Below are 72,089 nucleotides of genomic sequence, written 5' to 3' on the forward strand. Positions count from 1 at the left end.
GAGGGCATAGGTTTAAGGGGAGATACACAAAAGAGACCAGGGGGGAACTTTTTTCACAGAGGGTGATGAGCATCTGGAACGAGCTGCCAGAGGCAGCGGTAGAAGCGGGCACAATTTTTTCCTTGACAAAACAGTTAGACAGTTACATGGGCAGAGTGGGTCTCGAGGGATACGGGCCAAATGCTGGCAAGTGGGACCAGCTTAGTGATAGAAACTGGGCTCATGGACAAGGTGGGCCGAAGGGCCTGTTTCCGTGCTCTAAGCATCTATGACTCTGACTATACAGGAAATTCCCTGGACATTTGTACTTCCACTGGGCAATTCCCCTCCAAATCAGAGTTAAAGTCAGTGATTTTGAATGGTTCTGACTCACTTATCAGATTAGTTACCCAGAGGAAAGGTTAGAAAGATTAAAACAAGCACCAACTCCTGGGGGCCTTTAAAACTGACCCGTGGACTGCCAATGAAAACCACGGCTACCTGCCCCCCCCTTGCCACCCTAGCCTACCCATTTCACCTTATACACTTACCTTTTCCGCTTACCTGCTTTCTGTAGCTTCTCAAGTTAACTTTGGGACCTTTAATCAGCAGAATATGGCAGCTACTGTTGCAAACGAAAGGAGGCATGGCTTGGCTTCCCCCATTATCAATCCTACATTATCAAGGAGGACTCCCAGAAAAGGTACACTCTACATTTCTGATGAATCTCAGTTTAGAAGTCCGGACGAAAAAAGCAGAGCTCTGGTAGAAGGTAGGGAGATAGGAGTGGAATAGCAATCAGAGTGATTGCCACTCCGCAAAAGGTTCGGCCCAATATTGTATTAAAGTTACATAGTACAGTGACCAACTCTTGAAATTCAACAGAACAATCCTATTACTTTACCGGTAATTTTTTAAAAAGTTGCATGGGTAGCTGACCAAATGGCTAGTTCAAACATTTCCAATGAAGATGCTTAACATACATGGGATCTTGTATTTTGACACAGACATTTGACCATTTATGTTAAACAGATATTTTCAGTTAAAATAGCAGACAAAACATACAAACTAGCTAAGCACTGTCCCCCAATATCAGGGCGGCATGGTGGCTCAGTGGTTAGCACTGCTGCCTCGCGGCACCAAGGACCCAGGTTTGATCCTAGCTCCAGGTCACTGTCCATGTGGAGTTTGCACATTCCCTCAGTGTCTGCGTGGGTCTCACCCCCACAACCCAAAGACGTGCAGGGTAGGTGGATTGGGCACACTAAATTGTCCCCTAATTTTAAAAAAAAATTGGTACTCTTAAATTTATATATTAAAAAAATGTGCCCAAATAAATGCTGGCCTAGCCAGTAAGGCCCACACCCCATGAATACATTTTTAAAAAATACAATAAAACCTTCAGTACTGCGCTGAGACATCTGTCTTGATTGTTGTGCTCATGTCCTGGAATGGGAACTTCTCATTCAGAGGCAAAGTGCAGGTGACACAATGGCCCAGATTGGCCATACCTGGGAGGTATTCACAAAGAAGTTTGGAAAATGCATTGGAGGTGCCCTGGAAGACCCGAGAAATCCCAATGCAAGGACTCTGTGGCAATTGCCTGGGAAGGTTCAACTTCCAATGAACATAGAACACAGTGCAGAAGGAGGCCATTCGGCCAATCGAGTCTGCACCAACCCACTTAAGCCCTCACTTCCACCCTATCCCCCTCAATCCTCCTAACCTTTTTGGACACGAAGGACAATTTAGCATGGCAAATTCACCTAACTTGCACGTCTTTGGGCTGTGGGAAGAAACCGGAGCACCCGGAGGAAACCCAAGCAGACACGGGGAGAACGTGCAGACTCCGCACAGACAGTGACCCAGCGGGGAATGGAACCTGGGACCCTAGAGCTGTGAAGCAACTGTGCTAACCACTATGATACCGTGCTGCAATGGGCAACTCCCATGTCCAGAAACCTCGGAAAAAGTTTCCAACTCTGAGTTCTTGTCAGACATAATTACCCAGGAAATGTTAGACAGGAAAAAACATCTAAATCCTACGTAACTGTACAAAAAAAAAAACTAATCTTCCCACTGATCTCCTCCAACTCCACCCCCAACCCAGACCTCTGACCTCACCCACCCTGATATTCTACCCAGCTGGTAACCTACTCACTGTCAGCTAACACCCTCCCCACCCTGCCATCCAACTGGGCTGACACCCTCCCCACTTACTTCACGCACCACAGTTAAAAGCTATTTCAACATCCAAAGCTTTTCACTGTGTTAGTGAATGAGACTTGCCAAAATACAGAAACTAGTGATGTAAAATGGAAGCTTTAGTTTGGCTTCCCCGACTATCCTGGCCTATGAAGGACCCTGAGAATAGGTACTTTCCTAGAACAGGCATTTTATGAAGCAGCCCTAGTTTTGGCGACAAATGCATAATCTGATGCTGAGTAACAAAAATAGGAGCTGAGTGACAATCGAACGGTTATAGCCATTCCTCGGAAGATTTGGCCCACTGTATCAAAGAGGCATTTCAGCAGCTTTTCTCATCATTTATTTTTTAAAATCTTTATTGTCACAAGTAAGCATATATTAACATTGCAATGAAGTTACTGTGAAAAGCCCCTGGTCACCACATTCCAGAGCCTGTTTGGGTACAGAGGGAGAATTCAGAATATCCAATTCACCCAACAGCACGACTTTCGGGACTTGTGGGAGGAAACCCACAGACACGGGGAGAACGTGCAGACTCTGCAGACAGTGACCCAAGCCTGAAATCGAACCTGGGACCCTGGAGCTGTGAAGCAACAGTGATACCCACTGTGCTGAAATGGCATGTGGAGTACAGGAGCTTACCAGTTACCACATATTTAAACATCATATTGCAATTGGCATGCATTTTCTCTTTGGAGAATGATTTGGCCTCTGAATGGGAGGAGTTCTTCTCATCTCCCTGCCAAGATCTGTCTTGCACCAATACCAAAACAGATTAATTGCATCACTGTTGAGACACCCTGACATGCACAAATTAGCTGCCGCCTTGGCTTGCAACAAATGACTATACCCAATTAATTGTGAAGCAGTTTAGGATCTCCTGAGAATATGAAAGATGCTTCAGAAATGCAAATTTGTTCTTTCATGAAATACAAGTTATGTCGATAAACATGGTAATTTTTTTTAAATCCGAAAGTCATTAATAATTAAAGTGGAGGCTAAACAGGCTGAACAGAATTATCCCATTACCAGAGATTTCACAAAAAACTAAAAAAGAAATTTTATTTAAAACTCTTCCATAACAGCAAAAAAACATAAATTATATGTGCAAGTAATACAATTGATCATTAATAAAATAGTACATGTAACACTTTTATGAGGGCACAATATAAAATGACATAAGACATTAGCATTCCTTTTTCTATAAAGTTTTTGTTACAAAAAGTGCAAGTACTAAAAGAATGCTCATAACCATAACTAAACATTTAATACTGAGTTTGCACTATTCTGCAGAGCCAAAACGGACGCTTTTAGATTTTAAGTGTCTGAATTTTGAAATAAATCAATTGGCTTATTGAACATACCAAGTTTGAGAATGATACAATGATATACCTGCCCACTCATGCTTCTTTACCATACACAGTAAAAGAACAGAAAAAAATTAAGTTCTTCCATAAACACTGATGTTCCAATGCATTGCACTGGGAATCCAAAGATGAGTTTGAATCACAATTAGCTTTCTACACTGTTACTATGTAGACATAGTAATGAGCTGAGTAGGTGTTAAAAGGGCTGCTCACATCTGGCCTTATATTGTAGCCACATGACAAGAAAACTTGATTTAAAAATGCTTGTTAATTTCCTGCACTATACAAGTTATCAGAAATAAAATTGCCATCTGTATTTCTTGTACTAAAACAGCTCTGAGACGACATTTGAAATGGTTTTGGAATTATTCATAAATTAGTATGCCTTGTCTTAAATGATTAGCTTATCTTTATTATAGTGGTTCATGTGAAAGCAAAATGATTAGTTCCAAGAAAAGAGAACTAAATAACTCCAAAAATTAAAAAAAAAACTGCTTTACAGAAATACCGATTATATGCCTTTAAGTCTCTTATCAAAAGGAGAAATATTATACTTGGTAGGAGAGTAGTCAATATCAGTCTTTAAGTAAGTCCAGACAGGCAATTGAAAATGGGGTTAAGAGCTTTCACTCGGAGACAGGACACAAAGTAATGGCATGCTGCACAAGTTATAACCCAAATATCAAAAGGAAAAACAAAGTGTTGCTTTAGAAGATAGCCAATAGATTTGGGCGAAACTGACACAGTTGATTTTATTTTAAAAATCACAAAGCTACTCAGCAGTTTATGCTACCATGTCAGAAATATGCAACCTGGCATTAAGATTTTAGAGCAAATGAAATGAAAGTCAGCATAGTCCCCGAGGACCCTAGGCTACTCTCCCATTTTGAGAGAGAACTGACTGGTGGTGATATAACCTGGGGGTCACCACACCTCAGGCGAGGGGCAAGGTTGATTGATGGCTGCATCTTGATGAGGCTCTACAATTTGAAACGTGTAATTTTGAATACATTTTTAAAATTCAAATAGCGTTAACGTTTGCATATTAACATGAATGGTCTGGGTCCTTAAAACAAAGATAAAATGCATGTAGCACAAGTCGAATAATCTCACACCATATTGAAGTTAAGAAAACTATATAACTGGACACATTTCAGTCCTTTTTCACAGAACAACAAAAAATATTTTCAGAGAAGTATTTAATAATTGTGAAAATAATACTACTACCTGTAAAACTATATTTCAAATAATGTTCATGTGCTCGAGGACTACTTGTCTAATTTTATAGTGTTCTTATCAAGCTACTTAAAAAGGGAATTGATGTAGAAATGATGGTCCTAGAAGATCTTATGGCTAAATAGCATGGCTAAGTAACATGGTTTATTCGGAATTTGGTTTCCAAACCAAGTAGCTCTATTACTGCAATGCACTATATGCAGTTAACAATTTAAAGCAGCTAACACAAAAGGGAGTATAGAACTGCGGAATGTACCTGGCAATAAATATTAGGGCAGAGAAGGAATGAGATATTCTCAATATGTAGCATGGCTTTGTTGTTAAAATGTTAATAATTTGACCAGCAACAAACAATGGGGGGGGGGCAGAAGAAAGAGGATTCCTATTTTCTTATCAAGAGATCAACACATCAAATAATTTGAAATAGCTTCCTTTTTACCCAAAATGTCAAATTAGCTTATTAATGCCATAAAGTGCTTTAATATGCATGCAGTGAGTCAGGGTTGATGTAAAGTTGATTCAAGGCTCAAATTGTTAATGCATCGTCTATTAAGAACCAAATGTACAAAAATAATCTCTATATCCTATGACTTCACACAGTATATATTACTAAATACTTTCCACTTTATGATGTACACTACCTAGGAGAATTACACTGAACCAAACTCAGCCATCCAAGTTACATACTTTTCGAGATCTGAAGCAGAAACTGATTTGGAGATTTTCTTTAAAGACAGCTCAAAGTCGTCCATGGTTACAGGCATTTGTAACTCCTCTTTGGACAAAGCTTTGATTTCTTCTGGAGACAGGCCTTGAATTCGACGTCGCATTGCCATCATGGAAGCATCTCTAAAAGCAGTTAAAACAATAATTATAGGGGGGAAAAAGTATTTTTAAAAGTCCAAGTTTCCAGTCAATCACCAGCGTCTTTCTTCACCCCACTATTGCTCCTTCCATCAGCTTGGATATTGATCTTTCCACAATCAATGGGCATGATCCAACTATTAATTTCCTTTAACCTACCAGGCACAGCATACTGTCTCTATGTGAATTATCTTTTACACTATGGTGAAGTGCCTTAGAATATTACCCACATTAAGGTGCAATATCAATGCTAGTTATAATTGAAATTAAATTCAAAGGACACAAGTATGATTTGTTGATGCTGGGATTCAAATTTATCTTCTGAATGGAGCACATCACTATGTTTCTGCCACTCTTTATACCACCATTTTATCTTCAATTGATTGAAAATTCTTGCCTGCAAACGTTTGTGATGTCTGCGCCAGAATATCCTTCCATCTTCTCAGCAATAACAGTAACATCAACACTTAGAGCAACATCCACTTCTCTGAGATTTATTTTCAACAGTTCTGCCCTCCCGGTTGCTGTCAAGAACAGAAAATGTCTTTGCTTTCAAAACAGTAAATTATAAAGGGGATGAGAAACATATCAGCCATGATTGAATGGCGGAGCAGATTCATGGGCCGAATGGCCTAATTCTGTTCCCATGTCTTATGGGCTTTAGATAATAGTCGAAACGCCAAGTTATTCACACACCAATTATAAAATAAACATAAGATGGATAATTTCACTAATGTAAAGGAGGAATGGCTTCAAATATTAAGAAAAACACAGTATATAACTTCACAAAAGACACTCCACTTCAAATTATACCATTAATAGCATTTATGGAGCTGTACCTGTAGGCAAAGAAATGTATACCCTTTTTTCCAGTCTCCTCCTCAAAGCTTCATCTATATCCCATGGGAAATTTGTGGCAGCCAATACCATAACCATTTTGGAGGGATCCTCATCATCTGAAGCACCCCCTACACCTGAAACAACAGGAAGTAACAATAAACATTTTAAACAGGAATGTTTCACAAAAAGTTTTTCAATACCTTGTTCATCTAAGGCAAATATGGATTTAAACTAAGCTAGTTTTATCTATCCAGTAGTTTAGATTTTCCTTTGATGACAGCAATAATAAGTGTGCGCGCATATTAGATCTGTTTTACTGCAAATCCAGACTGCTTCATGTGTCACCTTTTCCACATAGCTGTGCTCCAAAATAGTTGATTACTTATCAGTATTAAGTTAACCAATGAAGCTGCTGTTCCCATAGAGGAATGGAGGTAAGAAAGAAGCAACTGCAAGTCATTGATGTGTCACAGCATATTTAGAGTTCAATAAGATAAGCTAACACCAGCTCAGTTTCCAGTAATGAATCTGATACAAATTCTTCCACTGCCCTTCTTCCCTCAACCACAGCATTGAGCAGATTTAACGGCTGCAATTCAAGTTTATTTTAAGGAAAATACCAGCATTAAATAGGCCTTTAAAGCCAAGAATGGAATATGCTGGCAAGCGCAGAACCTGCCTAATTTATGACATTAGAATAAGTTGTAATTGTTGTCCTAATTCCAGGAGTTAATAAACATAATTTATGAAACAATCAGCATTATAGTTGTGCCTAGAGGTCAGGACAGTAGTAAAATTACCACAGAATGAAGGGGAAGAAAACTGAGCATATAAAGAAATTTATATATCTGGGTAGGACTACTTTAGAAGATGGAAGATGTAGTAATGAAACTAAATGACAGCATTTAAATGTCATACTTAATAAATTTACTAATGCCTTTTACAGTCAGAGGGAACATACCATCCATCTGAATAAGTAGCTCTGACTTCACTCTACGGCTGGCTTCATGCTCATCAGATGTGCCCCTGCGACTACAGATTGAATCTATTTCATCTATAAAAATAGTTGTTGGAGCATAAAATCGGGCCTGATGGAAAAATAATACAGAATGTTATATATACAAAAATCCTGTGTATTCACTTTAACAGGTTTACCATTTTCATCCAAAGGGCATCGCCTCTATTAATGCAGCACTCTCCTGATACTAGAGTATCAGCCTAATCCCCTCAAGTTTGAGATTGAGGCTTGAACACAAATATTGCAGAGACTGGAGTACTACTAAATAAACCAAGCTGAAACTAAATGATCAAACTTTGATAAAATGGCACCACTTGTGAGCAAGTGACGTTTCATTATTAAGCTTATTTCAAGTTTTAAATGAATTAGTCACATGTTTATTCAGGCTACAAAGAATTGTTTTGTTTTCAAATTCTGCACATTTCAGCTGTTCCGTGGCAAACAATTACCATTCAGAGAACAACTGATCAAAGCTATAGGATAGTGCACAGCAATGCTAGCCACTTACATGGACTTCCTAGCCAGTTGATATTACAAAACCATTTTTGGGCTAATTTCCTCAACCAGTCTTGAGCCTAAATGAAAACTAGATTTGTAGCTGCATGGAAGTACCTGCTCACCAAATAAATAGGACAGATTAGCCTTCAGACATTTGCAATCAAAATAATGATGAAAGACACTACATAACTATTTGGGGTACTATACCCCCATGCATAATCACAAAAATGCAGAGGGATACTTTCCTCACATTTTTGTACTTGGGACTGGGTGGAAAGGGGGTGGTGCTGGGGGAACCTGCTCATTTTCAAGTCAAATTCTACTCAAGTTCTTTTAGTAATTTAGTTATAATAACCAGTCAATTTAGACAGACAAAAATTTCCTTTAATCCACTGGCAATCTAGATGGTGGCCAACGGCAGGCAGGCAGGGGGAAGGAAACACAAAATAATTTTGTTATTTGCATCTACCCCTGCTTTCCTTAAAAATCAAAAAAAATAAATGTTAATTAAAGGCAACAAGGAACTAAATAGATAAAGATAAAAAGCAATTTTACTTACCATTTCAAATAACAACCGAACCAGCTTTTCAGACTCGCCTCTGTATTTGGAAGTTAGTGTAGAAGAGGACACATTAAAGAAAGTTGTACCACACTCTGTCGCCACAGCCTTAGCTAGCATGGTTTTACCGGTGCCTGGTGGTCCAACCATTAAGACACCCTGGAATATGCAATGCAGAATATCAACAGAATATCAACAGAATTTTACTTTAAATTCTATTCTGAATTTAAAAATTAACAAAAAACAAAATTTAAACAGTACCACTTTCTTTCCTAGCTTATTATACTCTTGAATGCAGGATGGGAGCGTTTACAATCATTTGTTTAATTCCCAGCTCTAAGTAATACTAGATTCCCAATTCCCTGCCGTGGCCGAGATTCTCTGAGCCTGCGCCGGGTCGGAGAATAGCCCGGGGGGGGGGGGGGCTGAATCCCCATCCAGCCGGGACTGCGATGCTCCAACCGAGGAAAAAGCTCACCAGCGGGGATTGCGCCACGCAGCCCACAGAATCACCAGAATTGGCGCGACATGCTGTTTCCTGGGCCTGCGGCGAGTCTCCGGCCCACATGGGCCGAAGTCCCGCTGACGTGACCACAGCTCACGCCGGCGTAAATCAAACATGGTATTTAACACCATCAACCAGTCGGCTGGCTGACACCGACGAGCAAAAAGGGACGTAGTAGTCGGCGTGGGGTGTTGCCATATGTCAAGACGGCTGTGCCGTGGCGGGGGGGGGGCATTTGGTGGGGACAGAGGCTGCCCAGGGCCGGGGGTGCCGTGTTGGTGTCTGGGGAAGGTGGGGGCGGGTGGGGAGTGTCTGGTGTCTAGGGAGGTTGGGGAGGGTGGGGAGTGTCGGGGTTGGTGTCTGGGGAGGGTGGGGAGTGTCTGGTGTCTAGGGAGGTTGGGGAGGGTGGGGAGTGTCGGGGTTGGTGTCTGGGGAGGGTGGGGAATGTCGGGGTTGGTGTCTGGGGAGGGTGGGGAGTGTCGGGGTTGGTGTCTGGGGAGGGTGGGGAGTGTCGGGGTTGGTGTCTGGGGAGGGTGGGGAGTGTCGGGGTTGGTGTCTGGGGAGGGTGTGGTTTGCGTGGCCAGGTGCCACCTGTCAACAGTGGCGACCATGCAGCCCATGGCACCAGGTTGCGGAGGTGGGTATGTGCAATGATGATATGTCGTCTACCCCCATCACCCAGCGATGTTGGCCGCCATGGTGGGGGCCGCTGCCCTGCATGTAGCCCTATGGGAGCTGGAGCAGGGGCGTGCCAGGGAGGCAGAGGAGCATGTCGCAAAGGGGCAGGTGGCAGCCGCCCAGGCCGGACGAGGAGGAGGCGGTGCCACAGCGACGCCCAATGAGGCCCCGTGTGTACGGGCACCGCATGTCATACCATGACCTGACGGACAGGGCATGCAGGAGGAGACTCCGGATAAGGCTGGAAACCGTCACTCATATCTGCCACGTGATGGCACATCTGGCACCGCGTGGGAATGAGGGTGGCCATCAAGGTGACGGTCGTCCTCAACGTCTATGCCACGGGGTCGTTCCAGTCGCCGAGTAGGGACTTATCCGGCATCTCCCAGGCATCGGTGCACCAGTGCATCCGTGCAGTGACCGACACACTGTACGACATCACGGACCGCTACATCCAGTTCCCTGTGGATTGCGCCCACCAGGATACCCGGGCAGCGGGCTTCGCCACGGTTGCCAGGATTCCATGGTACAGAGGGCGATCGATGGGGTTCACGTCGCCATGCAGCCACCAGCGGATAACAGGGCAGTGTCCATGAATAGGAAGGGAAAAACTCTGCAGGTCTGGCAGTATCTGTGCTTTTGAGTGTGTTTGACTCTTCTTCTAAACTCAGGCCGATAGTAGCTTTACCCAGTTCACAAATCTTGGTCCAATCACAAACCGCTCCATAACTGCCATCAAGTACCCCCATTCTACCCGGTCAAAACGCTTTCTCAGCGTCCAATGCCACAACCACCTGTTTCCTTCATGTCCGCCGGTGCCATAACCACATTCAATACCCTCCTAATGTTCGAAAAGAGCTGCCTCCCTCTCACAAACCCCATCTGATCTTCACCGATCACCTTCGGGAGGCATTCCTCTAGCCTACCTGCCAGTACCTTCGCCAATATCTTTGCGTCCACGTTTAAAAGTGATATGGGCCTATACGACCCACACTATGTCAGATCCGTATCTTTCTTAAGTGTGTGTTATAAGAGTACAGGCCGTATGCCAGCTGCTTGCTGACCGGACAGCTCCACTGGCCGGCAGCCTCCCAGGAGATTGTTCAGGTTCAGGACAGGATGAGGGGACTGGTGGCTGTGCCAGAGCAAGTGAATGGGGCATTTGAGGAGTTTTATAAGAATTGTACTGGTCGGAGCCCCTGGGCGATGAGTGGGCTATGAGGTATTTTTTGGAGGGGCTGGAGTGTCCTGCAGTGAGAGGAAGATGGGGCAGAGTTGGCGGAGCCAGCGGGGATTGAGGTGGTTTGGACAGCAGTCGGGAAGATGCAGGCAGGTAAAACACCAGGGCCAAATGGGTTCCCGGTGAAGTTTTAGGATAGGCTGGCTCCGCTGTTGGTGGAGATGTTTGAGGACGCGGTAGCAAGGTGGGGGGCACTTCCAGGAACGATGGGACTGGTGTCTATTTCACTGCTGTTAAAAAAGGATAATGATCCGATGGAGTGCAGGTTATATCTGCCAATATCGCTGTTGAGTGGGTGCCAAGATTCTTGCCAAAGTGGGTTGGGGTATAGGTTGGAGGAGTGCCTTCTGCAGGTGGTTGGGTAGGATCAGACAGGGTGTGTAAAGGGATGGTCGTTGTCTTCGAACGTGTGGCGCTTGTTAAGCGTGGTCCTCTCCCCAACAGAAGGTGTGTTGGGGGGGGGGGGGGGGGGGGGGGGCGAAGAGCAGAAGGTGATGGTGGGGCTGGATGCGGAGAACGCCTTTGATCGTGTACAGTGGAATTATTTGTTTGCAGTGTTGGAACAGTTTGAGATTGGGCCTAAGTTTGTGGCGTGGGTTAAATTATTGTATAAGGAACTAAAGGCGAGTGTGCATACAAATGAGGTGAACTTGTGATATTTTCAGCTGCATAGGGGAACCAGGCAGAGGTGTCCCATGTCCCCTCTTTTGTTTGCGCTGGCAAAAGAGCCCTTGGCCATTGCATTGAGGAACTCCGGTTCCTACAGTGGGTGATATAAATGAGGCTGCTTAAGCGATTTAGGGCTTTTTCGGGATACAAAGTGAATTTGGAGAAGTGCGAGTGCTTTTTGGTCTCCCCACCAGGGGGCAGGAGCTGGCTTTGGGGGATTACAGTTTTGTGTGGCGACTATTCACTTCATGTATCTGGGGTGCAGGTAGCTTAGGATTGGGCCCAGCTCCATAAATTGAATTTTACTAGCCCGGTGGAGAGGGTCAAGCGGATGTTAATAATAATAATCCTTATTGTCACAAGTAGTCTTACATTACAATGAAGTTACTGGTAACTTCATTCCGGCACCTGCTCGGGTACACAGGAGGGAGAATTTAGAATGCCCAAATTACCCAACAGCACGTCTCACAAGGAGAACGTGCAGACTCCGCACAGACAGTGAACCAGCCGGAAATTGAACCTGGGGCCTGGGCGCTGTGAAGCTACAGTGCTAACCACTGTGCTGCCGTGCTGCCCATGTTGCGGTGGGACAGTTTCCCCCTATCATTGGCAGGCCGGTCACGGCAGTAAAGATGAATGTTCTGCCGCGGTTTTTGTTTTTATTCCAGTGTTTACCAGTCTTCTTGCCGAAAGCGTTATTTATGGGGGGTGAAAGGTTGATTTTGTTGTTTTTCTGGGCAGGTATGGTTGTGAGGGTTCGGAAGACGGTGCTTCAGAGAGAGCGACAGTCAGGTGGTTTGGCTCTGCCGAATCTGATGTATTATTATTGGGTGGCGAATACAGAGAAGGTGCGGGGTTGGATCAGGGAGGGTGGAGGCAGGCTCTTGCGGGCGCTGACAACAGCTTCAGTTTGCTATGGGGAAATATTGGGGTAGTCCAATGGCGGTCGCCATGCAGAAGATATGCAAGCAATTTCGGCAAAATTTTAAGTTGGGGTGGGGGTCGAGGCTGATGCCGACAGAATTATTTGTTTGAGCCGCCGAGATGGGAGGAGTGTGGGGGGGGGGCGGGGTGTGGAAATGAAAAACGTATTCTTGGAATGGCGGTCTGCGAGCCTGGAGGACTTGACGGGGAACTTTGAATTTCCGGCAGCGGAGGGAGGGGTTTAGGTATATGCAGATGCCAGATTTTGCAAGGAAGGTTTTCCCGACTTTCCTGGTGGCGCCTCTCCTGTTGTTGAAGGAGATGCTGACAGGTATGGTGTTGGGAGCGCCGGAGGGGGTCATCTCTGCGATTCATGGGAGGATTCTGGAGGAGAATACAACATCATTGGAGGGGATTAAGACCAAATGGGAGGAGGGGTTGTGGTTTGTGGAGGGCGAATGCCTCTACTCTGTGCGAGAGATTGGGTTAATCCAGTTAAATGTGGTGCACAGAGCGCACGTGACGAGGATGAGCCGATTGTTTTAGGGGGTGGAGGATAATTGCAATCGGTGTGGAAGAGGCCAGACTTACCATGTACATATGTTCTGGTCCTACCCAAAGTTGGAGAAGCATTGGAGGTCTTTTTTCAGCATCATGTCGGCAATCTTGCACCTGGACTTGGAACCCAGAGCCCTGGGGGCCACATTTCAGGTGTCGTACCTGACAGAGCTGCAGACAGGGGTGGATGTTTTAACTTTCGCCTCGCTGATTATCCGCAGGCAGGTCAAATTGGGCAGCTTTTCTGCCCTGTGCCTCAACGTGGCTGGGGGCCCGACTGGATTTCCTGTATCTTGAGAAAGTGAAGTTCCCCTTGAGGGGGGCGATCGAGGGGTTCCACAAGAGATGGGGTGTACGTATTAGATAGATAGAACATACAGTGCAGTAGGAGGCCATTCGGCCCATCGAGTCTGCACCGACCCACTTAAGCCCTCACTTTCACCCTATCCCTAATAACCCCTCCTAACCTTTTTGGACACTAAGGGCAATTTAGCATGGCCAATCCACCTAACCTGCACGTCTTTGGACTGTGGGAGGAAACCGGAGCACCCGGAGGAAACCCACGCAGACACGGGGAGAACGTGCAGACTCCGCACAGACAGTGACCCAGCAGGGAATTGAACCTGGGACCCTGGCGCTGTGAAGCCACAGTGCTATCCACTTGTGCTACCGTGCTGCCCGTATTCTTCACTTTAAAGAGTCAGTTACCATCAATTGCTAAGGGAAGGGGATTGGGATGGGATAGGGTTATTCTTCGAGTTGCGTGGAGGGGGGGGGGGGGTCTTTTGTCATTCGTTTTGTTGGGGATTGTTTTGTTTTATGAATAAAATGTTAAAACGTTAAGAAACGAATAAAAATATATATATTTTTTTTAATTGATCTTAGGTTTGTTGCCGTAAGAGCAGAGGAAGGAAACAACACAATTATCAGGCAGTAACACAAAATCACATCTGTTTTAGTTTGGGAAGTTAACTTTGCAAGTAGTGTTCTCCCCTTCATACATAGCCTTTAGTCTGCATTTAACACACAATAATGAATGTGGACAACCATAAATTAAAAAAGAGTATGAACAACATGGAAAGTCTGCTTAATGTAAACAATGTGGTTTTGAGGATACGTGCAAGAACAGAGACCTGGTTGAGGGAAGGACAGGATTGGCAGCTAAACATTCCAGGATTTAGAGGTTTCAGGCGGGATAGAGGGGGGTGTAAAAGGGGTGGCGGAGTTGCGCTACTGGTTAGGGAGAATATCACAGCTGTATTACGGGAGGACACCTTAGAGGGCAGCGAGGCTATATGGGTAGAGATCAGGAATAAGAAGGGTGCAGTCACAATGTTGGGGGTTTACTACAGGCCTCCCAACAGCCAGCAGGGGATAGAGGAGCAGATAGGTAGACAGATTTTGGAAACGAGTAAAAATGGGTTCTTGTGATGGGAGACTTCAACTTCCCCAATATTGACTGGGACTCACTTAGTGCTAGGGGCCTGGATGGGGCAGAGTTTGTAAGGAGTATCCAGGAGGGCATCTTAAAACAATATGCAGACAGTCCAACTAGGGAAGGGGCTGTACTGGACCTGGTATTGGGGAATGAGCCCGGCCAGGTGGTAGAAGTTTCAGTGGGGGAGCATTTCGGGAACAGTGACCACAATTCAGTAAGTTTTAAAGTGCTGGCGGACAAGGATAAGAGTGGTCCTAGGGTGAATGTGCTAAATTGGGGGAAGGCTAATTATAACAATATTAGGCGGGAACTGAAGAACCTAGATTGGGGGAGGATGTTTGAGGGTTAATCAACATCTGACGTGGGAGGCTTTCAAATGTCAGTTGAAAGGAATTCAGGACCGGCATGATCCTGTGAGGAAGAAGGATAAATACGGCAAATTTTGGCAACCTTGGATAACAAAAGATACTGGAGGCCTCGTCAAAAAGAAAAAGGAGGCATTTGTCAGGGCTAGAAGGCTGGGAACAGACGAAGCCTGTGTGGAATATAAGGAAAGTAGGAAGGAACTGAAGCAAGGAGTCAGGAGGGCTAGAAGAGGTCACGAAAAGTCATTGGCAAATAGAACATAGAACAACAAAGAATATTACAGCGCAGTACAAGCCCTTCGGCCCCCGATGTTGCGCCGACCTGTGAAACCACTCTAAAGCCCATCTACACTATTCCCTTATCATCCATATGTCTATCCAATGACCATTTGAATGTCCTTAGTGTTGGCGAGTCCACTACTGTTGCAGGCAGGGCATTCCACGCCCTTACTACTCTCTGAGTAAAGAACCTACCTCTGACATCTGTCCTATATCTATCTCCCCTCAATTTAAAGCTATGTCCCCTCGTGCTAGACATCACCATCCGAGGAAAAAGGCTCTCACTGTCCACCCTATCTAATCCTCGGATCATCTTGTGTGCCTCAATTAAGTCACCTCTTAACCTTCTTCTCTCTAACAAAAACAGCCTCAAGTCCCTCAGCCTTCTCTCATAAGATCTTCCCTCCATACCAGGCAAATAAGGTTAAGGAAAATCCCAAGGCTTTTTACACGTACATAAAAAGCAAGAGGGTAGCCAGGGAAAGGGTTGGCCCACTGACGGATAGGCAAGGGAATTGGTGTGTGGAGCCAGAGGAAATGGGCGAGGTACTAAATGAATACTTTGCATCAGTATTCACCAAAGAGAAGAAATTGGTAGATGTTGAGTCTGGAGAAGGGTGTGTAGATAACCTGGGGCAATGATAATCCAGGGAACTACAGGCCAGTGAGCCTTACGTCAGTGGTAGGGAAATTACTGGAGAGAATTCTTCGAGGCAGGATCTACTCCCATTTGGAAGCAAATGGACTTCTTAGTGAGAGGCAGCATGGTTTTGTGAAGGGGAGGTCGTGTCTCACTAACTTTTTTTTTTTAAAATTGTCCTCCTTTTTCACATTTTCTCCCACATTTACACCCATCGACAATAAACAATAATCAGCAAGATATGTCAATCCCCCTAATAACAACGATCCCACCCGCCCACCAACCCCCAAACCTCAACCCGCATGTTTACATAAACAAATGGCAAAAAGGAATCAGGGATTACCTGTAGTCACCCTTAATCTACACAGCTCCCCCCGTCCACTGCCTCTTGTAAAACTCCTCCTCCCAACCTCGGTTCCTTCCCCCCAACTTTCCACCCCGGCTAGACCACTCGGAACCTGTTCTGCCAGGCTCCGATGGCCGCAGCCCCTCCCCCCACCTCACTCCCGTTCACTGGCCGTCTTAAACCGGCCAGCGTGGAGGCCCCCACCCAGGTCCCTTTCCCGGCCCTAGGAAAGCCCAAAGATCCCCTTTTAGCACACAAACGCCGCATATCCACCTACACCCCAAAGAGCCCTCATTTCGAGTGAAAGTCCCATCCCTTCCCTTGTCCAAATATATACAACATCTGCTCCTGTAGCCACTACACCCGCACGCAGTGATACAAAAAAGAAGAAAATACAGACATGAGGTTACATCGGCACATGGCCATTCCCCAATTTGTCAGTTCTGCCACAGTCCTTCTGCCTTCGCAAACTCCTCCGCTGCTTCCGCCATTCCAAAATAAAAGTCCCTGAGCTTATAAGTCACCCTCAGCTTCGCGATATACAATGCCGCACTGCACCTTGCTAATGTACAGTGCCCTCTTCACCCGGTTGAAGGCAGCCCGCCTCCTCGCCAGCTCCACCGTAAAGTCCTGGTATACATGTATACCAGCTCCAGCCCACTGCACCACCCGCTTCTGCTTGGCCCAGTTCAGGACCTTCTCCTTCACACTGTACCTGCAGAAGCACAGAGTCACTGCTCTTGGCGGCTCACGCCTTTGGTACAGGCCTCCACGACCGATGAGCACGATCCAGTTCATATTGGGAGGGATCCTCCCCCTCCCCCAATAGTTTTGCCAGCATCGCGGCAAAATACTCAGTCGGCTTCGGTCCTTCAACTCCTTCGGGCAGCCCCACAATCCTCAAATTCTGTCGCCTGGATCTGTTTTCCAGGTCTTCCATTTTTCCTCGCAGATCCTTGTTAGTGTCCATCACCTTCCGCATCTCCTTCCCCATCGAGGCAAGTTGATCACAGTGCTGCAATAATGTCTCCTCCACTTCCTTCAGCGGCTCCCCTTGCTCTTGCACCTCCGCCACTGCGCTCGCCACCGCAGTCATCACCGGGGAAACCGCCTCCTCCACCAGCGCACTCAACACCTCCCTCATCTCCTTCCTCACCGTCTCCATGCATTTCGCAATCTGCGCCAACTGCTTTTCGAATTCCGCAGCCATCACCTTAGTTATTTCTTCAGCCGTAAGCACTGCGGCCTCCCCTGGTGCTCCAGCCTCCATTTTCTTTGTAACCCCGCGGTGACCTTTCCACTCCCCAACGGACTTTATGCCGCTTTTTTCACGGCCGTTTTGTTTTGGCTGTTTTTTGACATCCTTCTTCTGTGCGCTGTCTTCCGACTTTTACTGCCGTCGCTGGCCCTAGGACCGGGCGTTACTCCCCGACAATGCCGTTCCCAAACGGGAGCCCTCCAACGCGCGGCTGCCTCCCGCCGTTACCGGAAGTCCCCGTGTCTCACTAACTTGATAAAGCTTTTCGAAGAGGTCACAAAGATGATTGATGCAGGTAGGGCAGTGGATGTTGTCTATATGGACTTCAGTAAGGCCTTTGACAAGGTCCCTCATGGTAGACTGGTACAAAAGGTGAAGTCACACGGGATCAGGGGTGAGCTGGCAAGGTGGATACAGAACTGGCTAGGCCATAGAAGGCAGAGAGTAGCAATGGAAGGGTGCTCTTCTAATTGGAGGGCTGTGACGAGTGGTGTTCCGCAGGGATCAGTGCTGGGGCCTTTGCTGTTCGTAGTATATATAAATGATGGAGGAAAATGTAACTGGTCTGATTAGTAAGTTTGCAGACGACACAAAGGTTGGTGGAATTGCGGATAGCGATGAGGACTGTCAGAGGATATAGCAGGATTTAGATCGTTAGGAGACTTGGGCGGAGAGATGGCGGATGGAGTTTAATCCGGACAAATGTGAGGTAATGCATTTTGGAAGGTCTACTGTAGATAGGGAATATACAGTGAATGGTAGAACCCTCAAGAGTATTGAAAGTCAGAGAGATCTAGGTGTACAGGTCCACAGGTCACTGAAAGGGGCAACACAGGTGGAGAAGGTAGTCAAGAAGGCATACGGCATGCTTGCCTTCATTGGCCGGGGCATTGAGTATAAGAATTGAAAAGTCATGTTGCAGCTGTATAGAAGCTTAGTTAGACCACATCTGGGGTATAGTGTTCAATTCTGGTCGCCACACTACCAGAAGGATGTGGAGGCTTTAGAGAGGGTGCAGAAGAGATTTACCAGGATGTTGCCTGGTATGGAGGGCATTAGCTATGAGGAGCGGTTGAATAAACTCGGTTTGTTCTCACTGGAACGAAGGAGGTTGAGGGGCGACCTGATAGAGGTCTACAAAATTATGAGGGGCATAGACAGAGTGGATAGTCAGAGGCTTTTCCCCAGGGTAGAGGGGTCAATTACGAGGGGGCATAGATTTAAGGTGCAAGGGGCAAGGTTTAGAGATGTACGAGGCAAGTTATTTTTACACAGAGGGTAGTGGGTGCCTGGAACTCGCTACCGGAGGAGGTGGTGGAAGCAGGGACGATAGTGACATTTAAGGGGCATCTTGACAAATACATGAATAGGATGGGAATAGAGGGATATGGACCCAGGAAGATTTTAGTTTAGACGGGCAGCATGGTTGGCACGGGCTTGGAGTTAAGAAAGGTGGAAGTTAAGAAAGCATATGGAGGGCAGGGCAGCACTGCTGCACAGTGGTTAGCACTTCTGCCTCACGATGCCGAGGTCCCGGATTCGATCCCGGCTCTGGGTCACTGTCCGTGTGGATTTGCACATTCTCCCAGTGTTTGTGTGGGTTTCGCCCCCACAACCCAAAGATGTGCCTGGTAGGTGGATTGGCCATGCTAAATTGCACATTAATTGGAAAAAAATGAATTGGGTACTCTAAATTTTTTATTTTTTTTAAATTTACAAAAAAAAAGAAACCATATGTAATACTTGGCTTTACAAATTGATGCACTTAATAAAAAATAAAAACAGGAACACAAGAGTAGGGATGTATTTCTGAGGCTATACAAGGCTCTGGTCAGACCCCATTTGGAGTATTGAGAGCAGCTTTGTGTCCCGTATCTAAGTGCTGACTTGGAAAGGGTCCAGAGGAGGTTCACAAGAATGATCGCTGGAATGAAGAGCTTGTCATACAAGGAGCGGTCGAGGACTCTGGGTCTGTACTCTTTTGGAGTTCAGAAGGATGAGGGGGGATCTTATTGAAACTTACAGGATGTTGAGAGGCTTTGATAGAGTGGACGTGAGAGGATGTTTCCACTAGTAGGAAAAACCAGAACCCAAGGGCACAGCCTCAGACTGAGGCGATGATCCTTTGAAACAGAGATGAGGAGAAATTTCTTCAGCCAGAGGCTGGCGAATTTGTGGAACCCTTTGCTGCAGATGAGTGTGGAGGCCAAATCACTGAGTGTCTTTAAGACAGAGATAGATAGGTTCTTGATTAATCAGGGGTATGGGGGTGGGGGGTGGAAAGAGAGGCAGGATAACGGGGGTGAGAAGCATATCAGCCATGAATGAATGGCAGAGAAGATTTGATGGGCTGAATGACCTAATTCTCTCCAATGTCATGTCGTCTTATGGAAATCACATTAAACCTTCACAAATCTCTGGTTAGACCTCAGCCAGAGCAGTGAGTATATTTCTGGGCACCACAAAAGTCAAGGCCAAGGAGAAGGAAGAGAGCAGGTTTACCCTTGGATATCTGTGATTGTTCTCCTGCAGATAAGATTAGAGGGGTAAGCTTTAATTGAGGCAATCAAAATTATGAGGAGTTTTGATAGAGCAATAGGAAGAAACTATTTCTGCTGACAAGGAGAGTCAGTAACCAGGGCTCAGATTTAAAATATCTAGCAGAAGAGCTGGAAGAAATAAGGATCTTTTCAAAAAGGATTAAGATCTGGAACACACTACATAAAAAGGTGGTGGAATCAGATTCCATAGGAACTTTAAAAAGGCAATTAAGCATGGTCCTGAAGACAACTAATGTACCGAATTATGGGGGAAAAATTGAAGTGTAGGACAAAATTGGACAGCTCTTTCAAAGAGCCAACATAGTTGTAACAAGTCAAAAGGCCTATAATTCTATAAAGATCTCAACAAAAAAACGAATTCCTACCTTCCAGGGTCGCCTAATTCCCTTGAAGAAGTCAGGCATCCACATGGGTAGCACGACAGCTTCTCTCAAAAGTCTCTTAGCATCTTCTAAATCAGCTATATCATCCCTGAACAGAAAATGAAGAGGCTAAGTTTTGAACCCAGGACCAAAACCCAAGTACTTTTAAAACCCCAGTATTAAAACAGAATACCAATGGACATTTGGATTCCTGGAAATAATATCTCTCTCCAGAACATCAACTAAGTCCTTATCGTAACCAGTTCCATCAAATCTTTTGCCATCTGCATCACCCGCTGCTTCCTGCAGATTTCTTCTGCCCTGTAACCAAGTTGACAAGAGATCATTAATATTCTATTATTATTGTTTTATATCAATATCAATAGGCGTGTAAAAACACCAAGTAGATTTATAAAGCTCATATTAGAAGGTAGACGCGGTCTCATTCAAGTCCCACAGTAATGAGCATGAAAACATAAACGGAGTAACTGATCCCTTTAGAAGGCAAGAACATTAAAAGGCTACCATTTATCTTGCCTTTAGCGGAGGAATGAGAAATTAATAAGCATTTTCATCTGAAGAAGTAATGTGAATTTGAAATTGTCAATGGTTTAATATTGGACTACTTGAAATGTTTGGTTCCCACTGGTAGGGGGGCATTCAGTGCTGCACTCATTGACCTCAAGATCAAACTGGCTAGAATTTGGGCTGATTGGTGTACAAATCACAAACTATTTTCATAACAACATTTTGGGACTGATGCTTCCAGGCATAACGACCCTCCTCCAAAATCTCTTCATGAATAAATTTAAAAATTCAAGCCACCAAGGACACAAGTACTGGAAAACATTTCAACTTCCAAATTGACTGTTAGAGATCTTTCTTAAACTATTTAAAGGCTCTTGAACACAATTCTGATACATATGTATGACTTTTTATTTAAAACGTCTGACTCATTTATTGCAAATTTTATGATGTTTCAAATTGAATTCTACTCCTTTGATTTCCCTTTCAGAACAGTTTTGTGAAAAGGAAATCATGGTTGACTCATTTATTATAGCCCTTGAAGGAAGTAACAAGTAACATGGATAAAGGTGAATCTGTAGATGTGGCATATTTGGATTTCCAGAAGGTATTTGATAAGGTGCCACATCAAAGATTACTACATAGAATCAGAGTTTGTGGGTATAGGGGGCAACATATCATGGATGACAACTGGTTAGCTAACAGGAAGCAATGGGTAGGGATAAATGGGTTATTTTCAGGTTGGCAAATTGTAATTTGTGGAGTGCCACAGGGATTCATATTAGACCCTCGCCTATTTACAATCCATCAATTACATTGATGAAGGGACCATATTTATGGCTGCTAAATTTGCCAATGACACAAAGATAGGCAAGAATGTAAATTGTCAGGACACAAGGTGCCTGCAATGGGATAGGATAGGTTAAGTGAGTGGACACCAATTTAACAGATGTAGTATAATGTGGGAAAATGCAAACTTATCCACATTGTCAGGAAGAACGGAAAAGCAGTATATTACTTAAATGGAGAAAGATTGCAGAACTCTGCATTAGAGGAGTGTGGGTGTCTTGATATATGAAATCACAAAAACGTAGTATGCAGTTACAGCAACTGATTAGGCAGGCAAATGGAATTTTGTGGTTTACTGCAAGGGAAATGGAATATAAAAGTCAGAATGTTTTGCAACAATTGTACAAGGCATTGGTGAGACTGTGTCTGGGAGACTGTCTGGAACACCGTATAGCTTTGGTCTCCTTACCCAAGGATATGACTGCATTAGAAGCAGTTCAGAGAAGGCTCACTCAACTCATCCGAGGATAAAGGTATTATCTTGTGAGAAAAGACTGGACAGGTCAGGCCCGGAACCACTGGAGTTTGAAGAAAGGGATTGAAGCAGAAGATTCTGAGAGACTTGACAGGGTAGATGCTGGGAGGCTATTTCCCCTTATGAGGCAACAAGGAAATACAGTTTAAAGCTCAGGAGTCCCTCATTTAAAATGAAGATGAGACTTTTTTTTCCACGTTCAGAGGGTTGTTAATCTGTGGAATTCTCTTCCCCCGGGAGCACAAGAAGCAGAATCAGTAAATATTTTTAAGGCTGAGTTAGATTAATTCTTGACTGACAAAGGAGTCGAAGGGCATAGGGGATAGACAGGAAAATTGAGTTTTGGCAGCATGGTGGCGCAGTGGTTAACACTGATGCCTCACGGTGCCGAGGTCTCAGGTTCGATCCCAGCCCTGGGTCATTGTCCGTGTGGAGTTTGCACATTCTCCCTGTGTCTGCGTGGGTTTCGCCCCCACAACCCAAAGATGTGCAGGGTAGGTGGATTGGCCACACTACATTGGAAACATTTTTTTTAAACAGCTGGAACACTCAACATTTGAAACACCTGCATCTGCACCCGAGGTGCTGCAACCTACAAGGCATCTGTTGGAATGTGGGATTAAAATGAGTGGCTAGTTTCTTTTTTTGACCAGTGCAGACACAATGGAATGAATGTCTTCTTTCTGTGCCATAATTTTTCTATGCTTCCATCATGCCTGTGGTGGATGGGGGAAAACCGGACTGAGACTCTGGCAGGAGCTCCTCAGCCACTGGAATTAGGTGGTTGAGGAGGGTCCTTGCAATGACCTTTGCTGCACAGGAATCAGGGACACTCCTCTGTAGTTAGTGTTATGGGCGAGGCGTTTTCAGAACCCCAAAATGTATCATGGAGTTCAACCAACCTCCCACCTTAATGTATTTGTTGCTTTTCCTAGCACATGGCTTGTTCCCTAGGTGTGGGATTACAATTATGGACACGTGGGTTTTTAAACACAAAACAATGTTTATTCCATACACGCAACTTAACATCTTAAATAAACATTGGATCTCTTAACACCCCTTACTTCAAAGATAACCTTGAAAATATTACAACAGTAAATAATTCCTCAAAATGTTCCTTCAAACTTCCAAGAGACTTAACACCTTTAAACAGAATCACATCAGGTTAAAGGCTTTACTATTATGAGTTTAAATCACCCAAATGATCCAGAGATAGGCTTTCATGGCAGAGATCCAGCTCACTGCAAACACAGACACTCCCAAGCTCTTTTCAAACTGCAATACTAAACTGAAAAATGGCTGATCTAAAGCCCAGCTCCACCCACTCTCTGAATTCACTGTTTTCGTAAAGGTACATTGCTTAAACATCCATGTCTTAAAGGTAATCGCACATGACATTAGCTTCTTAAATAGTCACAATCATACGTTCCCCGAGATCCCCCAGCAAGCACTCTTCTTCCCAGATTAAGGATATTCATGCCTGTCATGTGAGAGTACCTTTAAGAAATGGATGTTTAAGCAATGTACCTTTAACAGATGAAGCTGATCATATTACTGAAGTGATGTCACGGGGGGGGGGGGGGGGGGGAGCTGAGCGCACTTCTGCTTTTGGTTTCAGTTTGAGAAAGCAGCTTGGGTGTATCTGTGTTTCCAGAGAGCTGCAGGAAGAAAAGCAAGGTGCTGGAGCTGAAGTCAACCAAGCTGATATATCTCTGCCATCCAACAGAAAATATATATTAACTGCGACCTGGTGTATTACTGTTTTGAAGGTTTGAAGCGTTTTGGATGTTTTAAGGGGTGTTAAGCGATCCAATGTTTACTTGAAAGGTTAAGTTGAGTTCAAAGAATAAACATTGTTTTGTGTTAAAAACCATGTGTCCATAATTGTAATATCATACCGCGTGCTTCAAAAGCAACAATCCATTAAAGGGGGAGGTTGGTTGAACTCCATGATACATTTTGGGGTTCTGAAAACTCCTTGCCCATAACAATTGGGGGCTCAAGCGGGATAAAACACTATCTATTGGATTGGCTTTTTTGAACTTAAAGACAGTGAAGGATTGTTGCTTTGCCGGGGTGGTATTTTAGTTTAAGTGGGGAGAGTGTTGTGAACAATGGTTCTTTCGGAGGCTCAAAAGTTTTTGGCGGTGGACGCGTTAACACGTGATACCTTACGGACAGAGAGTAAAGACAGACTGTTAGGTTTGGCAAAAGCATTGCAGTTAACACTGCCAAGCAAAATACGAAAAGATGAGGTACTTAATACGGTATCTGCGCATTTACGTTTGCCTGTGATACATTCTGACTCATTAGATATGGCAAAGCCCCAGTTGCAGATTAAGCGATTTGAACATGAGAAAGAATTAAAGCAACTTGAACATGAAAAAGTAAAGCGGCTTGAATATGCAATGATAGAAAAAGATAGAGATAGAGTGGAAAAAGAAAAGGTGAGAGAAGAAAGAAACAAAGAAAGAGATAGAGAGGAAAGGGAAAAAGAGAGAGTTTGAACTTCGGAAAATGGTTTGGAAACATGAAAATCAGTTAAAATTGGCAGACGCAAAGGGACACGTACAGTTGGAGATGGATGAGGATAATGAGACAGAGCATCATAGTCGAAGACGTGGTGGGGATCTATTTAAATATGTCCAAGCATTGCCAAGGTTTGACGAGAAGGAGGTAGAAGTCTTTTTCTTTTCGTTTGAGAAGGTAGCTAAACAAATGCAATGGCCACAGGACATGTGGGTATTACTGATTCAAACTAAGCTGATAGATAGGGCTAGTGAAGTGTTTGCATCACTACCGGAGGAGGTATCTGGAACGTATGAGGAGGTGAAGAAATCCATCTTAAGTGCATATGAGCTAGTGCCTGAAGCTTACAGACAAAGGTTTAGAAATTTAAGGAAAGAATTTAGTCAAACATACATGGAGTTTGAAAGGCTCAGTAATTTTGATAGGGGGATAAGGGCTTTGAAAATAGACCAAACGTATGAAGCTCTCAGAGAAAGTATACTTTTGGAGGAGTTTAAAAATTCAATTCCTGATGTAGTGAGAACTCATGTGGAAGAACAGAGGGTTAAAACTGCAAGTTTAGCAGCGGAAATGGCAAATGATTATGAATTAGTTCATAAATCAAAGATTTGTTTCCGACATCAGTTTCAGCCGGTGAGTGACAGAAACTGGGGACATGAGAAATATTCAAGTGGTAAAGGTAAAGGTGATCTGATGGGAGATAATAAAGAGAGTGTACCTCAGATTAAAAAAGAAATCCAGGAGGGTGGAAAAGAAATGAAAAGTTTCAAATGTTTTCACTGTAATAAACTAGGCCATGTAAAGTCACAGTGTTGGTGGTTGAAGAAAAGCACTGGAAAGGCTGATGTGGTAAAACAGGATAAGACAGTGCGATTTGTGAGTGGTAAAGGAAAGCCCAAGGGAAGCGAAGGAGGTGCAAATGATTGTACAGCTGTTCAAGAAGTGATTGTTAAGAAGGTGCCAGATGTCTTTAAAGAATTTACTTGTGTGGGTAAAGTTTACTCATGTGTATTAGGAGGTGCAGGTAAAGAAGTAACAATTTTAAGAGATACAGCGGCTAGTCAATCTTTAATGGTAAGAGAGGAGGTATTATGTAGATTGGGAAGAATGTTGTCAGAAAAGGTGGTGATATGTGGAATTCAAGGTGAGAGGAGTAGCGTTCCATTATATAAGGTAAGGTTGGAAAGTCCAGTGAAGAGTGGTGAAGTGGTAGTAGGAGTAAGAGAGAAACTATCTTGTCCAGGAATACAGTTTATCTTGGGTAATGACATAGCTGGATCGCAGGTGGGAGTGATGCCTACTGTGGTTGATAAGCCAGTGGCATAATCAGACAACTGAAGGGTTGAAGGACGAATATCCTGGGATTTTTTTCTGGATTGTATAGTAACAAGGTCGCAAAGTCACAGGTTAAGACAAGAGGAGAAATCAAAGAGTGAAGATGAAGTTGAAGTTGAAGTGCAATTATCAGAAACGATTTTTGATCAGATGGTTGAAAAAGAACAAGAACAGGTGGAGGATGAGGCGGATATTTTTAGTTCAGGAAAATTGGCGGAGTTACAATAGAAAGATGTAGAAATAAAATGGATATATCAGAAAGCATATACAGAAGAGGAATCTGAGAGTATACCAGTGTTATTACCGTAAAACTGATGACTTGATGAGAAAATGGAGACCTGTACATATGCAGGTGGATGAAAAGTGGGCAGAAGTTCATCAAGTAGCATTGCCGGTAGGGTATAGAAAGGAGGTGTTGCGAGTTACACATGAGGCACCAGTGGGAGGTCATTTGGGAATAAGGAAAACTCAAGCTAAAATGCAGAAACATTTTTATTGGCCTGGACTACGTAAAGATGTAGTTACATTTTGTCAATCATGTCACACATGTCAAGTGATAGGGGAACCTCAAACAGTGATAAAACCAGCACCCTTAATACCCATTCCAGCATTTGAGGAACCTTTTATGAGAGTCCTAATTGATTGTGTAGGACCGCTTCCTGAAACAAAAAGTAGGAATCAATATCTTTTGACTATAATGGATGGGTCTACTAGGTTTCCAGAGGCCATTCCAGCACGTAATATTACAGCTAAAAAGATTGTGGAGGAGTTACTTCAATTCTTTACTAGATATGGACTACCCACAGAAATTCAATCGGATCAAGGATCAAATTTTACTTCAAAGTTATTCAAAGAAGTTATGGATAGCTTAGGAATAAAACAATTTAAATCAACTGCGTACCATCCAGAATCGCAGGGAGCATTAGAAAGGTGGCATCAGACATTAAAGACAATGTTGAGGGTGTATTGTCATGATTATCCAGAGGATTGGGATAATGGAATCCCATTCGTATTGTTTGCAATTAGGGATGCACCTAATGAGTCAACCAAATTTAGTCCTTTTGAACTAACTTTTGGTCAGGAGGTAAGAGGACCACTTAAATTGATTAAGGAAAAATTGGTGGGTGAGAAATCGGAAATTACACTATTGGATTACGTGTCAAATTTTAGGGAACGATTAAATAGAGCAGGTGAATTGGCTAGACAAGATTTGAAAGTTGCACAAAATGTGATGAAACGGGTAGCGAGCAAGAAATCCAAAGTTCGTAGTTTTGCCAGTGGGGATAAAGTTTTAGTGTTGTTACCAGTGGTCGGTGAGCCTTTAAAAGCTAGGTTTTGTGGACCGTATCAGATTGAATGGAAATTAAGTGAGGTGAATTATGTGGTAATAAACACCAGATAGAAGGAAGACTCACCGAGTGTGTCATGTGAATATGCCTAAAAGGTACTTTGAAAGGGAAGGAGAGAAAAGGGAGGTTTTAATGATTCTAACTCAAAGTGACAAACCAAATCCAAATGACTGTGAATTTGACATACCTCAAATTAAATTGGAAAATGAGGATGTTCTTAAAAATTGGGGTGAATTGTTAAGTCACCTTCACCTTCCAGAGGAAAAATGAACTGACCTGAAAGAGTTAATGATATCACATGGACAAGTTTGCGAGATAAATTGGGAAGTACTAAAATGGCTCTACATGATGTAGATGTGGGTAACGCTGTTCCTATCAAACAACATCCATATAGACTTAATCCTTTAAAATTGGCACAGGTTAACAGAAAGATTGAGAGTATGCTTAAAAATGGCATAATTGAAGTGGGTTGCAGTCAATGGAGCTCACCCATAGTGATGGTACCTAAACCAGATGGTACCCAACGGTTGTGTGTGGACTATCGAAAGGTGAATGCAGTTACAAGAACGGACTCTTATCCTATCCCACGTTTGAAGGATTGCATTGAGAAAGTGGGACCATCTGCTTTTATTTCCAACTTCCAGACATGGAAAGAACATTTAAAACATCGTATGGAGTTCTTCGATCGACTTCAGATGGCGGGTTGTGATGATGAACCTAGCCGAAAGTGAATTTGGAGAAGCCCAAATCACTTTCCTTGCGGAGTGTCCGATACCCTCAAGACGAAGGGGAATAATGCGATCTCTTAGCATGAATGAATTTGATCGAACCTTTGTGCAAAAGATTTGCTCCACTGATGGAATTGCTTAAGAAACATCAATAAAAATTTCAAAGGAAAGCAGACTTTCAACAGGCATTTGACTGCCTGAAAGCTGTGATAATCGATGCTCCTGTATTGGAGAATTGCAAGGGGCTCTGTGGTCAGATTGAACTAAAGTATCTGATTCTAAAGAGAAATGCGGAGGAGTAGAGGAATGGATGGATCGTGCAGAGACTTTGTTCCAAGAGACTGTCAATCGAGAAGGATTTTGGTTGGAGGAAGAGGAACAAAGAAAAATGGACTATATTATTATACCTGTTTGCGTGTGTTGTTTTTTTTTAAAAAACGAAAAGGTATATTTACTGTGTACATTTCTTAGTGGATGGTGCAAAAGTGAAAAATGAAACCCATCTTGAAGTTGATGGTTTATTTTTTTTTTCTTGGGGGAAGGAGTCATGTGAGAGTACCTTTAAGAAATGGATGTTTAAGCAATGTACCTTTAACAGATGAAGCTGATCATATTACTGAAGTGATGTCACAAGGGGGAGCTGAACTCACTTCTGCTTTTGGTTTCAGTTTGAGAAAGCAGCTTGGGTATGTCTGTGTGTTTCCAGAGAGCTGCAGGAAAAAAAGCAAGGTGCTGGAGCTGAAGTCAACCAAGATGATATATCTCTGCCATCCAACAGAAAATATATATTAACTGTTACTGTTTTGAAGGTTTGAAGCCTTTTGGATGTTTGAAGGAACATTTTGAGGGATTATTTAGTTAGTGTTGTATTATTTTCGGGGTTATCTTTGAAGTAAGGGGTGTTAAGGGATCCAATGTTTTTTTAAAAGGTTAAGTTGAGTTCATAGAATAAACATTGTTTTGTGTTAAAAAAACACGTGTCCATAATTGTAATATCACACCTGGAGAACAAGCCATGTGCTTCAAAAGCAAGTCCATTAAAGGTGGAGGTTGGTTGAACTCCATGATACATTTTGGGGTTCTGAAAACTCCTCGCCTATAACAATGCCACATCAGTGCCACATAATGACAATCTCCAACAATATAATCGAACTGTTATTACCATTCCCTACATCAGGGGAATTACCAATGACCAGAGACTTAACTAAACTAGCCATATTAATACTGTGGTTACAATAGCAACTCAAAGGCGGAGTATTTTACAGCAAGTAATACTTCTGAATGTCCTTCAACTATCCATAAGGCATAAGTCAGGAATACTCTCCACTTGTCTCAATGAGTGTGGCTCAAACACCCAAACAACCTTACATTATACAGGACAAAGTACCTCCATTGATTAGCACCACACCCAGCAGCTTAAACATTCAACTATCACTGGTGCTAGGGGCAGCATGGTGGCACAGTGGTTAGCACTGCTGCCTCATGGTGCCGAGGTCCCAGGTTCGATCCCGGCTCTGGGTCACTGTCCATGTGGAGTTTGCACATTCTCCTCATGTTTGCATGGGTTTCAGCCCACAGCTCAAAGATATGCAGGGCAGGTGGATTGGCCACACTAAATTGCCCCTCAATTGGAAAAAATGAATTGGGCACCCTAAATTTAAAAAAAACTATCACCAGTGCTTCATGGCGGTTGTGCATGTGCAAGATGCATTGCAGTTAACTCGCCAAAGCTTCTTGTGACAGTACCTCCCAAACCCATGACTACCATCTAAAAGGACAAGAAAAGCCAGTAAATGGCAACGGCACCACCTGCATGTTCCCCATCACCAGACATACTACCTTGACTTGAACTGTATTGCCATTCCTTCATCATCACGATCAAAATTTTGGAACGTTCTCTATCAGCACTGTGGGTGTACTTACATCACATGGACAGCAGTAGTTCAAGTTCTCAAGAACAATTAGGAACATACATAGGAATTAGGAGCAGAAATAGGCAATTCAGCCCTTCGAGCCTGCTCCGCCATTCAATCAGATCATGGCTGATCTCTTCCTGGTCTCAAATCCACCTCCCTACCTGTTCCCCATATCCCTTTAAAACTCATTTTTATCAGAAATATATCTATCTCCTTCTTGAAACCATTTAATGACTCCGATTCCACCGCACTATGGGGCAGCAAGTTCCACAAATTCATCACCCTCTGCAAGAAGTAATTCCTCCTCATCTCCGTTCTAAATCTACCGCCTCTCAATCTATATCTGTGACCTCTCGTTCTAGATTGCCCCACAAGGGGGAACAAGATTACTTTATCAATCTCTTTTAGTATCTTATATACCTCGATCAGATCACCTCTCATCCTCCGAAACCCCAGCGCATATAAACTCAAAACGTTTAATCTCTCTTCATACGTCAACCCTTTCATCCTGGAATCAATCTGGCGAATCTCCTTTGAATTGCCTCGAATGCCACCACATCCTTCCTCAAATAAGGAGGCCCAAACTGGACACAATACTCCAGATGTGAACTCACCAACACCCTATACAATTGCAACAACACTTCTGCTATGTTACACTCTGTCACTACTTGCAGATCATTTATATAGATTGTGAACAGTTGAGGAGCGAGGACTGACCCCTGCAGCATGCTGCTGGTTACAGTTCGCTAGCCAGAGAAGAAGCCATTTATTCCAGCCTTCTGCTTTTATTCGGCCAATCCTCAATCCAATCTAGTCCTCTTCCTCCAATCCCCTGCGATCTCACCTTCTGAATCAGTCTTTTAAGCAGCACCTTGTCAAATGCCTTCTGGAAGTCTATATATACCACACCCACAGGTTCCCCCTTACCCACCTTGCTCGTTGCATCCTCAAAAGAACTCGAGCACGTTTTTCAAGCATGACTTACCCTTCATAAAGTCATGTCACACTGGTGGATTGAGCTTGGTCTTTCCAAATATTCAGTCATCTCCTCCTTAATGATTGATTCCAGCAACTTCCCCACCACAGAGGTCAAGCTAACCGGTCTGTAGTTTCCGACTTTTTGCACCCCTACCTTTTTGAATAAGGGTGCCACATTAGCATGTTTCCAATCCACCGGGACCCTTCCAGAATCCAGGGAATTCTGACATCTCATAACCAATGCACCCACTATCTCTGCTGCTACCTCCCTTAATACCCTTGGGTGCAGGCCAACAGGTCCCAGAGACTTTTCTGCCTTTAATACCATTATTTATTCAATACCATCTCCCTAATGATGGTTTTTGCACCCAGTTCCTCTGCACTAATTGTAGTTTTTGGAAATGTTTTATTATCTTCTACCGTGAAGACAGAGACAGAATATTGGTTCAGTGCTTCCGCCATCTCTGTGTTCCCCATTATCACCGTACAAGTAGCATCCTCTAAAGGGACAACATTTACTTTCGCTATTCTCTTCCTCTTTATATACTTACAGAAGCTTTTGGTATCAGTATTTATGCATTCTGCTAGTTTCCTTTAGCTCTAGATTTTATTTTTAGCAGCCTTTTGCTGAACCTTAAAAGTTCTCCCAATCCTCCACCTTACCATTAGCTTTTGCAGTATGGTATGCCCTAGTTTTTTGCTTTTATGCCTTCCTTGTTTAGCCATTGAACTTTTTTCTCTCTTTTATAATTCCTCTTCCTCTCAGGAATATACTTTAATTGAGAGATAGTTAATATCATTTCTTAATACAGCCTTGATGTCATAGCAACACCACCTCCTGTTCCATCCTGTCTACCCGTTTGGAATACTGAGTACCCTTGGACATCCAACTCTTGTCCCCGTCCTTCTGCAACCATGTTTCAGTAATCCCATTTGTCTGTATTTGTGCCGTCAACTCATTGACATTATTCAGAATACTGCGTGCCTTTAGGTACAAGGTTCTTAAATTTGGCAATTAGGGATGGACAATAAATGTTTGTCTTGTCAGCAATAACCACATCCCAAGAATAATTAAGAAAAGCTTCTAGAACTTGGCTGAAGAACAGGCTATCACTCTTAGAAAGTTCACAAGTAGAATGAAAATAAAGCAAAATCTATGGTTTTGAAGAGGCACGTGATTTGATAGTTCTAATATCTAAACTTACAGAAAATAAAAATACAACCCTGCCTCTCAGTGAAAAAAACAAGTTTCATAGTTGCCTAATTAAGAGACAGCCCCAAATGCATACCTTGTCATCTTTTCCCCTTGCTCTGGAATCACTGCTGTGCCTGTTGCTAGATTTTTCAGCTCGACCAGCCTGCTGACCTCGACCCACAGGTCCTCGTGCTTGGACAACTGGTGACTCTTTTCGCACAGGCTTAACCTCACGATTCGGTCGCTTCATCAGAGGAGCTCTGAAATTCAATGTGACACTGTAAGGGAGGGCACTCATTTGTTCCAGACAGGTGATGCCAGAAGAATAAGCTACTAAGTGATCATCACTAACTGAATCTTTCCAAGCGGTGTGACTGAAAAGTGAAATTATTGATTATACATATTTTTTCCAAAAATAAAAATCAGTTTAATGTTAATGCAAAAAAAATTTGACATCCACAAGAAAATACTGTAAATTTATACTACCTTATTATTCTTTAAAACAGTAATTAAACCCCTGCTAAATATAATAGGTATTATTTAACTCTAGGTTTAAATGTAAGAACATTCTTTGATGTTTTAAAAATATTTTCCTCAAGGCACAAAAGACCCAGGTTCTATCCCGGCCCCGGGTCACTGTTCATTTGGAGTTTGCACATTCTCCCCGGGTCGCATGGGTCTCATCCCCACAAACAAAAATATGGGCAGGCTACGTGCATTGGCCATGCTAAATTGCCCCTTAATTGAAAAAACAAAAAAATTTGGTACCATCAATTTTTTTATTTTTAAAAAAATGTTATCCGAACAAATGCCATCAGATCTTTTGTTTCTATCTGGACTTCAGCTTGATGTCACATGTAATGGCACATTTAATAATGCTGCACTGCCTCAGTAATGGTGTCATCATGAATTACCTGCTCAAAATTGGGGCATAAAACAGAAAACGTACAAATCAAATGCAAGGTACCAGAACAGTCAAGCTGACCAACAAATTGGGTAGAAACTGTACCCCTTGAACCATCTGACACTTCAGTTACTTGGGGCTTCTGACAACCAAAAATATGGTCAACATCTGAAGCGCAATGTAAAAGTAGGGTTGCCACAGTCCCAGAGGACCATAGGTTGCTCTCCCCTTTGAGAGAGCTGACTGGTGATGATTTAACCAGAGGGTTATGACAACTTAGGGACACGGTCGAGATGGAGGGCCTTCATGGATAACCTTAGCTGGTACAGGAATTGAACCCGCACGAGAGAGGGAGGGGACCGAGAGAGAGAGGGAGGGGACCGAGAGAGAGAGGGAGGGGGACCGAGGGAGAGAGGGAGGGGGACGAGGGAGAGAGAGGGGGGGACGAGGGAGAGAGAGGGGGGGACGAGGGAGAGAGAGGGGGGGACGAGGGAGAGAGAGGGGGGGACGAGGGAGAGAGAGGGGGGGACGAGGGAGAGAGAGGGGGGGACGAGGGAGGGAGAGGGGGGGACGAGGGAGGGAGAGGGGGGGACGAGGGAGGGAGAGGGGGGGCGGACAGGGAGAGAGGGGGGGCGGACAGGGAGAGAGGGGGGCGGACAGGGAGAGAGGGGGGCGGACAGGGAGAGAGGGGGGGCGGACAGGGAGAGAGGGGGGGCGGACAGGGAGAGAGGGGGGGCGGACAGGGAGAGGGGGGGCGGACAGGGAGAGGGGGGGCGGACAGGGAGAGGGGGGGCGGACAGGGAGAGGGGGGGCGGACAGGGAGAGGGGGGGCGGACAGGGAGAGGGGGGGCGGACAGGGAGAGGGGGGGCGGACAGGGAGAGGGGGGGCGGACAGGGAGAGGGGGGGCGGACAGGGAGAGGGGGGGCGGACAGGGAGAGGGGGGGCGGACAGGGAGAGGGGGGGCGGACAGGGAGAGGGGGGGCGGACAGGGAGAGGGGGGGCGGACAGGGAGAGGGGGGGCGGACAGGGAGAGGGGGGGCGGACAGGGAGAGGGGGGGCGGACAGGGAGAGGGGGGGCGGACAGGGAGAGGGGGGGCGGACAGGGAGAGGGGGGGCGGACAGGGAGAGGGGGGGCGGACAGGGAGAGGGGGGGCGGACAGGGAGAGGGGGGGCGGACAGGGAGAGGGGGGGCGGACAGGGAGAGGGGGGGCGGACAGGGAGGGGGGGGCGGACAGGGAGGGGGGGGCGGACAGGGAGAGGGGGGGCGGACAGGGAGAGGGGGGGGCGGACAGGGAGAGGGGGGGCGGACTGGGAGAGGGAGAGGGGGGGGGCGGACTGGGAGAGAGAGATGGGGGGGCGGACTGGGAGAGAGAGATGGGGGGGCGGACTGGGAGAGGGAGAGGGGGGGTGCGCATTGGGAGAGGGAGAGGGGGGGGCCGGACAGGGACAGGGAGAGCGGACGGCCGACAGGGAGGGGGAGAGCGGACAGGGAGAGGGGGGGGGGGCGGACAGGGAGAGGGGGGGGGGGCTGGGAGAGAGCCGGAGCCGCCCACGGCGAGCCGGAGCCGCCCACGGCGAGCCGGAGCCGCCCACGGCGAGCCGGAGCCGCCCACGGCGAGCCGGAGCCGCCCACGGCGAGCCGGAGCCGCCCACGGCGAGCCGGAGCCGCCCACGGCGAGCCGGAGCCGCCCACGGCGAGCCGGAGCCGCCCACGGCGAGCCGGAGCCGCCCACGGCGAGCCGGAGCCGCCCACGGCGAGCCGGAGCCGCCCACGGCGAGCCGGAGCCGCCCACGGCGAGCCGGAGCCGCACAGGGCGAGCCGGAGCCGCACAGGGCGAGCCGGAGCCGCACAGGGCGAGCCGGAGCCGCACAGGGCGAGCCGGAGCCGCACAGGGCGAGCCGGAGCCGCACAGGGCGAGCCGGAGCCGCACAGGGCGAGCCGGAGCCGCACAGGGCGAGCCGGAGCCGCACAGGGCGAGCCGGAGCCGCACAGGGCGAGCCGGAGCCGCACAGGGCGAGCCGGAGCCGCACAGGGCGAGCCGGAGCCGCACAGGGCGAGCCGGAGCCGCACAGGGCGAGCCGGAGCCGCACAGGGCGAGCCGGAGCCGCACAGGGCGAGCCGGAGCCGCACAGGGCGAGCCGGAGCCGCACAGGGCGAGCCGGAGCCGCACACGGCGAGCCGAGCCAAGGACGTGGGAAAAAAATAAAAAGGTAGGTCTGTGATAATGTGGGAGACAAAAGTTGATGGTGGGAGACAAAAGTTGATGGTGCAAGGCCAAAGGAATTGGAAAAGGGACAAGAAACAAATAACGTGTCTATAAGATGTGTGAATAGCAAAATATTGGCTATACCCTGACATCAGAAGGGAAAATGCTACAGTCCAGTTCTAAGAACATAACTGTAAGAAAGTGGAAAAAAAATCACATTAGGTACAGCCAACCTGGCTCAGAGGGAAATCGTGTTTGACAATGGGGTCTGAGCATCACTGGCAAGTAGGTATTATTGCCCATCCTTAATTACCCTTGAGAGGGTGGTGAGGCGCCTCTTGAACTGATGCAATCCATGTGGTATAGACACACTTACAGGAAGGAAGTTCCAGGATTTTGACTCAGCACAAGTGGATGAACAGCGATACTGCTCCAAGTCAGGATGGTGAGACTTGGAGGGGAATTTATAGATGGTGAGGTTCCCATGTTTCTTCTGTCTTTGCACTTCTAGATAAGAGGCCACAGATTTGGAAGGTAATGTTGAAGACGTTTTGGCAACTTTCTACAGTACATCTTGCAGATGTATTACTACCACTTTGCACTGATGGTAGGAGAGTTCTTGCTTAAATTGTGGATGGGATGCTTGTAAAGTGGCCTGTTGTGTCCTGAATACTGTCGAGCTTCTTGAGCATCGTTGAAGCTACACTCAGCCAGGCAAGTGCGATGCATTCGATCACATTTCTGAATTGTGTCTTGTAGATGATGGACCCATTTTGGGGAGTCATGAAGTGAATTGCTTACTGCAGAATCCCAAGTCTGATCTGCTCTTGTAGCCACAATATTTATATGGTGGGTACAGTACGTTTAGTCAATAATAACCTCCAGAATATTGGTAGAGAATTGGAGTGTAACTAGCAGGGTAGTTGAGGAGAACCAGTAGATATGGTATATTTAGATTTTCAGATGACATTACTTAAGATGCCATCGAAGTACATTACACAAAATTGAGGGTCGAGGATGATGGGCAGAAAAGGAGTAAAAGAGTGATTTTCAGGATCGCAGGTATGTTTAGTGGAATACCGCAAAGATGAGTACGAGGACCACTGTTGTTTACAATCTATACCAATGTCTTAGATGACAAGAACAAGTGTAATATATCAGAGTTTCTTGATGATGCAAAGCAGGCGGAGAAAGTAATTTGTGAAGATGACAAAGAAACTACAAAGGGATACAAGCTAAGTAAGTGACTGGGCAAGGTGGCTGTTAGCACATAATATGGGGAAAAGAGAGTAAAATTATCCACTTTGGAAAAGCAGTATTTTTAAAGTAAGAGATTAGTAAATGTTGGTTATGCAGAGGGATTTAGGGGTCTACATTCATGTATCACAGAGAGTTAACATGCAGGTATAGCAGGGGGAAATAACGTGTTAGTCTTTATTGCAAACAGATTTATGTACAGCAGTGAACAAACCTTACTGCAATTACAAAGGGCTCTGGCAGGACCATGTGTGGAGCACTGTTTACAATTTTACCCAAGAAAAGATATACTTGCCCTAGACAGGGTGCAATGAAAGTTCAATAAATTGATTTCTTAAAGGGTACCCAGTAGTGCAATGGTATTGTCACTGAACTAGTAATCCTTGACCCAGGGCAATGCTCTGACAGAAGGTAAAATGTGAATGTAATAAAAATCTGGAATTAAGTCTAATAATGACCATGAAACCATTGTCATTAAAAACCCATCAGTTCACTAATGTCCTTTAGGGGTGGAAACCTGTCATCCAAACTGTCTGCCTATATGTGACTCAAGATCCACAGCAATGTGGTCGACTCTTAAATGCCCTCAGGGATGGGCAATAAATGCTGGCCCAGCCAGCAACGCTCACATGAATGACCAGAAAGTGATGAGGGGGCTGTCCTACGAGTATCAGGGATCTTAGAAGAATAAGAAATGTTTTAATTGAAGCATCTAAAGTTCTTACAGGGCTTGACAAGATACATGCTGTGAGGTTGTTTCCCCTGGCAGGAGTATTGAGAACTAGAGGTCAAAGTTACATAGTAAGGGGATCAGCCAGTTAGAACTGTGGTGAGAAGAAATTTCTTCTTTCAAGTAAATCTTTATAGTCGTCTATCCCAGAGGGCAGTGGATGCTCGTGTCGATGAATACAATCAAGAACAAGATCAAAGATTTGTAATGGGATATGGGAATCATGGGAAAATGGAGCCATGACCTTACTGAATTGCAGAGCAGCTGCAATCGATGGCCTGGGCTCCTACATCTATTTTTCTTTTATAAATTTAGAGTGCCCAATTATTTTTCCAATTAAGGGGCAATTTAGCATGGCCAATCTACCTACCCTGCACATCTTTAGGTTGTGGGGGTGAGACCCACGCAGACATGGGAAGAATGTGCAAATTTCACACAGACAGTAACCTGGAGCCGGGATCGAACCAGAGTCCTCAACACAGTGAGGCAGCAGTGTTAACCACTGTGCCACCGTAATGCCCCACGTTTCCTACATCTTATATAATTTGCCCGCCACTATGCACAAAATATTTGCTGGCATATCAACATTAGATTTGTACTTTATTGCCTTAAAATTGCATTATCAATATATAACTAACACTGATGTTAGAAATAGATATTAAATAGTGTTAATTAACAGAAAGAGAACTCATACTCTTAATACTCAAGTTTTACAAAACCAACATTCAGTATTATTAACTTTACACACCGGTGTTCAACGGGAATGGGTGGTGGCCACACACTGGGATCTTTGGAACATTCATCTTGAAGTGCAGAAAAATCAGTTGGAGGTTTCTCTACTCTGAAGTTTTCGAGTGTGTTAACAATACCTTTGACCTGCTCGTACTCTTGAACCAAGTCTTGACGCACCTGAAAAACAAATCACAGCAATATTCTTCTGTTCATTATTTCTGTGACAGGATTCCTTTGGGACTGGTTTTGATCTCCTCAAACACTAAATTTTTCTAACTGTATCTGAAAATGATCTGGGCACATTAAAATGGAAGCCACTTCTTCCCTTATCTTGGAAAGTCACAAAATTAATATGACCACATTGTACATTTATGACTTTCCTTTTATCCCAAATTGAGTAGGGGTGGTAAAATAACGTAAATTACCCATTAAAATTAATCTAATTTCACATCCAAATAGGAAGAAATGAGGCAAGCCAAAAATAATTCATTTTACTCTTCCAAAAAATAAAAATAAGATGCTATTTTTCGGTGAACAGAATTCCATGGTTCCTCGTAGGTCAGGAAATAAATGATGCACATGCAGCAAACATTCAGACCTATTGCGCGCTAGCTTGGAACTCTGGTTTGTGCTAAGTTAGTTCATTTTAACCAACACAGAATCATTACAATCGCCTTCCATATTTCTAGTCTATGGAGAAGAAAATTGGGCAGGGTGTCTGCTCCAAATTATCGACGTCGGAGTGGTTCACGCCACTCCGTCCCGCCGGAGTTGCCCGCCCCGCTGATTACGGCAGAATCCCACCCCCTTTTTGACTGAACCAAACTTTTGACCCCATACCTTATCCATGACAAAAACAGCCTACTTTTATATACCTCCACCTCAGTGGCATTGCCTTTGTGACCTAAAGAAAAAACTAATGCTCTCTCAGCTGGCCTTCACCCATGAATTCCAATACTTGCAAATTCTCCTGCCTGGTCTTATTTTGCACCAAGTCCCACTTGTCTATCAGCTAATTTTCATTCACCTACATTGGTGCCTGGTCTCTTCATTCCTCTCCCACCCACCAAATATTTCTTTCCTCTGACTTGTTCTGCAATACACATCCCACCATTGATAGCTCTGCTTTTACCTGCCCAGGTTTCACTCTATACAAATTCCAATACTTTTCAATCATTCTCCTTCAGGACCCTACTTCAAACATACCTCTTTAACCAAAATTGTAATCTCCCAAACTCTCTTTCTTTGGCAAGTTTAGTTTTTCCTCTCACCTCCGAATTACCTCGAGACTTTTTCTGCATTAACAACACAACATAAATGCAAGCTATTTCTATTGTTTACTGGGGGAAATGAAGGCACAGAAGCAAATCTTGATTGAAAAAATTGGTCTTAAAAGGGTTTAGGAGAGGGACAGCAAAAAGTAATGAGATTCAGCAAGCGGCAGTAGGGTCGAGGAGGTTGAAAGCTCTGCCATTAATAGCAAGATAGAGTACACTCCCACCCAGGATGGTTTTACTGTTGCTGTCCCGCTGGATCCGGAGCCGAGGCCCCGACCACTACTGGCGGCACCAGGAGGTTCTTCAACACACGCGGCATTTCCGAGGCAGGAAGAACCGATGCTCCAGCCTGGCTGTGCAGGCCATGCGGAGGGCCTTCCTCTACTCCACCAAGGCCAAGAAGCTCAAGAAGCGGAACATGAGGATGCTTTGGATAAGCAGGATTGCAGCAGCCTCGCGTGAGCATTGATTGAAATACCCCACGTTGATCAGTAACCTGGTTAAGTGCCAAGTGGAGCTGAACAGGAAGGTCCTCGTGGATCTGGCCATATATAAACCAAAGATGCTCAAGTCCCTGGTAGCATTGGCTAAGCGAAGGCCAAGCGAAGGAGAGAAGAGGGCTTCAGCAATGCACTGGGCGACGGTAGTGAACCCACCGGCATATTTTCAAGCATCGTGCATTCGGACTAAAGGGATGAGCATGAACAATTGCCGCAAATCCTTCTTACCTGACTGACTGTTAATGCCGTCACATTATCAAAATGTTTACAGCAGACTGTCTTTGCCTTAAGTCAGAAGATTTTGGCAGTCTTCTGTGTGGATTATTTGACAAGGTTTTTTCATTCCAATGCGGGCTTGACTGATAATTATTGTGTGCAAAATTCTTGCAATAAAGTTTTTGTAATGAAATGCAAGAAAAAGAAAAAAAAAATTATATCAAGATAAAGGTAAAGGAAAATATGCAGAAGACCAGCTGGAAGGATCGAAAGAAAGGGATAAGATCCAGGGCTGGAGAATACCACAGCACAGCTGACACTATAGAAGGATTTGAAGATAAGGACAAGCAGTGTAGACACTGAACACTGTTCTGGTCAAACAAGACTTTCTACAGACTATCAAGTTGAGTTTTAGTCAAGAATTTATGGAGAATAAAAGTTGGCAGCCCGGTAAGGAACAATTTGGAGTTTCAGCAGCAATCTGAGCAAGTAGAGATAGTGCAGGTTGTAAGTATAGGCTTGGTAGTGGATAGATTGAAATCTGTTTGAAACTAGCTGCCCTGGGTCAGATAGGACACATGGAATCTTGGTGCTCTAATATATCCAGAATATATGGGCCAGGAGGGCCGAAGAAGTCAGTGCTGGGATGCAAAATATACACTATGGAACAAAAAATATACCATTGTTCCCCTCGACATTCAGTTTCAGAATTTTATAATTTGGGTTTAACGTTATGTGGGAAGCTGTAAAGTAGAGGTGGTGTGGGATCAAGGGAAATGCGTGGGTGTTTACTGTATATATGGAAGGTGACCTCTGAATCTTATAAAGGAGCAGCACCTAGACAAGGATAAAGAGAGAGGTACAAAGTGGATCTTTGTGGATACAGAGGTCATTCTGGAGATGGGATGAGAAATTATCCTGGGAGACATGCCCACAGCCTTGGGATAGGTACAGGTGAAACCATGTAAGAGCAGCCCCACAACAGGTGAAGAGGTAAAGTAGGATACAATGATAATAACCAATACAATATTTATTATCCAAGTCTCTTTACCAATTTTTTAAATACTGTTTTTCCCCCCATTTCTTGGAGTCAAATGCCACCTCTCCCCCCATCTGGATTTATAACCTTCATCATATCCAACTTAATTAATGTTCTTTTTATGTTAGCACAAACCCATTAATATTACATTACTATGATGAAAATAAAGAACAAAATCTCGTCTTAAGTTTAAATTAGAGTCAGAATATGGGGACGCAGTTTGAATTTTTTTTCCGTTTGTGTGTTTTCTGTGTGTGTGCACTGCTAGATAATGGCTGCTTATTCAGATTCAGTGATTTGTTTTTCTCATCTTCAGGCCAGGGGAAAAAAGAAGTGTAACAGTACGAAACTGCAGGCCAGGTGACCTGAAGAGAAGCACCATATTACAGGTGTCCCAGAGGGCAGAACTTAGGGAGGGAGGCAGGGATAAGATCCCACACAAAGATGATCCCAAATTAGAGAGTGGATCAGAAACAGGTCCCAGAAGGTGGTCTCAGGTTTTACGATCCCAGATCAGACTCCAACAGTGGCTAGGATACTGGACAGAAAGTCTCTAACAAAGTATTAAAATATCTTTAACGTCACACAAAAAAAGTTTACAATTACCCCTTAAACAATGCTAATCAATACAGTGACACAATAACCCTTAACTGCTATCTTTACTTGTACTCAAACAACAGAACCACCTTGGGTCTCAATCCACTTTTAAATAAAATTAGCACTCAGGAATACTTGCTGTACAGAGATGTCTTGAGAAAGAGATCTTTTGATTGCTTTAAAGAAAGAAACCTGACCCTGTCATAACAATGCAGGATCGCTATCCGAATCAGAAATTGTTTTCCTAGCTTGACTTCCAGCTCCCAACACTAAGTGAGCTGTTTGGGGAGAAACTGTTAGTCTGTCTATGGACAGATCTTTTTTTTTTTTTTTTTTTTTAATTTTTTCAAATAATTTTTATTGTCAAAAGTAGGCTTACATTAACACTGCAATGAAGTTACTGTGAAAAGCCACTAGTCGCCATGTTCCGGCGCCTGGTCGGGTACACGGAGGGCGAATTCAGAATGTCCGAATTACCTAACAGCACGACTTTCGGGACCTGTGGGAGGAAACCAGAGCACCCAAAGGAAACCCATGCAGACACAGGGAGAACGTGCAGACTCCGCACAAACAGTGATGCAAACGGGAAATCGAACCTGGAACCTTGGTGCTGTGAAGCAACTATGCTAACTATTGTGCTATCGTGCCGCCCTTGGACAGATCTTTAACTGTAGTGTATGGAGCAGATGCTTGACTTCTGCTCACATCCCAATATCAAACCAAAATGGTTTTCTGCAAAATGCCTGGTACTCTAGCTCCTCCCATTAGTTATATCATCTTACCCAGCTGAAGCACAATGTTTCTTTTTTTTTTTAAACAATTTTATTGAGGTATTTTTTGGCATTGTAAACAGTCACATATAACAGAAATGTGCAAACATCAATATAAAACCAATACTTCAATCAAACCATACTGCACGTGCCCACTCCTCTCCCCTAGACACTACCCACCTATTTATCCCTCCTACTCTAATCTCCCCCCTCCACCCGTTGACGTTCACTCTCCCGCGAAGAAGTCGATGAATGGTTGCCACCTTCGGGCAAACCCCAGTACAGATCCCCTCAAGGCGAACTTAATTTTTTCCATACCCAGAAAACTTGACATGTCCGAAAGCCATAGTTCGGTCTTCGGGGATTTTGAGTCCCTCCCTGCCAGCAGTATTCGCCGCTGGGCTATTAGGCCAGAACATCTGCCTCTTTCTCCCCCTGGACTCCCAGGTCTTCCGAAACCCCGAAAATTGCCACCCCTGGACTCATCACCATCCCTGTTTTCAGCACCCGGGACATGACCCCCGCAAATCCCTCCCAGTACCCCCTAAGCTTAGGACATCTCCAAAACATGTGAACATGTGAACATGGTTCGCTGGTCCTCCCGCGCATCTAGCGCACTTGTCCTCTACCCCAAAGAATTTGCTCATCCGAGCTACCATCATGTGGGCCCGGTGAATTACCTTAAATTGAATCAGGCCGAGCCTGGCACATGTTGCGGTTGAGTTTACCCTACTCAGGGCTTCCGCCCACAGCCCGTCCTCCATCTCCCCGCCGAACTTCTCCTCCCATTTGAGTTTAAGTTCCTCCGTCTGGGGCTCTTCCCCCTTCATGAGCACCTTGTAGATATCAGAGACTCTACCCTCTCCTCCTTCTCCTCTAGAGACTATTCTGTCCTGGATCCCTATTGGCGGGAGGCGTGGGAAGGATGGGACCTGTCTGCGTACAAAGTCCCGCATCTGTAAGTACCGAAAGTCATTTCCCCTTACCAGTCCAAATTTCTCCTCCAAGCCCCTCAAACTCGCAAAGCTCCCCTCCAGGAACATATCGCCCACCGCCATGTTCGAAACCCTTCATCCATGTTCCCGGGGGCGAATCGATGGTTATCACATATTGGAGCCCAGACAGACGCACCCACCCCCCCCCCCCCCCACTGGCCCCATATCCGCAGGGCCGCCCCCACTACCGGGCTGGTGGAGTACCTGGCTGACGACAGCGGTAGGAGAGCCGTGACCAGGGCTGCCAAACTGGTGCCCCTGCACGAAGCCGCCTCCACTCGCTCCCAGATAGACCCCGTACCCACCATCCATTTCCTGATCATGGCTATGTTAGCCAGCCAGTAGTAGTATATCAGACTCGGCAATGCCAGTCCCCCCCCCCCCCCCCCCTCCCCCCCTCGCTGCGGCTCCTTTCAAGCATCGCCTTCTTCACCCGCAGGGATTTTCCTGCCCAGACAAAGCTCATGATGATTTTGCGGGTCCTTTTGAAGAAGGATTGTGGGATAAAGATCGGGAGGCACTGGAAGATGGACAGAAATCTAGGGAGGATTGTCATCTTTACAGTCTGCACCCTCCCCGCCAGTGATAGCGGGAGTGCATCCCATCTCCGAAACTCCCTCTTCATTTGTTCCACCACCCTAGTCAAATTTAACTTATGCAACCTGCCCCAGTCTCGTGCCACCTGCATCGCCAAGAACCGGAAACATTCCTCCACCAGCCTAAATGGCAGCTCCTTCAGTCTATTCTCCTGGCCCCTTGCCTGAACCACAAACATCTCACTCTTGGCCATATTTAATTTGTACCCTGAAAACCGGCCGAACTTCCTCAATGTTTCCAGTATATTTTCCATCCCGGCCAGTGCATCCGACACGTACAGGAGCAGGTCGTCCGCATAGAGAGAGACCCTATGTTCCACCCCCCCCATAGTCATTCCCTTCCACCCCTTCACAGCTCTCAATGCCATCGCCAACAGCTCTATGGCCAGCGCGAACAGCAATGGGGAGAGTGGCCACCCCTGTCTGGACCCGCGGTGTAGTCCGAAATAATCTGACATTATCCGGTTCGTCCTAACGCTAGCTTTTGGGGCCTGGTACAATAGTCTGACCCAATTAACCAGTCCCTCCCCGAACCCAAACCGTCCAAGCACCTCCCACAAATAGCCCCACTCCACCCAGTCGAAGGCCTTCTCAGCGTCCATTGCCACCACTACCTCCACCTCCTTGCCCGTCGGGGGCATCATGATCACATTAAGTAATCTTCTCAAGTTAGCGGTCAGCTGCCTGCCTTTCACAAACCCTGTCTGATCGTCCCCAATCACCTCCGGTACGCAGTCCTCAATTCTAATCGCCAGGACCTTGGCATCCACATTGATCAGGGAGATTGGCCTGTATGACCCGCAGGATTCCGGGTCCTTGTCCCGCTTCAGTATCAGCGAGATGGTGGCTTGCGACATCGTCGGTGGCAGGGTCCCTCTGTCCCTTGCCTCATTAAAAACCCTTGTCAGGACCGGTCCCACTATCTCAGAGAACTTCTTGTAAAACTCTATTGGGTATCCATCCGGTCCCGGGGCTTTCCCCGACTGCATGGCCAACACCTCCTCCGCTCTAATCGGGGCCCCCAGCCCGTCCACTAGTCCCCTGCCTACTTCTGGGAAGGTTAGTCCATCCAGGAACCTTTTCATCTCCTCCGGCTCTTCCAGGGGTTCTGAAGTGTACAGCTTACTATGGAAGTCCCAAAAGACCTTATTCAGTCCTGCCGGGTCCTCCACTCTGCTCCCCTCCCCATCAATCACTCCACTTATTTCCCTGGCCGCCTTCCTCTTCATGAGTTGCTGCGCTAGCAATCTACTGGCTTTCTCCCCATGCTCATACATCACTCCCCTCGCCTTCCTAAGTTGTTCCACGGCCCTACTCGTGGATAGCACTCCCAGTTCCGCCTACAATCTCCATCTCTCCCTGAGTAGGTCCTCCCCCGGGGACCCCGCATTCTCCTAGTCTATCCGGTGAATTTCCCTAACCAATCTGTCCATTCCTGCTCTGTCCGCCCTGACCCTGTGAGCCCAAATTGAGATCAGCTCCCCCCTCACTACTGCCTTCAGCGCCTCCCATAGGGTCGCTGCTGAAACCTCACCCATATCGTTCACCTGCAAGTAATTTTGCATTAACTTCCGAAGTCTCTCACATATCCCCTCCTCCGACAACAGTCCTATAAGACGAAGGAGCGGAAGTAATGCCCTTCGGCCCATCGAGTCCACTCCACCATTCAATCATGGCTGATTTCAACTCCATTTACCCGCTCTCTCTCCATAGCCCTTAATTCCTCGAGAAATCAAGAATTTATCAACTTCTGTCTTAAAGACACTCAACGTCCTGGCCTCCACCGCCCTCTGTGGCAATGAATTCCACAGACCTACCACTCTCTGGCTGAAGAAATTTCTCCTCATCTCTGTTCTAAAGTGACTCCCTTTTATTCTAAGGCTGTGCCCCCGGGTCCTAGTCTCCCCTGCTAATGGAAACAACTTCCCTACATCCACCCTATCTAAGCCATTCATTATCTTGTAAGTTTCTATTAGATCTCCCCTCAACTTCCTAAACTCCAATGAATATAATCCCAGGATCCTCAGACGTTCATCGTATGTTAGGCCTACCATTCCTGGGATCATCCGTGTGAATCTCCGCTGGACCCGCTCCAGTGCCAGTATGTCCTTCCTGAGGTGTGCGGCCCAAAATTACTCACAGTATTCTAAATGGGGCCTAACTAATGCTTTATAAAGCTTCAGAAGTACATCCCTGCTTTTATATTCCAAGCCTCTTGAGATAAATGACAACATTGCATTTGCTTTCTTAATTACGGACTCAACCTGCAAGTTTACCTTTAGAGAATCCTGGACTAGGACTCCCAAGTCCCTTTGCACTTCAGCATTATGAATTTTGTCACCGTTTAGAAAATAGTCCATGCCTCTATTCTTTTTTCCAAAGTGCAAGACCTCGCACTTGCCCACGTTGAATTTCATCAGCCATTTCTTGGACCACTCTCCTAAACTGTCTAAATCTTTCTGCAACCTCCCCACCTCCTCCATACTACCTGCCCCTCCACCTATCTTTGTATCATCGGCAAACTTAGCCAGAATGCCCCCAGTCCCATCATCTAGATCGTTAATATATAAAAAGAACAGCTGTGGCCCCAACACTGAACCCTGTGGGACACCACTCGTCACCGGTTGCCATTCCGAAAAAGAACCTTTTATCCTAACTCTCTGCCTTCTGCCTGACAGCCAATCGTCAATCCATGTTAGTACCTTGCCTCGAATACCATGGGCCCTTATTTTACTCAGCAGTCTCCCGTGAGGCACCTTATCAAAGGCCTTTTGGAAGTCAAGATAGATAACATCCATTGGCTCTCCTTGGTCTAACCTATTTGTTATCTCTTCAAAGAACTCTAACAGGTTTGTCAGGCACGACCTCCCCTTACTAAATCCATGCTGACTTGTCCTAATCCGACCCTGCACTTCCAAGAATTTAGAAATCTCATCCTTAACAATGGATTCTAGAATCTTGCCAACAACCGAGGTTAGGCTAATTGGCCTATAATTTTCCATCTTTTTCCTTGTTCCCTTCTTGAACAGGGGGGGTTACTCAGCGATTTTCCAATCCTCTGGGACTTTCCCAGACTCCAGTGACTTTTGAAAGATCATAACTAACGCCTCCACTATTTCTTCAGCTATCTCCTTTAGAACTCGAGGATGTAGCCCATCTGGGCCCGGAGATTTATCAATTTTTAGACCTCTTAGTTTCTCCAGCACTTTCTCCTTTGTGATGTCTATGTCTAACCTCCATTGTCGGCGTTGGTAATTCCCCCCCCCCCGACCTGCGGGTCCACCCAGTGCGGGGCATGGTCCGAGATAGTGATTGCCGAGTATTCCGTATTCTTTACCTCCCCTACAGTTTGTGTAGGGGAGGTAAAGAATACGGAATACTCGGCAATCACTATCTCGGACCATGCCCCGCACTGGGTGGACCTGCTCATGATTAAAAAAATTAATCCTAGAATATACTTTATGAACATGCAAATAAAACGAGTAGCCCATTCCCATCGGCTGTCTGGCTCTCCATGGGTCCACAGCCCCCATTTGCTCCATGAACCCTTTCAGCTCCCTTGCCATTGCTGGGAGGCTGCCTGTTCTGGGACATGACCAGTCCAGCCCCGGGTCAAGGACCGTATTAACGTCCCTCCCCTATTATCAACTTACATGAGTCTAGATCCGGGATCTTCCCCAGCACTCTTTTGATAAAGTCAACGTCGTCCCAGTTCGGCGCATATGTTCACCAGCACCACTCTTCTCCCCTCCAGCTTGCCCCTTACCATAAGGAATCTGCCCCCGCTGTCTGCGACTACGACCTCAGCCTCAAATTGAACCCGCTTATTGATCATAATTGCTACCCCCCTGGACTTAGAATCCAAGTCCGAGTGGAAGACTTGGCTGATCCAGCCCTTCCTTAGCCTAGTCTGGTCGGACACTTTCAGATGTGTCTCCTGCAACATAATTACGTCCGCCTTTAGAGCCCGCAAATGCACGAACATACGTGCCCTTTTAACTGGCCCATTTAGTTCCCTGACAATCCAGGTGATCAGCCTGGTTGTGGGGCACAACCACCTCCTTCTCCCCCCCCCCCCCCGGCCCGGTCAGCCATAACCTTTCTTGGGCCCGCCCCCGGCCCATGCGCCGTGCCATTCCTGACTCGCCTCTTGGCTGCCTCCACCCCCGACCTCCTTTCCATTACCTACTTCAGATCCCCCCACACGTCAGCAAAATACACACACCCCCCTCCCCCTCAGCAACATCCCCCGATAACCCCACCCCTGCCAGTCACTGGCTGTCTTCTCTCCCCCCACCCGACTCCCTTAACTAGCCAATCTGCTGGCCCGGTGACTCATCGCTCCGGCGCCCCCTTGTCTCACTTCCATTGTTTCCCCAACCTCATCTCCCCACTCCCCAGCACACCATCCCCCACTCCGACCCACTGGAGCAGTCTCACTAAGATGGGAAAGATCAAACAAGATGTAAATATCAAACAGCAACACGAGGCTGCTCCAGGTACAATACAGTTCCAGCTGTGTACACAGAAAAGTGTTAACCCACGTCCCTTTCTGAGCACCAAAAAATATATTATTATATATAATATATAAATATATAAAACACCGCAATAACCCAGTACCCGTACATCCCCCATCCGAAACAAACATAAAAACCATAAGGCATAAATGAAATAAAAGCCCCCAACCAACATCTTTAATCCCCTTGCTGACCAGCCACCCTTTTGTTACAATACAGGCTCCAGCGCACTCAGATAGCCCAACAAAAGGTACCCACCACAGGGGGGCCTCCCCCCACAGGGAAAAAATTGCCCACAGAAAATACACCACAAGGCACCTAAACAGTCGACCTGCAGTCCAGGCACAGTAGGCATCCCTTCAACCAGTAATTCTCGGACCCTAGCTTGCATCCGTGGGTCCTTTTTTCGAGACCACCCCTGATCCCTCACAAAGTCCATCGCTTCTCCAGGCTCGGAGAAGTAGTGGTGTTGGCCCTGATGCGTAACCCAAAGACGGGCCGGGAAGAGCAGACCAAACTTCACGTGCTTTTTGAACAACACCTCCTTAACTTGTTTAAAGGCTGCTCGCCGCCTGGCCACCTCCTGGCTTAGGTCGTGGTAAATGCGAAGGACACAGTTATTCCACGTGCTGCTCTTAGCGCTCTTTGCCCACTGCAGCACCCGCTCCTTCTCCACAAACCCGTGGAACCTAATCACCATCGGACGGGCCCCCCCCCCCCCCCGGACGCACCTGTCTCGCCTGCACCCTCCAGCCCAGGCGGTCGCGGACGGGCTTCAGCCCCCATCAGCTGCATCAACAGGGTCCGCCACGAATGCTGTGGCATCAGCTCCCTCCGTCCCCTCCGGGAGACCGATGATCCTCAGATTTTGTCTACAGGCTCTATTTTCCAGCTCCTCTACTCTGTCCAGCATTCTTCTCGGTCTCTCCTTCAACCCGTCGACATCTAGCGCAGCAATCGTCTGTGTGTCCGCCTGCTCCTCCACCGCCTCCCCCAGCTCCTTAACTTTTTCGTCCTGGGCATCCAGTCTCTGGTTCAGCTGATCCACTGCCTTCTGAAGTGGGTCCAAGTTATCCCGCTTCAACGACTCAAAACTGCTCTTTATCACCTGCAGCATGTTTTCCAGCGCCTGCTGGATCGCCGGGTCAGAGGTCCGCAGGTCCACCATCTTTGCTCCCGGGTCAGCTTCTCCTGCACCTTGCCTTTGTCCCTTCCTCTCCCGTTTGCGCTGCTTTCTGCTCTCCCGCATTTCCATGCAGCTCTGCTCGCTCCTTAGCCCCCCGTGGCAGTCCTTTCAGCGCTCCACAGCCCCGCAAAACCGGGGAACCAGGTCCTCAAATCCCACCGGAGTGAGAGCCCCCGAATGTGCGGCTCACTCACTCATTGCCGCCACCGGAAGTCCGAAACACAATGTTTCTAATGAACAACTCCACAAGGAATCCTCCTAATCCAAACAAAAATCCATTAACCCAAGCTTTTCTGATACTTTTATTGCACCTCTGGCTCCCCAAAAGCCTAGCAGTCTTGCAAACCAGGAATTTAAAAAACACTACTGCAGCTGTCATACAAACAGTCCAGGCTCATCAACCTTGCTGCACAAAAATATAATGTCAAATTCCTACATTCATTTAGATTAGATTTATTACGTCATCACGTGTACCGAGGTAGAGTGAAAAATATTGTTCTGCCTACAGTCCTGGCAGATCACTCCATACATGAAAACATAGAACATACGATAAATACATGAGAATAAATTTAAAGTACCCAATTAAGGGGCAATTTAGCAGGGCCAATCCACCTACCTGCACAACTTTGGGTTGCAGGAGTGATACACAAAACATGGGGATACATAATGAAACACAAACATAGACAGTGGGTGAAGTATACGGTATGCACTACAACTGTAGAGAAGATGCGTAAAAAGATCAGTTCAGTCCATAAGAGGGCCATTAAAGGAGTCTGTAACTGCAGGGAAGGAGTTGCTTTTGAATCTATTTGTGTGTGTTCTCAACTTTTGTATCTTCTCCCCAAAGAGGGCGAGAGAGAGAATAAACCGGGTGGGAGGGGTCTTTGATTATGCTACCGTTTTCCCAAGGCAGTGGGAGGTGTAGACAGAGTCAATGGATGGGAGGCAGGCTCGCATGATGGAGTGGGCTATGTTCACGATTCTCTGTAGTTTCTTACCGTCTCGAATCGATCAGTTGCCATACCAAGCGGTGATCCAGGTAAGGATAAGTACATAGATCAGAAACCTATCCGGTTAAGTAAGGTTGAGAAAAAGGAGCAGAGCAATAGGCTCCAAATGAGAGAGAAAGCAGCGGGGAGCAAATTTGAAGCCTAAAAGGTCCAAGGAGGCAGCTGAAGATTGGTGACTCTTTACTGCCTTGTAGCACTGGCATTCTACTTGGTTCTACTTGGCACGGCCAAATATCAGAAATTATGCTTGGAACGTGAAACTTGAGTGTCTGTAAAGATCCAGGAGAAAGGAATCTCAGGTGGTGAGGTTGAAGCCCTGCAGGCTAATCTTAGTTGCGGTCGCCCAAGTGACAGCGACGTTTTGGGGGGGGGGGGGGAAATGAATATTAGGGTACAAGATAGATACTGTAAATTTCCAAATTTGGATGTGTCTGTAAAGATATAGCTACAGTGAAGGAATGAGAATATGTGAATCATTTTGTGTGTTTGTACGGAGATCTTTCTCACCTTCTTGCTGCCTAGTGTAATATAGCCCATTTCTATTTATAAAATGTTTTATTCTTTGTGTTAAAAGTTCATCAACAGACTCCTGTTCAGTAACGGTCCTCCAGAATTTAAAGAAGTTAGGATCTATCAAGCCAGGTTTCATTCTGGGATCTGACATGTCTAGTATCAACTGGGATTGTAACATTACAATGTCCTAAGCAGTTGGGGAATAGAATACTCACATTGATCGTAATAGGAAAAGATGCGTTGTATTGTTTAGCCAAATGTTAAAATTCTAAAACCATCTGGGGGACAAACATTTTCAAGTCATGGTTTGAAAAGTAGGTGCAACACAAATTTCTTAAAATCGCCAAACATTTTTACTATAAAATTACTTCCTCATACCACCACCAGTAAACAATAATGTAGTTGAAATAAACGATAGATTATAGAAAATGTGTAAACAAGCAAGATGAGCGTAAAATTTGGTAGTGGTCACCTGCTGCCATTTAACCTTTAATGCTGGATCTCTGATCGACTGACTGTGCTTCTGAATCTGCTGGATCACTCCTTGGTAGTAAACCATTGAAGAATCATAGTTTCCCAGAAGGGCATATTCCCTCCCTTTTTTCACATTATCATAAATTTCTGCTAAACTCATGGTGCTCCGCACTCCTGAAAGAGTAAAAAATTAGAATAAATAAGCATGCTTTGGAATTAATGTAACTGCATAAAATCAAAAAATTGCTCATCTCACAAAAATTAAAAAGTCTTGAATGCTTGACACTACCAGCAGTTTAAAATATGCATTTTTGATTAATTTTGTTTTTTTAACGTGGACAAGTTTCAGAATATTTCACTCAATAACATGCTGATTGATTACAGCTTTCTTGGAACCAGAGATGTTTACAGCACAGGAGGAAATTCAGTAAATTATTACAATGCCAGCTCTCTGGTTGAGCAATCCAAAATGAATCACAGTTTACCCTTCACTTCCAATAATCTGAATGTCTTTCTCTGCTTTAAATATTTATCCAATTTACTCAACAGATGCATTGGGCTTCAGCCTCAAGCACTTCCCATGCAGAAGCATTCCATCCACACTCCAACAATGTTCTGTGTACAAAAAATTCCTCTCATCTCATTCTTGGCAGCAATTTTAAAATTCATACCATCTTGCTCACTGACTTTCAGACAAGAAAATGAAAGTGAACAGGGAAAAATATCAGAAACATTTCATAATTCCAAGACCTTTTAAATCTCATGTTAGCTTTACTGTGTCAGCACAAATAAAAATGGAGTTACAGGCATAACCATGTGCTTTCTGGCCACTTAATGGGTATGCGACCAGCAACAACTACTTGTATCTCGAAAGCACATTTAATGTACTAAAACAGCATGAGGTACTTCATAGGAATGTTACGAAATAGAGATCTGACAAGAGTCACAAGGAGATATCAGGCCAGATTACGTAAATCCATGATCAAAGATGCAGGTCCTAAGGAAGAAAGACAGACAGAGAGGTTTAAGGAGGCAATTTGTGACTTGAAAGCTGAAGGCATGGCCAGCAATGGTGGAACTATTAAAATCAGGGACGTCCAACTGGTTAGAATTGGAGGAACAGAGATAGTCATAGAGGTTTACAGCATGGAAAGAGGCCCTTTGGCCCATCATGTCCATGCTAGCCATCAAGCATGTATTTACTCTAATCCTATTTTCCAGCATTTGGTCCGAAGCCTTGCAAGCTATGGCATTTCTAGTGCCCATCTAAATACTTCAGAAATGTTGAGGGTTCCCACCTCTACCATCCATTCAGGAGAGTTCCAGTTTCCCACCACCCTCTGGGTGAAAATGATTTTCCTCACATCTCCTATAAACCTCCTGTCCCTTAACTTAAATCCATGCCCCCTGGTTATTGACCCCCTCCATTAATAGGAAATGTTTCTTCCTGTGTACCCTATCTATGCCCCTCAATTTTATACACCTCAATCAGGTACCCCCTCAGCCTTCTCTGCTCCAGGCTCTCTTTATAACTGAAAGACTCCAGCCCAGGCAACATCCTGGTGAATCTCCTCTGCACCCTCTCTAGTGTAATAATTTCTTCCTATAGTGTGGCGACCTAAACTGCACACAGTACTCCAGCTGTAGCCTAACCAACGTTTTATACAGCTCCATCACAACCTCTCTGCTCTTATATTCTATGCTTCGGTTAATAAAGGCAAATATCCTATATGCCTTCTTAACCATCTTATCTACCTGCCCTTCTATCTCCAGGGATCCATGGACATGCACAGCAAGGTTCCTCTGATCCTCTGCATTTCCTAGCAGCCTACAAGATTATCAGGCTGGAGAAGATTACAGAGAAAAGTAAGGCCATGGAGGGATTTGATCAGGCCTTGTTCAACAGCCAATGTAGATCAGAAGCTGGCAAAGAATGAATGGACTTGGCACAAGTTAGGAACAGGAGCCCAGATGTGGTAGAAAGAGAGCTTGGCCTGTAGCACAGATGTTATCTCTAGAATTACTATTCCAAAGCTAAGTATGTTACTGTCAATGACAGAACAACCAGAAACTGCTTACATCAGATATGTACCTGGCACTAATGTAACTAATGAGAAATGAAGGCTATGCTTAGAAATAAAAGAAGAAAAATGTTCTTTTGCACAGCATGCAGGACAAGTTAAAGAAACAAAGAAAAGACGTTTGTGAACTTTGAGGGAAAACACTATCATTAAGACTGTTGAGAGTTTGGTAACTGCTTTCTTTGATTTACTCGTGAATTAAATTCATTCGTGGACAAAGGAATTTACTGAATGCCCAGCCACTCGATTAATTGCAGAGTAACTCGCTATTTTTATGCATATATAAAAGAGAAAGAAATTTCAGATATTAAATTTTGTTGCCTGGCCACCCTTCATTGAAAATGCAGAGATTTTGCTTACACGTAATTTTTCTTCACATGTAATTCTTGCTGTGCTGCCCTGATTTCTGAAACCCGACACTGCTGACTGGGGAGTGAGTCCCTGGTGCATCTCGTCGCCCAGGACAACCGTCCAGACTGCGGGAAATCCACGCCAAAGCCTCACACTGCTCGGCCGGCCTAATCTGGGACTCAAACTGCTTTCTCATATTGTGCTGGATTGATAATTGCATACTAGCGACTCGTTCTCCCATGTCACCCCCACACTCTCTCTCCCCCCCATCCCCGACCGGCGCATCTTGGGACGTGTAGCTCGGACTCACTCCTCAAGCCGACTACTAGGCCTCGGCGGACCAGGCGCGACAACAGCGCCAGGGTTGGGTGTGAGTTGGCCTGAGGGCAGGCTCCACAACCGCACTCACCTGCAACAGCGCCGCCGCTCTCTGCGTCTGTTGTGCTGGCCGGGGCGGGGCTCGGGGCAATTAGCCGCTCGGCAGTTACCATTGACAGCGCGAGTTGTGGAACCCTAGCATACGTCACAATGAGAACCCGACCAATGAACGGGCGAGCCGGGATATGGCGCGGGCGGACTTTTGGAAAATAGATGAAGGCGCGCCCTCTGGCGCAGTGCCACCATGGGCCGGGCAGGCAGGCAGAGGGAGACATGTGATCCAGAACATTGTTTGTTTTCAAGAAGGATAGCACTGTAGCACAAGTGGATAGCACTGTGGCTTCACAGCGCCAGGGTCCCAGGTTCGATTCCCCATTGGCCATGATAAATTGCCCTTAGTGTCCAAAAAGGTTTGGGTGGGTGGGGGTTATTGGGTTGTGAAGATGGGGTGGAAGTGAGGGCTTAAGTGGGTCGGTGCAGACTCGATGGGCTGAATGGCCTCCTTCTGCACTGTATGTTCTATGTTCTAAGGAGTTAGATAGCTCTTGGGGCTAAAAGGATCATAGGATAAAGGGGGGAGAAGTGGGAGCAGGCTACTGAGTTGGATGATCAACCATGATCAGAACGTTGTCTACCTCATATGCTGCAGGAAAGGATGTCCCAAAGCTTGGTACATTGGTGAGACCATGCAGACGCTGCGACAACAGATGAACGGACATCGCACTACAATCGGCAGGCAGGAATGTTCCCTTCCAGTCGGGGAACACTTAAGCAGGTCCTGTGTTTCATGTGATACCATTGCCCATGTTGCAGGAAACTTGAGCTTGGATACCCCATTTTCATTCAGTGTGGCTACTAATGGGATTATGTAGATGTTCACGGATGTAATTATGCTTACTGCATAATTTCACTCTGCTAGAAGGTGAGTTAAAAGTCATCTGCTAAAAGGGCTTGGAGCTTCTTCCCGTGTCTGCATGGGTTTCGCCCCCACAACCAAAAGATATGCAGGGTAGGTGGATTGGCCACAATAAATTTCCCCGTAATTGAAAAAAATAAATTGGGTACTCTTAAGTTTATAAAAAAAAGGGCTGGGAGCAGCTCAAATGAAATGTCTTTGGATTAGCATGGCATTTGTGGCCATATCACCCTACCGATCATTGTGAGCCTTGGGAAACCTCAGCTGAATTCCTCCAATGCATGGGGACCAGCGTGCTCCTCTTCGTCCTTCTCATTCTCCAATGAGAAAGCATCCAAGTCCTCTTCATCCGGCTCCAGACCTCTTCATATTCGTACGACACCCTGGGCTAGTGCGTGGCCAATCCCAAGCCCACCTGACCTGGAGTTGCAACACAAGTGAATTAACCAATAATTCTTTGAAAAAAACCAAAGTCTTTGGCCCTTGATTGCCCACAAAACACAGTCACTAGGCTTGTAAATGTAAACACAATTACTTTTTATTAATAACAAGAACTATAATGAAATATGCAGTAAAAGTAACTGGTTAACCACCATCTAATTCCCCATACTTTAACTTTCCCCCACTCTCTCTATACACACACACAAAAGACAAACAAACATGGAGGGGAAAAAGGGGTAAAAATAAGTAAAATAAAAAAGAGTCTTTGTTTCAGATGGTAGTTTCTAGCACACCCTCCTTCATAGCAAACTTGAAGGATAAAGCCTTTGTTTGCAGCCTGTATTGGTCTCTGAGATTCATTCATTCAGGTCTCTGCAGCTTCACATATACAGCAGATATACAGCTTTCCTGGAGAACATACGGAGGAGAGAGAGTGAGCCATTGGTTGAGCAGCTGAATTTAAATCTCCCCTTTCTGACAACGTTGAACAATGGATTCTTTAGCACTCATAACTCCCCGCTGTTCTCATGGCAGCTACACCCATGTCCCTTTTTTCCCTCTGTTTCCCAATTGAAAGTATAAAACTACTGCTCCAATGAGGTCCACAACAAACTCATTCATTTGTTAATTGGAGGAATGTGGGCTGCTGGCTCTCCCCCACACTCCAAGTCTCCCTTTGAGAAATGTATTGTGTTCCAGAGGTTGCAGGATCCAGTGTTTGCCATCCAAGTTCAATGCGTGCCCACACCAGGTCCCGCCCTCATGGGAAATTGAAAATCCAGCCGCAACTGTCCAGAATTAAATTCTGTCATAGCTGACCTTACATGATGCCCCAGTATCCTCTAAATTTTCTCCAAGATCTCAGCCTTGATGAAGACCCATTTCCTTGTGGGTAAAGCATTCAAATGTGCAGTAAAAAGTGGATCTAATTGTAGTACCATCTACTTCTAGATCACTATCACATTCAGATTTTTGGACCATTGGGATGTCTTCCGGGGTAGGTGGGACCTGTACAAGAAGGACATGTTGCATCTAAACTGGAGGGGCGCCGATATCCTGGCTGGGAGGTTTGCTAGATTCACTGGGGAGGATTTAAACTAGTATGGGTGGGAACCAGAATGTGAGCTTAGAAGGTGTAATAACTGAAAGGGAAATAGAGAACCAAAATAAAAGAACAACATCACCCTCAGGCAGAGCAAAAAAGTTGACAAGTGTGAAACAGGAGGTAGTCAATGCAGGATTGAGGGTGTTGTACCTAAATGTGCGCAATATACGGAACAAGGTAAATGAGCTTGTTGCGCACATTGAAATTGGCCGGTACAATGTTGTGGGCATCACAGAGACATGGCTGCAAGGGGATCAGGGCTGGAATTTAAATATCCAAGGATATGTGTCCTATCGAAAGGACAGGGGTTGCATTGTTAGTAAGGAATGAAGTTAAATCGATAGCAAAGAGCGATATAGGATCAGAAGACATAGAATCTCTGTGGGTTGGGTTGAGGAATCGCAAAGGTAAAAAGACCCTGATGGGAGTTATGTACAGGCCCCCTAGCAGTAGTCAGGAGGTGGGGCAGAAAATAAATCGGGAGATAGAAAAGGCATGTAAAAATGGCAATATAATAATCATGGGGGACTTCAATATTCAGGTGGACTGGGAAAATCAGGTTGGTAGTGGATCCCAAGAAAAGGAATTTGTGGAATGTCTAAAAGATGGTTTTTTGGAGCAGCTTGTGACAGAGCCTACTAGGGAACAGGCAATTCTGGATTTAGTGATGTGTAATGAGGCAGACTTGATTAGGGAATTTAAGGTGAAGGAACCCTTAGGGAGCAGTGACCACAATATGATAGAATTTACCCTGCAGTTTGAGAGGGAGAAGCTGCAATCAGATGTAACGGTATTACAATTATATAATGATGTGGAGATGTCGGCGTTGGACTGGGGTGAGCACAGTAAGAAGTCTTACAACACCAGGTTAAAGTCCAACAGGTTTGTTTCAAACACTAGCTTTCGGAACACTGCTCCTTCCTCAGGTGAGGAAGGAGCAGTGCTCCGAAAGATAGTGTTTGAAAAAAAACTGTTGGACTTTAACCTGGTGTTGTAAGACTTCTTACAATTAAATAAGGGTAACTACAAAGACATGAGGGAGGAGCTGGCCAGAGTTGATTGGAAAAGAAGCTTAGCAGGGAAGACAGTGGAACAGCAATGGCAGGAGTTTTTGGGGGTTATTCGGGAGGCACAACAGAAATTCATCCCAAGGAGGAGGAAACATGCTAAGGAGAGGACAAGGCATCCATAGCTGACGAGGGAAGTCAAGGACAGCATAAAAGCTAAAGAAAAAGCATACAAAATGGCGAGGATTAGTGAGAAGGCAGAGGATTGGGAAGCCTTTAAAAGCGAGCAGAGGACAACTAAAAAAGCAATAAGGGGGGAGAAGATGAAGTATGAGTGCAAGCTAGCTAGTAATATAAAGGAAGATTGGAAGAGTTTTTCAATATATAAAAGGTAAAAGAGGCAAAAATGGACATTGGACCACTGGAAAATGTGGCTGGAGAAGTAATAATAGGAAACAAAGAAATGGCAGATGAACTGAATAGTTACTTTGCATCACTCTTCACGGTGGAAGGCACCAGTGGAATAGCAGAGCTCCAGGAGAATCAGGGGGCAGAGGTGAGTGCAGTGACCATTACTAAGGAGAAGGTCCTGGGGAAACTGAAAGATCTGAAGGTGGATAAATCACCTGGACCGGAAGGACTATACCCCAGGGTTCTAAAAGAGATAGCTGAGGAGATTGTGGAGGCATTGGTGATGATCTTTCAGGAATCACTGGATGCAGGAAGGGTCCCAGAGGACTGAAAAGTGGTGAATGTAACACCACTGTTTAAGAAGGGAGGGAGGCAGAAGACAGGAAATTATAGGCCGGTTAGCCTGACTTCGGTCATTGGTAAGATTTTAGAGTCCATTATTAAAGATGAGATCGCGGAGTACTTGGAAGTGCAAGATAAAATAGGACTGAGCAGCACGGCTTTGTCAAAGGGAGGCCATGTCTGACAAATCTGTTAGAGTTCTTTGAGGAAGTATCAAGGAAGTTAAACAAAGGAGAACTAGTGGACGTGATTTATTTAGATTTCCAGAAGGCCTTTGAAAGATGCCGCACAGGAGACTGTTAAATAAATTAAGAGCTCATGGAGTTCAGGGTAAGATCCTGGCATGGATAGAGGATTGGCTGACTGACAGAAGGCAGAGAGTGGGGATAAAGGGGTCTTTTTCAGGATGGCAGCCGGTGACTAGTGGTGTATCTCAGGGATTGGTGCTGGGACCACAACTTTTCACAATATACATTAATGATTTGGAGGAAGGAACTGATGGCACGGTTGCTAAGTTTGCAGATGATACAAAGATCTGCAGAGGGCCAGGTAGTATTGAGGAGCAGGCGGGCTTCAGACAGGCTAGGAGAGTGGGCAAAGAATTGGCAGATGGAGTACAATGTGGAAAAGTGTGAGGTTATGCACTTTGGAAGGAGAAATGGAGGCATAGACTATTTTCTAAATGGGAAGATGCTTAGGAAATCAGAAGCACAAAGGGACTTGGGAGTCCTTGTTCACGATTCTTTTAAGGTTAACGTGCAGGTTCAGTTGGCAGTTAGGAAGGCAAATGCAATGTTAGCATTCATGTCGAGAGGGCTAGAATATGAGACCAGGGATGTACTTCTGAGGCTATATAAGGCTCTGGTCAGACCCCATTTGGAGTATTGTGAGCAGTTTTGGGCCCCATATCTAAGGAAGGATATGCTGGCCTTGGAAAGGGTCCAAAGGAGGTTCACAAGAATTATCTGGAATGAAGAGCTTGACTTTTGAGGAACGGCTGAGGACTCTGGGTCTGTACTCTTTGGAGTTTAGAAGGATGAGGGGGGATCTCATTGAAACTTACAGGATACTGCGTGGCCTGGATAGAGTGGACATGGAGAGGATGTTTCCACTTGTAGGAAAAACTAGAAGCAGAGGACACAATCTCAGACTAAAGGGACGATCCTTTAAAACAGAGAAGAGGAGGAATTTCTTCAGCCAGAGGGTGGTGAATCTGTGGAACTCTTTGCCGCAGAAGGCTGTGGAGGCCAAATCACAGAGTGTCCTTAAGACAGAGATAGATAGGTTCTTGATTAATAAGGGGATCAGGGGTTATGGGGAGAAGGCAGGAGAATGGGGATGCGAAAATATTAGCCATGATTGAATGGCAGAGCAGACTCGATGGGCCGAATGGCCTAATCTGCTCCTGTGTCTTATGGTCTTATATAGCACAGAAGGCAATTTGGGATTTCGCCCATAGACTAATTGATAGGGACTATAAACTCCGACCATTTCAAATAAATGATTTGCTTGAACCACCCAGCTAGGGTGGTTAGCAATTTGCAATCTGGTTGACCAAATACAATTTGATGTAGCATTTAATCAATCACCACAGGGATCCCCTTTACAGAATCTGTTACTGTGAGAAGTTTCAGCTGTGACATTCACCATGATGTACCTTTTTTTCCACATGTCTCTGAACTCGTCATTGGCAAATTCCCCTCCATATTTAGTCAGAGACAACACTGGTGTCCCAATTTTATAATAATAATCTTTATTGTCACAAGCAGGCTTACATTAACACTGCAATGAAGTTACTGTGAAAAGCCCCTAGTCGCCATATTCCGACGCCTAATCGGGTACACAGAGGGAGAATTCAGAATATTCAAATTACCTAACAGTACATCTTTCGGGACTTGTGGGAGGAAACCGGAGCACCCGGAGGGAACCCATGCAGACACTTGAGAATGCACAGACTCCAAGTGTTAAGCTGGTACTTGACCTGGGGGTTGAGGTTTTTGGTGCTGTTCGGGGGCGGGGGGGGGAAGGCTGCTTTGCTGACCGGGGAGGAACTATTATCGGGGAATAAATGGGAAGTCGGGAACAGCTGCTGCTCATGGGGGTACTTGGGGAAACGGGGGGCATGGGCTCGGGGCTGGCCTAAAAAGGGTGCTAGTCAGCAGGGGGGGTGGGGGGTGGAAGCCCCACGTCCAGGCTGATTACATGGAACGTGAGAGGACTGAATGGGACGGTCAAGAGGGCTCGCGTGTTCGCGCATCTAAGGGAGCTGAAGACAGACGGGGCAATGCTACAAGAGACACATCTAAAGGTCATAGACCAGATGAGATTGAGGAAGGGATGGGTTAGCCAGGAGTTCCACTCAGGGCTGGACTCAAAGACCAGGGGGGTAGCAATTTTGATTAGTAAGCGAGTAGCATTTGAGGCTGGGAGAATCGTGTCAGATAAGGGGGGTAGTACATGATGGTGAGTGGAAGGTTGGAGGGTGTACGAGTGGTGCTCGTGAACATATATACTCCGAACTGGGACGACGTGGAATTTATGAGGCGTGTGCTAGGTAAGATCCCGGACTTAGAGTCACATAACCTGATCATGGGGGGGCTTTAACACGGTCATTGATCCGGAATTGGACCGGTCAATATCCAGGTCAGGGAGGAGGCCGGCTGTGGCAAAGGAAGGGCTTTATGCTACAGATGGGGGGGTATAGACCCATGGAGGTTTACACAGTCGAGGGCGAAGGAGTTTTCTTTTTTTTTCGACGTCCATAAAGTTTACTCTCGTATTGACTTTTTTGTTCTGAGCAGGGCACTAATACCGAAGGTGGCGGGGACAGAATGCTCGGCAATTGCAGTGTCGGACCATGCCCCGCATTGGGTGGACTTGCGGGTTAGAGAGGGCAACGTCCGTTATGGAGACTGGATGTGGGGTTGCTAGCGGATGAAGCGATCTGCGGGCGGGTGAATAAGTCCATCCAGAACTACCTGGAAACAAATGACACGGGAGAGGAATCTGCAGCGACGGTTTGGGAAGCTCTGACGGCAGTTGTTAGTGGGGAACTAATTTTGATTCGGTCCCACAGGTTAAAGGGGGAACGGGCGGAGAGGGAGAGATTAGTGGAGGAGATACTCCGGGTGGACAGGAGAAACGCGGAGGCCCTGGACGTGAGGCTCCTGAGGGAGCGGCGGAAGCTGCAGGCGGAGTTTGAGTTGTTGACCACAGGGAAAGCAGTGGAACAGTTGAGGAAGGTTAAGGGGGTGGTTTATGAGTACGGGGAAAAGGCGAGTAGGATGTTGGCCACCAGCTTAGGAAGAGAAAGGCGACCAGGGAGATTGGTAGAGTGAAGAATAGGGATGGTAACATGGTCTTGGACGCGGGGGGGGGGGGGGTGGCGGGGGGGGTGAACAAAGTTTTTAAAGAATTTTACAGTAAATTATATGAGTCGGAACCCCCGGCTGGAATGGAGGGGATGAGGCAATTTCTGGATCAGTTGAGGTTTCCAAGGGTGCAGGAGGACCTGGTGGAGGGGCTGGGAGCCCCAATTGAGATTGAGGAAATTATCAAGAGGCTGGGGGACATGCAGTCGGGCAACGCTCCGGGGCCGGACGGCTACCCGGTGGAATTTTATAAGATATTGAGCATACTGCTGGTGAGGACATTTAACGAGACTGGAGAGAAGGGAATCCTCCCCCCGACAATGTCGCAGGCCTCAATTTCACTTATTCTTAAACGGGAGAAGGATCCTGAGCAGTGTGGGTCATATAGGCTGACCTCGCTTTTGAATGTGGATGCCAAGTTGTTGGCTAAGATATTGGCCACAAGGATAGAAGACTGCGTTCCGGGGGTGATAGGGGAAGACCAGACGGGATTCGTTAAGGGCAGGCAACTCAAGGCCAATGTTCGGAGGCTTTTAAATGTTATTATGATGCCCTCAGAAAGAGGAGAGGCGGAGGTAGTGGTAGCGATAGATGCAGAGAAGGCTTTTGATTGGGTGGAGTGGGAGTACCTGTGGGAGGCGCTGGGAAGATTTGGGTTTGGTGAGGGCTTTATTGGCTGGGTGCGGTTACTCTACCAGGTGCCTATAGCGAGCGTGCGTACGAACCGGCTGAGGTTGGGGTATTTTAAATTACATCAAGGGATGAGGCAAGGGTGCCCCCTCTCCCCGTTATTGTTTGCTCTAGCTTTAGAGCCACTGGCCATGGCGTTAAGAGCTTCGAGAAACTGGCAGGGGCTGGTTCGGGGGGTGGGGGGGGGGGGAAGCACCGGGTCTCGCTCTACGCGGACAATTTGCTTTTCTACATTCGTGACCCATTGGAGGGGATGGGGGAGGTTATGCGGATCTTGGGGGAATTTGGCAGTTTTTCGGGGTATAAATTGAACATGGGGAAGAGTGAGATGTTCATGATTCAGGCTAGAGGGCAGGAGGAGAGACTGGGAGAGCCGACGCTTAGAATGGTAGGGAAGAGCTTTCGCTATCTGGGAATCCAGGTGGCCCGGAAATGGGAGGCACTGCATAAGCTTAATCTATCCCGGTTGGTAGAGCAAATGGAAGGGGACTTTAAGAGATGGGACATGCTCCCGTTGTCACTGGCGAGGAGGGTACAGACCGTGAAAATGACGGTTCTCCCCAGATTTCTGTTTGTCTTTCAGTGCCTCCCCATCTTCAACCCTAAGGCCTTTTTCAAGTGGGTGAACAAGATCATTTGGGGCTTTGTGTGGGCAAATAAAACCCCGCGGGTGAAGAAAATGTTGTTGGAGCGTAGTCGGGGGAGGGTGGGTTGGCGCTGCCGAACTTCTGCAACTACTACTGGGCGGCTAACATAGCCATGATTAGGAAGTGGGTAATGGGGGAGGGGTCGGCATGGGAACAGTTGGAGGCAGCGTCATGTACAGGCACCAGTCTGGGAGCATTGGTAACGGTGCCTCTGCCGTTCCCGCCGGCCCGATACTCCACAAGTCCGGTGGTAGTGGCGGCACTGAGGATCTGGGGGCAATGGAGGAGTTATAAGAAGGTGGAGGGTGCATCGGTCTGGACCCCGATTTGTAACAACCACGGGTTTATACCGGGCAGGCTGGATGGCGGTTCCAGAGCTGGCAGAGGACAGGAATTAGAAGGATGGGGGATCTGTTTTAGATGGGAACTTTCCCAGCTTGAAGGCGCTGGAGGACAAATTTAAACTGCCACCTAGGAATGGTTTTAGATATTTGCAAGTGCGTGACTTCCTGATGAAACAGATGCCGGCCTTTCCGCTGCTGCCGCCACGGGGGATACAGGATAGTGTAGTTTCCGGTACCTGGGTGGAGGAGGGGAAGGTGTCGGATATCTACCAGGAGCTGTTGGAGGCGGAGGAAACTCTGGTGGAGGAGCTTAAGGGCAAGTGGGTGTTCGAGCTAGGAGGAGAGGTAGAGGCGGGTCTATGGGCGGACACCCTTAGCAGGGTCAATTCCTCCTCATCATGTGCCAGGCATAGCCTAATACAATTTAACGTGGTCCACTGGGCACACATGACGGCGGCGAGGATGAGCAAGTTTTTCGGGATAGGGGACAGGTGTGCGAGGTGCGCGGGAACCCCAGCAAACCATGTCCACATGTTCTGGGCATGCCCAAAGCTCAGAGGGTTTTGGCAGGGGTTTGCGAAGGCAATGTCTACGGTGCTAGAAACACGGGTGGTGCCGAGTCCAGAGGTAGCGATCTTTGGAGTGTCAGAAGATCCGGGAGTTCAGAGAGTGAAAGAGGCCGACGTCCTGGCCTTTGCCTCCCTAGTAGTCCGGAGACGGATCCTTTTAATGTGGAGGGACTCGAAGCCCCCGAGTGTAGAGACCTGGGTCAGTGACATGGCTGGGTTTCTCAGTCTTGAGAAAATAAAGTTTGCCTTAAGAGGGTCAATGTTGGGGTTCTCCCGGTGGTGGCAGCCGTTCGTCGACTTTCTCGGGGAAAATTAAAATGTCGGCAGAAGCAGCATTCTGAAGGGGGGGGGGGGGGCGCGGGCGGATAGGTGTTAGATAGTTGAGGTGAAGATTGGGTTGGGTGGGGAAATGTTTATTTTACCATGTTATTGTTTTTGTTATTGTTATAAAAATTTTGCAAACACCTTAATAAAAATATTTTAAAGAAAAAGAGAATGTACAGAGTCCGCACAGACAGTGACCCAAGCTTGGAATCGAACCTGGGACCCTGGCGCTGTGAAGTGCTAACCACTGTGCTATCAAAGAACAAAGAAAAGTACAGCACAGGAACAGGCCCTTTGACTCTCCAAGCCTGTGCCGACCATGCTGCCCGTCTAAACTAATATCTTCTAAAAGAACCACTCATTTTGTGCCGCCCATTTTGACCCTATCCTTCTCTCATGATTTTGTGCATAACAACTCCTTTGTCCTTACTATGTATTACTGAGAAAAACTAAATATGGTTACCAGGGCTACAAATACAGAATGAAAAATTTCTAATTTTGTCCCATATCTTTAGAGCCATGGCATCCACCTCATTAAGGTCATGGGACAATGGTAGGATTACAATAGGACATGGTGACATTCTCCAATACCTTTACAGATTTCACATTTCTCAGTAATCTCTTCTATCAGCCTCATATACTCTTCTTTAACCATGCTTGCATTGTTTAGCAGCATTTTTAACCTTTGATAAATAGGATGAATAAATTGTCAGTGTAACTTTAATGCCATTTGTTTTTCTTTCTCTGACTCTTATCACCTGATGCCATTAATAATTATTCAATACTGATTAATAAGAACATTAGGTTTAATTTGTTGCTGCCACATTGTGTCTTTAACCCGTATGCCGTGAACAAATGATTGCGAGCATGCTATGTGTAATCAAATAGTATTTATTCACACTCACACAATGTTACCGTTAAACAATCACACCATCAACAGACGTTATTATACAGAGCACTACAGAGTACTACAAGTTCATACTAGACCTTAACTTTAGAGTGACTAGCAAGTACCAGACAGATATTGGCCTTTATCTGTGTGCTGAATCCTGTAGTGCTCAGTGTCCGGTCCTTGGTCTACTCTGGCTCCGGTCTTCCTTCTGTTGGTCGCATGATGGTCCTCCTCATGTTGGCTGGTGAAGGTCACTGTTGTTTCGTTGCTGCTGCAGCGAGAAATTCTAAAGTGGTGCAGCACCTTTTAACCTGCTTGGGTATCGTGCCCTTTTGGGCAGTCTGTGGTGTGGTGAACCACTGTATTAGGATATATAAGGTAGGACCTGCACTACAGGTTCGCCGGTAGCTCCTGTCGGCTGGCTCCGCCCACGGAGAACTGTATAAATATGCGTGACCTCCAGTGCCCTGCCATTTCGCCAGCTGCAGCAGGAGGCCACATATCTGACTGTAATAAAGCCATAGTTGTACCCAACTTTAGTCTTTGTGCAATTGATCGTGCATCAATTTATTACAGTCAGGTTCACCCCAACATCCCCCCCCCCCCCCCACCGCACCACCATTATTGACCCCACCAGACCACCCCCCTCCCCTTTTCCGCACAAGAGGACAAAGAGGACTTTGGCATGCTCCCGGAGTTCCCCGATGACTGGCCAGCATCAGCACCGTCACCACAGCCATCGGTGCCACCTCCACCACCGCCAGCACCGACTTCGCCGCCACCGTTACGCCGCTCCCAACGAAGCACCAAAGCACCGGACCAGCTGAACCTTTGACGGACTTGGACCGTCAACATGGACTTTTCTTTTTCCTACCACTGTACATAATTGCACTAATTATATATAGTTTCACGTCACCCCTGCCGACTCATTTTTAACAGGGGGTGAATGTGGTGAACCACTGTATTAGGAGATGGAAGGTAGGACCTGCACTACAGGTTCGCCGGTAGCTCCTGCTGGCTGGCTCCGCCCATGGAGAACTGTATAAATATGCATGACCTCCAGTGCCCTGCCATTTCGCCAGCTGCCGCAGGAGGCCAAGCATCTGACTGTAAAAAAGCCACAATTGTACCCAACTTTAGTCTTTGTGCAATTGATCGTGCATCATGTGGGCCATCGCCAATCAATTGATCAGGGCTCGATCACCTTGATTGGTTAAGTCTAATCAGGGGCTGCCACATCGAGTTCAGGGTGGGCACTCAGAGGCCATGCCTGCAAGTGTTGGGGACAGTTCGGCCATTCCAAATAAGGAGTTTAGGTGCCGCTGTGTCTGGTGAACATGTGTGATTGACATGATAGGTCTATTGTTCCTGGGATGGCCTGTTGATGACCCTTTACCTGTGTATTGTAAAGTCTAGGCTGCAGCTTGCTCATCAATGTTTATTTGAGCTGCAGCCTGCTTGTCCTTAAACTTGGCCAATTCTCCCAGCATCCTATGCAGGATGCCATCTTAGGTGGTCGTTCAGCCACAAATTATATTGCAACTGCGTATACGGAAAGTTCACTAATTTTCCAAAAGTAATTGTCTTATCATGCTCCATGCCCATGTTTCATTTGTTACTTTTTCATAGAAAGTTTACTCAACAGCATAGCATCTCACTTGAGACCACATCAGTGCTGATGAAATGGCTTACTTCTGTTACCTTACATGAAATTGCAAATCTTTTGTGGCCTCGATGTCTTGTCATCACCAAAACAAAGAAAATAGTAATTTTGTTATCCCTAACCTTGTGTCGGACCTCACAATTGTGTAAGTAAGATAGCATTTCAACCAACCTGTTCCACATTCTGTTGAGGTACAATCGCTGTCTAGCACTGCACAGATAAAGGAGTCCATGATTGATACATTCATCACAGTATTAAAACTCCTTGATGCCAGTACAATTTGTTCAAACTTTTATCCTCTTCCTCAGAATTCTCTCTGTCTTGTCATTTGAAGGAACCTGCCTCTCTAATTTGTGCAGTCCATTATATAATTATACTTTTCAGCACATTTGGTAAAGCACCAAACCTCTCCTTGGGAATTCCTGGAATTCATCAGCCTATTATTGCCATTCTAATTCTATCTTCTGCTGTAATAACCAAACCTGCTCAATGTGGTTTTATCATCATTCTGCCTGTCTTTAATTCTTAGATTGTATTAACTCCCGCGTCCAGTATCCAGACCATTTCAATTTCTGGCAATTATTGAATCCAATATTTTTCTGTCACTGCAGAATTTCCAGTTGTTCCATGAGGGCTGAAGGAAATGACTGTCTCCAGGATTTTTGTTAGGGAAGAAGACTTTTTATCCAAGAACTGAACACCAATTAGAACCAATAGCCTATTTTTATAGAATGCCTTAGAACAATCCAGCAATTTAAACTCGAGTACTGACCCTGGGATCACCAAATTGAGTTTCATCAACCTTTTAAAGTGCTTTATATGTTTTTCCATGGAATAACCATGTTTTCCAAAACCTATCAAATTCTTACAGTGCCTAATGGGCATTTAACAGATTATCTTAATAGAAGGTCCAAACATTTATCACTATCCAACGGATTGTAGTCACCTGAGTTGGCCACTTCCCGACTTAAAATGGAGAACCGCAAAGGCTGAAGGGAAATTCAGCCAACAGGCAAAGACTAGCAAATACAGAGATCATGTATATTGGAACCTGCAAAACAACCAGGCAGCACCGAAACCAGCAGCCATCTGCATAGTAATGTAGCAGCCATCTACATAGTAATGTGCGATTCCCAGGCACAATGGCAACAGTTAAGGTAAACAAAGCCAAGCCAGACTCCTCGGCGCCAGCAGGAGCCAAGACAAAGGAAGGCCAACGGACACTTAGGACCGCCCAGCGATCAGGGAACCGCTCCAGCATTGGAGAAATCGATCCAAGTGATCAGAAAGTAGTCCAATCACTTGGAACCAGATACGGGGTCCGCCCCGAAGGGCGGGAAGCCCCTGGGGACTATAAAGTAAAGCCCCCAAGTTCAAATCGTCCTTCTTTGGCAGGGTCATCCAGCAACTTGAACCAACCCTTGACAATGACCTGTCTTGTTGCCTCCAAGCAAGTAAGTCTCAAGTCAACGCTCGCTACGAGATAGGCGCTCCTAGCTAGCAGTCCATACCAGCTTTTGAATCCTGCAGACTCAGGACCTGAACGAAAGGCCATTTGTTCCCCTGACCTGGTGGGCCAGTCCGAAGCTAAGTATAGGCCTGTTAGTTAAAGAAATAGCCTAGAAAGTAGAGTTTATGCATGAGTAGCGATTTACTGTGTATAATAAATGTGTTTTGATTTGAATCTTACTAATTGGTGTGTTGAGTTATTGATCATTACTTGAACTTGAACCTCGTGGCGGTATCATAAAGATCATAGAGGTTATCATAGAATTTACAGTGCAGAAGGAGGCCATTCGGCCCATCGAGTCTGCACCAGCTCTTGGAAAGAGCACCTACCCAAGGTCAACACCTTCACCCTATCCCCATAACCCAGTAAACCCACCCAACATTAAGGGCAATTTATCATGGTCAATCCACCTAACCTGCACATCTTTGGACTGTGGGAGGAAACCGGAGCACCCGGAGGAAACCCACGCACACACGGGGAGGATGTGCAGACTCCGCACAGACAGTGACCCAAGCCGGAATCGAACCTGGGACCCTGGTGCTGTGAAGCAATTGTGCTTTCCACAATGCTACCACAATGCCACCAGATACCTGGCGACTCTAGAGCAAAGGTTATAAAACAGAGCCTATTGAACCAACCAAACGTTAGCAACATATTACTGGCGACATCCTGACGGGACCCGATCTAGAAATGGCTTAACCACTCCAGGAGAACCCAAAATTTGAATTAGAAATCCAATTGGGAATGGAAAAACCACAAGTGTTCAAGCAGTTCTGATCAATCCTCATAATTCGGAAGTGTGTTAATGCATGCATAACTAACAGGGCAATAAGGTAAACTGATAGATTTTTTTTCTTGCAACAAAACTGTCAGGAGTTTGTATTCTAGAAAATAGCGAAAGCCATGCCCGTAATTACAGCACCGCCTTAATACCCCTCGTTCCAAATTTTAAGAGAAGTATTCAGATAGGAAAGATGGCAATGCAGGCAATGCAACGTCTCATGAACCCCGAAGAGTTTGTGGTCGCAGCGACCAGCAGTAGAGTAGGACAGTGTCCCGTTTGGCAAGAGGAAATCAGAAAGTACCTCAAAGGGAAAGGATGGCCCCTTTGGAGCAAATTCTGTGAAAATGAGGAAACAGGTCCCGGGAGTATAGGACATACTTGGTGGGAGAACCTGAGCGAAATCCATAAGAAAAGCTTAGGAAAAGCTCGCAAGCCGATGGCGATCGTGGCCTGTTTGGCACAATTGCGAGGCACAGAGGAGGTCGTTCGGACGCTCCGTAAAGAGATAGAGGAGGCACATCGAATGAGTAAGGTCGATGTGAACGAGATAGAGAAAGAAAACGTAGAATTAAGAAGGAAGTTAGCAGCAAAGGACGGAGAGGTGGATGATGCCAAGTGGGCACACGAGTCTTGTCTGGCACACTTAAGCAGCTTCCAATCCCAGTACGAAAAGGCCTATCAGGACACGCAATGCGCAGTCCTGGTACGAGAGGAAACAGAGAAGCAGGTAGAGGCATTGCAAAGGCAGTGTAGGGACCTGAAGGCAGCGTTAAGAGCACTCCATACTACCACCACGAAGCAAAGACAAAGCTCACTAGATCATGCAAAGTGCCGGAAGCAGATTGCAGAACTGCAATCTCTGCTTTCAGTTCAAAAAGGATTCCAGGAAACCTTTGGATCACAGTTAGATGAGGAAGACGGCCCTGATTGGGAAGAATTGAGTGAGACAGCGCAGAGATATGTTCAGGGAACATGTGCGCAGGGAAAGCCCCAGAAGAGAAAAGCGCCCCAACCCCCCACAGAGCAGATAGTTCAGGCTCCAATTAACCCAGTCACCACCCACCGCACAGCCACATCGGACGACATGGAATTTCTGTACACCACCCCCTTAACAGTGACCCAATTACGGGACGCGTGCGATAAAATTAAACCGTTCCTCCCCACCTCAGACCCCCACCACTTCATTGCCAGAGTAAAACAGCAGGCTACCATGTACGGCCTGGATGAGCGAGAGCAAGTAAAGCTCACAGTTTTGAGTTTAGACCCTTCGGTCGTAGCAGCCCTTCCCGACCCACAGAATGTAGGAGGAGGCACCCTTGCAGAAATGCACACCGCGATCCTAGACGCGATCGGGTACAACAGGGGTGACCCCGTAGAAAGCCTCAATAAGTGCAGGCAAAAGAAAACCGAGCACCCCACAGCATTTGCTGGACGCTTGTGGATCCATTTCGCAGCAGTTTTCGGAGACTTAGACCGCGCCCATTTGTCCCCAGACAACATGGCCAAATGGACCTGCACCCTTATCTCCCATGCCACAGAAACAGGCCAAAAAGCCTGTACGAATTATGACCCCTCAGAGGAGGCTCATAATGAGAAATGGGTTGTAAAAAGATTGGCCCGCACCTGGGAGCAATCTGTTCAAAACAAATTCACGAACAAAAATCCCGAAGAACAGCAGGCAGAAGCAGACATACACACAGTTAAGGCACATCAGAACTCCGCATGGGTAAATGAAGGCAGGAACATCCCCCCACAAAAGCCACAGGAGTGTTTCAACTGTGGACACTTAGGACACTTTGCACGAGACTGCAATGCCCCACGAAAGCCACAGAGAGCCCAGCAGGCAGGCACTCTGAATAAGAATAGGACAGAGCCCATACATAGTGTGAGCACCCGTTCAGACCAGACAGACCTGAACGGAATGGACTGACCGTGTTCGGGCTCCCCCAGTTGGGTCTGCGACACCCTTTGGGATAGGTCCGGCCGACCAGTTGTTGCAGCAAAGATACGGGGACAGCCCATAGAGTTTGTCTGGGACACAGGAGGGTCCCGCACCACAATAAATTCCTCCACCATGTTTCAAAAGGACACGTGGCCCACTACAGCCACCATCATTCTCAGCGGTTTCACAGGCCACTCACAACAGGGACACATCACTGCCCCTGTACCCATTCAAATCGGCAACATCACCACCAAGCACCCCATAGTCTTAGTCGACCTGTCCCACACAGCAGAACACATTTTGGGCATCGATTTTATGAATTCCCATAACCTGTTCTTTGATCCAGTCAACCAATGTGTTTGGAGAATGGCAAAATCCGCAAGAGCCCCCGCAACGCTCACAATAGGAGCATATGCCAACAAGATGAGCTCAGTCGGCGAATTTTGGTTTGACCCGACCACGATTAGCACAGACAAGCAGGTTAGGGCAGTTCTGCAGAAGCACAGGACAGCATTCACGACCCACAAAC

The 72,089-nt window shown here is 46.0% G+C and overlaps 1 protein-coding gene across 4 annotated transcripts; it reads right to left on the reverse strand.

Annotated features, from left to right (window-relative positions):
- Nucleotides 1–2,510: 2,510 nt before the first annotated feature.
- Nucleotides 2,511–54,750, reverse strand: katnal1 (katanin p60 subunit A-like 1). Of its 4 annotated transcripts, none has more exons than XM_072476964.1 (11): nucleotides 54,634–54,750; nucleotides 51,806–51,966; nucleotides 38,119–38,279; nucleotides 32,366–32,531; nucleotides 20,586–20,713; nucleotides 20,396–20,501; nucleotides 8,570–8,728; nucleotides 7,456–7,582; nucleotides 6,494–6,628; nucleotides 6,052–6,178; nucleotides 2,511–5,639 (listed from the first exon to the last, which is right to left on the reverse strand). In XM_072476964.1, the coding sequence occupies exons 1-11, from the start codon at nucleotides 54,713–54,715 to the stop codon at nucleotides 5,441–5,443; spliced, it is 1,551 nt and encodes a 516-aa protein (XP_072333065.1). In that variant the 5' UTR covers nucleotides 54,716–54,750; the 3' UTR covers nucleotides 2,511–5,440. The 4 variants fall into 4 exon arrangements, with proteins under 4 accessions (XP_072333065.1, XP_072333064.1, XP_072333067.1 ...); XM_072476963.1 differs by having other exon boundaries at nucleotides 51,791–51,966; XM_072476966.1 differs by lacking the exon at nucleotides 54,634–54,750 and adding an exon at nucleotides 54,535–54,623 and having other exon boundaries at nucleotides 51,791–51,966.
- Between the last annotated feature and the right edge of the window lie 17,339 nt (nucleotides 54,751–72,089).

This window comes from Scyliorhinus torazame, chromosome 15, assembly GCF_047496885.1.
Source record: "Scyliorhinus torazame isolate Kashiwa2021f chromosome 15, sScyTor2.1, whole genome shotgun sequence".
NCBI lineage: Eukaryota > Metazoa > Chordata > Chondrichthyes > Carcharhiniformes > Scyliorhinidae > Scyliorhinus > Scyliorhinus torazame.

Excerpts from the sequence above, each read along its gene's own strand:
- katnal1 (XM_072476963.1), bottom strand. The coding sequence starts at position 54,715 with ATGGTAACTGCCGAGCGGCTAATTGCCCCGAGCCCCGCCCCGGCCAGC. Across the intron at positions 51,967-54,633 it reads GAGCGGCGGCGCTGTTGCAG|GAGTGCGGAGCACCATGAGT; the intron begins GTGAGTGCGGTT and ends TTACTCTTTCAG. Across the intron at positions 7,583-8,569 it reads TTCGGTTGTTATTTGAAATG|GCCCGATTTTATGCTCCAAC; the intron begins GTAAGTAAAATT and ends TTTTTCCATCAG.